At 42.1% G+C, this 72,089-nt stretch overlaps 1 protein-coding gene across 1 annotated transcript; it reads left to right on the top strand.

Moving 5' to 3' along the window:
* Positions 1-35,256: 35,256 nt before the first annotated feature.
* LOC112232097 (transcription factor RFX4) lies at positions 35,257-69,086 on the top strand. Its single transcript, XM_024398898.2, has 18 exons — positions 35,257-35,495; positions 37,790-37,876; positions 38,411-38,471; positions 45,443-45,566; positions 48,394-48,455; positions 48,875-49,088; positions 51,223-51,300; positions 53,103-53,266; positions 55,917-56,017; positions 56,196-56,254; positions 56,384-56,528; positions 57,219-57,313; positions 57,942-58,059; positions 60,698-60,817; positions 61,386-61,547; positions 61,893-62,058; positions 62,403-62,541; positions 67,354-69,086. Exons 1-18 carry the CDS (start codon positions 35,453-35,455, stop codon positions 67,624-67,626), a joined length of 2,211 nt encoding a protein of 736 aa, XP_024254666.1. The 5' UTR covers positions 35,257-35,452; the 3' UTR covers positions 67,627-69,086.
* Positions 69,087-72,089: the final 3,003 nt, after the last annotated feature.

Here is a 72,089-nt window from a genome sequence, read left to right as displayed (position 1 = left end):
CTCTTCACTTGTCGTCCTCAGTAGCCAATGGTTATAGCCTGCAGGGTGGGTGGTCTGGGAGGACATGCTCAGTCTCACTGGCCATCTCTCTAGAGCTCGACACAGACTATTGCTGACTCAGTGTGACAGTGGTGTGTTTGTGTAGTGTCGGTCGGGGGAGGGGGCATAAGGGCTGACACATCTCTGGTCGTGGCTTTTGTGAGTCACTTGACCTGCTGCAACTTTGATCCCTCAGAATGTTAACTTGTGTCCTTCTTTTCTTATCGTGATAGTAAATGTGCATCTCACATTTTCATTACTTTAGAATTACGCCTCCGGTTCTTTCTTTTAAAGTTTGTCACTTTGTGGATCTGAGATACAGCTTGCCTGTTTTATATTGCTGGGCAGTTTCAGAGTTCGTACTCATATCCCTCTGCATGTGCGTGTTACCTAGGCTCTGAAATACATTGGGAATAAAGTGCGGCGACAGCGCGTGTGAGGAGGGCCCAAGAAGACCAAGATGGAGGACGCTAGAGAGCTTCCCTCATCCTCCCTCATGTACCTGGTAAGTGCTATCAGATTGACCACACCAACAACAGCTTTATACACACCTACCCTGCCCAGTGTGGCATGGGATTTACTATGGACTATCAGCAGTATCAATGAGATAGGTGTTGGTTAAAGCACTGTGCTCAGCACACCATCAGATGATTTAGTTTTGTCACCTGTACCCTTACCTATTCTTTATTAATATGGCTATTAGTGTGTTAACATAGAACCGATTCCATATAATTTAGCTAGCTGGATCAACCCTCATTATTTTGTATATTGCAGTCAAAAACGTTCCTCATTGGTCCACTTAGGTTTGATCGAGTGACTCCCTACTACTACCAGGGTTGGGGTCAATTCCATGCCAATTCAGGAAGTAAACTGAAGTACAAATTCCAATTTTCCCCATTGCTTATCTGAGAAATTGTAATTTCAGTTTACTTGCTGAATTGAATTTGAAATGGAATTGACCCCCCCGAAAAAGAAACCTGTCTTTTATTCCACTTCCAGGTGAAGGAGTTTAAATTCCGGGCCAAGTATATTTAGCTGGCGGTGATGGTGTGCAGGGTGATCCTGGCCCAAGGAGAGAACAAGGTGGACGACAGAGACTACTATGGCAACAAGTGTCAGTTGCCAACCCAGACAGGAAGATCACGTCAGTGACTCAACCCACTCAAGTGACGCACCCCTCCTAGGGACGGCATGAAAGAGCACCAGTAAAGCCAGTGACTCAGCCCCTGTAATAGGGTTAGAGGCAGAGAATCCCAGTGGAGAGAGGAGAACTGGCCAGGCAGAGACAGCAAGGGCGGTTCGTTGCTCCAGAGCCTTTCCGTTCACCTTCACACTCCTGGGCCAGACTACACTCAATCAAATGACCCACTGAAGAGATGAGTCTTCAGTAAAGACTTAAGGGTTGAGACCGAGTCTGCGTCTCTCACATGGGTAGGCAGACCATTCCATAAAAATGGAGCTGTATAGGAGAAATCCCTGCCTACAGCTGTTTTCTTAGAAATTCTAGGGACAATTAGGAGGCCTGCGTCTTGTGACCGTAGCGTACATGTAGGTATGGACGGCAGGACCAAATCAGAAAGATAGGTAGGAGCAAGCCCATGTAATGCTTTGTAGGTTAGCAGTAAAACCTTGAAATCAGCCCTTGCCTTAACAGGAAGCTAGTGTAGGGAGGCTAGCAGTAATATGATCACATGTTTTGGTTCTAGTCAGGATTCTAGCAGACATATTTAGCACTAACTGAAGTTTATTTAGTGCTTTATCCGGGTAGCCGGAAAGTAAAGCATTGCAGTAGTCTAACCTAGAAGGGGCCACAGTGTCTCCTGACCCCTCCTGTCTCAGCCTCCAGTATTTATGCTGCAGTAGTTTGTGTCGGGGGGCTAGGGTCAGTTTGTTATATCTGGAGTACTTATCCTGTCTTATCCGGTGTCCTGTGTGAATTTAAGTATGCGCTCTCTAATTTTCTCTTTCTCTCTTTCTTTCTCTCTCTTGGAGGACCTGAGCCCTAGGACCATGCCTCAGGACAACCTGGCCTGATGACTCCTTGCTGTCCCCAGTCCACCTGGCCATGCTGCTGCTCCAGTTTCAACTGTTCTGCCTGCGGCTATGGAACCCTGACCTGTTCACCGGACGTGCTACCTGTCCCAGACCTGCTGTTTTCAAATCTCTAGAGACAGCAGGAGTGGTAGAGATACTCTTAATGATCGGCTATGAAAAGCCAACTGACATTTACTCCTGAGGTGCTGACTTGCTGCACCCTCGATAACCACTGTGATTATTATTATTTGACCATTTATGAACATTTGAACATCTTGGCCATGTTCTGCTATAATCTCCACCTGGCACAGCCAGAAGAGGACTGGCCACCCCTCATAGCCTGGTTGCTCTCTAGGTTTCTTCCTAGGTTTTGGCCTTTCTAGGGAGTTTTTCCTAGCCACCGTGCTTCTACACCTGCATTGCTTGCTGTTTGGGGTTTTAGGCTGGGTTTCTGTACAGCACTTTGAGATATCAGCTGATGTAAGAAGGGCTATATATACAGTGGGGCAAAAAAGTATTTAGTCAGCCAACAATTGTGCAAGCTCTCCCACTTAAAAAGATGAGAGGCCTGAAATTTTCATCATAGGTACACTTCAACTATGACAGACAAAATGAGAAAAAAAATACAGAAAATCACATTGTAGGATTTTTAATGAATTTATTTGCAAATTTATGGTGGAAAATAAGTATTTTGTCACCTACAAACAAGCAAGATTTCTGGCTCTCACAGACCTGTAACTTCTTCTTTAAGAGGCTCCTCTGTCCTCCACTCGTTACCTGTATTAATGGCTCCTGTTTATCAGTATAAAAGACACCTGTCCACAACCTCAAACAGTCACACTCCAAACTCCACTATGGCCAAGACCAAAGAGCTGTCAAAGGACACCAGAAACAATATTGTAGACCTGCACCAGGCTGGGAAGAGAGAATCTGCAATAGGTAAGCAGCTTGGTTTGAAGAAATCAACTGTGGGAGCAATTATTAGGAAATGGAAGACATACAGGACCACTGATAATCTCCCTCGATCTGGGGCTCCACGCAAGATCTCACCCCGTGGGGTCAAAATGATCACAAGAACGGTGAGCAAAAATCCCAGAACCACACGGGGGGACCTAGTGAATGGCCTGTAGAGAGCTGGGACCAAAGTAACAAAGCCTACCATTATTAAACACTACCGCCAGGGACTCAAATCCTGCAGTGCCAGATGTGTCCCCCTGCTTAAGTACATGTCCAGGCCTGTCTGAAGTTTGCTAGAGAGCATTTGGATGATCCAGAAGAAGATTGGGAGAATGTCATATGGTCAGATGAAACCAAAATAGAACTTTTTGGTAAAAACTCAACTCGTCGTGTTTGGAGGACAAAGAATGCTGAGTTGCATCCAAAGAACACCATACCTACTGTGAAGCATGGGGGTGGACACATCATGCTTTGGGGCTGTTTCTCTGCAAGGGGACCAGGATGACTGATCCGTTTAAAGGAAAGAATGAATGGGGCCATGTATCGTGAGATTTTGAGTGAAAACCTCCTTCCATCAGCAAGGGCATTGAGGATGAAATGTGCCTGGGTCTTTCAGCATTACAATGATCCCAAACACATCGCCCGAGCAACGAAGGAGTGGCTTCGTTAGAACAACCCCATAGAAAATCTTTGGAGGGAGTTGAAAGTCCGTCTTGCCCAGCAACAGCCCCAAAACATCACTGCTCTAGAGGAGATCTGCATGGAGGAATGGGCCAAAATACCAGCAACAGTGTGTGAAAACCTTGTGAAGACTTACATAAAACGTATGACCTCTGTCATTGCCAACAAAGGGTATATAACAAAGTATTGAGATAAACTTTTGTTATTGACCAAATACTTATTTTCCACCATAATTTGCAAATAAATTCATTAAAAATCCTACAATGTGATTTTCTGGATTTTTTTTCTCATTTTGTCTGTCATAGTTGAACTGTACCTATAATGAAAATTACAGGCCTCTCTCATTCTCCCTCATTAAGTGGGAGAACTTGCACAATTGGTGGCTCACTAAATACTTTTTTGCCCCACTGTATAAATACATTTGATTTGAAGTGTCTGGAGTTGGCTGGACAGGTAGCTCCATCTATGGAATCAGGGTCTGTTTTTCTCTATCCTAACATAACCTCTCTATCCTAATATAAATATATCCTAATAGTAAAATATTACTCTTGCGAACCTCCTCTGTGTATGTTTAGTTTACCCCCTCAGTTAGTAGACTCCAGCACATTGTCTATGCAGACTGCACATTGGCCTATAGAGATGCACTTTAACACATTGGGATGCACAGACTTACACTATATATACACCCCTTCAAATGAGTGGATTTGGCTATTTCAGCCACACCTGTTGCTGACAGGTGCATACAATCGAGCACACCACCATGCAATCTCCATAGACAAACATTAGCAGTATAATGGCCTTACTGAAGAGTTCAGTGACATTCAACGTGGCATCCATCATAGGATGCCACCTTTCCAACAAGTCAGTTCGTCAAATTTCTGCCCTGTCAACTTTAAGTGCTGTTATTGTGAAGTGGAAACAACTAGGAGCAACAACGGCTCAGCCGCGAAGTGGTAGGCCACACAAGCTCACAGAATGGGACCTGCGAGTGCTGAAGGGCTCAGTGCGTAACAATCTTCTGTCAGTTGCAACACTTATTAACAAGTTCCAACCTGCCTCTGGAAGCAACGTCAGCACAATAACTGTTGGTCAGGAGCTTCATGAAATGGGTTTCCATGGCCAAGCAGCCACACACAAGCCTAAGATCACCATGTGCAATGCCAAACGTTGATTGAAGGGGTGTAAAACTTGCCGCCATTGGACTCTGGAGCAGTGGAAACGCGTTCTCTGTAGTGATGAATCAAACTTCACAATCTGGGTTTGGCAGATGCCAGGAGAACGCTACCTGCCCAAAAGCATAGTGCCAACTGTAAAGTTTGGTGGAGAAGGTATAATGGTTTGGGCTGTTTTTCATGGTTCGGGCAGGACCAATTAGTTCCAGTGAAGGGAAATCTTAATGCTACAGCATATAATTACATGCCCGACCTCCCTAATACCCTTGCGGCTGAATGGAAGCAAGTCCCCACAGCAATGTTCCAACATCTAGTGGAAAGCCTTCCCAGAAGAGTGGAGTAGCAAAGGTGGGACCAGCTCCATATTAATGCGCATGATTTTGGAATGAGATGTTCGACAAGCAGGTGTCCACATACTTTTGGTCATGTAGTGTACCAGAGTACATTGGGCAGTGCAAACTTCCTTTTACACATTTCAATCAATCATTTAATCAAATGTATATATAAAGCCCGTTTTACGTCAGCCGATGTCACAAAGTCCAAAACAGAAACCCACCCTAAAACCCCAAACAGCAAGCAATGCATATGTAGAGCTCGGTGCCTGGGAAAAACTCCCTAGAAAGGCAGGAACCTAGGAAGAAACCTAGAGAGGAACAAGGCTCTGAGGGGCGGCCAGTCCTCTTCTAACAGTACATGGCCAAGATGTTCAAACGTTCATAGATGACCAGCAGGGTCAAATAATAAAAATCACACTGGTTGTAGAGGGTGCAACAGGTCAGCACCTCAGGAGTAAATGTAAATGTCAGGGTTAGAGACAGCAGGTGCGGTGGAAAGAGAGCGCATACTTCTAAACAGCAGGTCTGGGACAGGTAGCACGTTTGGTGAACAGGTCAGGGTTCCATAGCAGCAGGCAGAACAGTTGAAGCTGGAGCAGCAGCACGACCAGGTGGACTGGGGACAGCAAGGAGTCATCAGGTCAGGTAGTCCTGAGGCATGGTCCCAGGGCTCAGGTCCTCTGGGAGGGGAGGGAGAGGGTGAGAGAGAGAATTAGAGGGAGCATACTTAAATTTGCCTGTACAGACTTCCTTTAACATATTTTCCTGTACAGCCTTCCTCCAGCACAGTGGCCTATAGTGTGCTGCTCCACAGTGTAGATAAGCAGAGCCTGCATGCTCTGGGTCTATCTGCGCAGCACGACTCACTCACTCTGTAATTCAATTAAGATGACTGTCAGCATTTCATGCTAATGTTTTAAAGGGGCTGGTTGTGTGACAGTGCTGTACAGGCTCACTGCTGGTGCCCATGGGATGAATGGGTTTAAAGCTCCCAGGTAGAAGTTGCCTGTATTCACAGATCTTGGTTATTTTACCATCCTCTAATCCCAACCTTAATCTTTAGCGGTGAAACCCCAAATTGACTTTAGATCATGACTTTTAATCCGCTCCTCCTCCCCTGTCAAAACGATGGTCTCTATACGCAGTGCTAAATATCTACGTACTTTGTACTTATCTAAGAACTGATCCCAGGCCGCTGGTAGTTGAGACAGACTCTACACCTGCCTCCCCATGCCCTGATCCCAGGCCTGCGCTAGTGGATGCAGACTTTACACCAGCCTCCCCATGCCCTGATCCCAGGCCTGCGCTAGTGGATACAGACTTAACACCAGCCTCCCCATGCCCTGATCCCAGGCCTGCGCTAGTGGATACAGACTCTACACCAGCCTCCCCATGCCCTGATCCCAGGCCTGCGCTAGTGGATACCTACTCTACACCAGGCTCCCCGTGCCCTGATCCCAGGCCTGTGCTAGTGGATACAGACTCTACACCAGCCTCCCCATGCCCTGATCCCAGGCCTGTGCTAGTGGATACAGACTCTACACCAGCCTCCCCTTGCCCTGATCCTAGGCCTGTGCTAGTGGATACAGACTCTACACCAGCCTCCCCATGCCCTGATCCTAGGCCTGTGCTAGTGGATACAGACTCTACACCAGCCTCCCCATGCCCTCACCTGCGTCTTTATTCTCTCCCTCCTTTATTAATACCTTCATTATTTTCCTCCCGCTTTGTTGTTGCTGTTTTGTTTTCCTCATCCTCCCCCCACCCTCATCCCTCCTTCCCCGCCTCGCTCCGTATTCCCGCCTTGACTGGCTTTGTCAGGGGGAGAGATACGCAGCAGCCGCACCAAAATCCCAGGGCCGGGGAAGCGGAGGGATTTTTTTCCACGCTATGACAAAAGAATGGCCGCCTTGACTGGAGCGATTGAGCTAATCCTGCAGGCCCCAGGTCTGATAATGTAATTATGGCTGTCTTAAGGCCTTTAATTTCCCCCAATCCCGACCTGCTCTGGCTGAGGAGTGGGGGCGAGGTGGGGGTGGAGGGGGGTACAGGGCCTCCTTTCAATAGGGGGCTTATGCACTTAGAACGCCCAGCAATCTCCTCTCTCTCCAATTATGATTCCCTGACATTCAACTAATTGGCCCGGCTGTGCAACGGAAGCTTAATTTCTTTATTATTAATTTTGCCGGTGCTGCTTGTTTGTTTTGATGTATGCAAATGTGTCGGGAGGGTTGGTGGGGGGTTGAGCGAAAGAGAAAGAGAAGAGAGAGGTTCCCCAGTGAAAGCCTTACTGGGTAGAGGAAAGGAGAGAAGAGAGACCTGGGAGAGAGGCCAGGTCAGGCTTATCTCAGGGTTGGCACACCTGGTTATTAAATCTGTCTCTTTGGTCATTTTCTCTGAGCTGATAACGGAGAGGAACAGAACAACTGGCAGCAGAAGCCAAGAGAACTGGGAGAACAGAGGGTTTGATATGACTATCTCTTGGAGTATTGTTGTTTCACATCTAGTTCGTTGCATCAGATACTCGGTCTGTACCTTCCAGTATTGAGTTTTGATGTTTCCAATGTGTCAGTTTGCCTTTTAGATCATAATTAATTGGATTGTTATGGACAGGGAGGACCTGATCCTAGATCAGCACTCTTTCTCGGAGACACTTAATAAATTTGGGCCCATAGGTTCTGACTGTACTAAGAGCTCAGACACAACAATAGTGTTTGCTGGCCGAGAGTATATAGTAACTTTGAGTGTAATTTGCGAACCAAGCATGCACCGATTTTACATGTAGAATCACATGAAAAATGTTGCCAGTCAGACATCGACAGTGGGTGGTCCCTGAAACATCGTGCTGAATGATCGGCAGACAAACGCTTGATCTACATTTGGTGCAAGCCTTAACACTCTCTCTCCCCCTCTGTTTATTTCAGAGCTGAAGAAGATATCAGACCAGATCATCCCCAAGCAGCCCAGTTCCACATAGTCAAATGCATGCGGAAGGACCAGATCACCAACGGCATGGTCAACGCCATCTCCGCCGTGAGTGCTGCCCCTGTATCAAGATCTGGTCCCTTATACCAGACAGAGGATGTGGTATCCAAATGGTTTGACATATGGCAAAAGGGGATTTGACCTGTCCCTCTCTCTGTGCCCCCATGGGAACTGGTCCCTGAAGAGGTTTAAGATGGAACATCAGGGTGTGACACAGGTGTTGTCCAGTCTCTCCTTCATCTCGGCTCTGAGCATGATGACCAGGACCTCCTCCCAGTTTAGAGAAGATCAGGAAGGTCAGGGGACCCCACTCCCTGCAGCCCTCCCAGTGGGGCATTCTGTGCCCCTCCGACACCCCTGAGGGAGAGATCAGTCAGTCAGCGAGAGAGGGAGAACACATGGACGGACAGATAGACAGGCACATATATACTGTATATATTGGCAAGCACGTACACATAAATGAGCAAACACGCACACACACACACGGCCCCAAAACCCCATTACATCCATGCTCACACACACTTATAAAATCACTCCTACTGTTTAAAACTAATACAGTGGCTTGCGAAAGTATTCACCCCCTATTTTGTTGATTTACAACCTAGGATTAAAATAGATTTTTGGGGGGTTTGTATGAATTGATTTGCACAACATCCCTACCACTTTGAAGATGCCAAATATTGTTTTATTATTTAACAAACAAGAAATAAGACAAAAATCAGAACTTGAGCATGCATAACTATTCCCCCCCACACACACACACACACAAAGTCAACACTTTGTAGAGCCACCTTTTGCAGCAATTACAGCAACAAGTCTCTTGGGGTATGTCTCTATAAGCTTGGCACATCTAGCCACTGGGATTTTTGGCCATTCTTCAAAGCAAAACTGCTCCAGCTCTTTCAAACTCCAAACTGCTCCATCTCCTTCAAGTTGGATGGGTTCTGCTGGTGTACAGCAATCTTTAAGTCATACCACAGATTCTCAATTGGATTAAGGTCTGAGCTTTGACTAGGCCATTCCAAGACATTTAAATGTTTCCCCTTAAACCACTTGAGTGTTGCTTTAGCAGTATGCTTAGGGTCATTGTCCTGCTGGAAGGTGAACCTCCATCCCAGTCTCAAATCACTGAAAGACTGAAACAGGTTTCCCTTGAGAATTTCCCTGTATTTAGCGCCATCCATCATTCCTTCAATTCTGACCAGTTTCCCAGTCCCTGCCAATGAAAAACATCCCCACAGCATGATGCTGCCACCACCATGCTTCACTGTAGGGATGGTGCTCTCGGGGGGATGAGAGATGTTGGGTTTGCGCCAGACATAGCATTCTCCAAAAAGCTCAATTTTAGTCTAATCTGACCAGAGTACCTTCTTCCATATATTTGGGGAGTCTCCCACATTCCTTTTGGCGAACACCAAACATGTTTGCATATTTTTTTATTTTATGGCTTTTTTTATGGCCACTCTTCCAGAAAGCCCAGCTCGGTGGAGTGGACAGCTTAAAGTGGTCCTGTGGACAGATACTCCAGTCTCTGCTGTGGATGTGTTGCAGCTCCTTCAAGGTTATCTTTGGTCTCTTTGTTGCCTCTCTGATTATTGCCCTCCTTGCCTGGTCTGTGAGTTTTGGTGGTCAGCCCTCCCTTGGTAGGTTTGTTATGGTGCCAAATTCTTTCCATTTTTTAATAATGAATTTAATGGTGCTCAGTGGGATGTTCAAAGTTTCTGGTATTTTTTTATAACCCAACCCTGATCTGTACTTCTCCACAACTTTGTCCCTGACATGTTTGGAGAGCTACTTGGTCTTCATGGTGCCGCTTGCTTGGTGGTGCCCCTTGTTTAGTGGTGTTGCAGACTCTGGGGCCTTTCAGAACAGGTGTATACAGTTGAAGTCGGAAGTTTACATGCACCTTAGCCAAATACATTTAAACTCAGTTTTTCACAATTACTGACATTTAATCCTAGTAAAAATGTCTTAGGTCAGTTAGAATCAAATCAAATCAAAGTTTATTTGTCACGTGCGCCGAATACAACAGGTGTAGACCTTACAGTGAAATGCTTACTTACAGGCTCTAACCAATAGTGCGGGAAAAAAAAGGTATGTGTGTGTGTGTGTGTGTCACCACTGTATTTTAAGAATGTGAAACGTCAGAATAATAGGAGAGAATTATTTATTTCAGCTATTATTTCTTTCATCACATTCCCAGTGGGTCAGAAGTTTACATACTAATTGAGTGTATTTGGTAACATGGCCTTTAAATTGTTTAACTTCGGTAAAATGTTTCGGGTGGCTTCCCACAATAAGTCGGGTGAATTTTGGCCCATTCCTCCTGACAGAGCTGGTGTAACTGAGTCAGGTTTGTAGGCCTCCTTGCTCGCCCATGGTTTTTCAGTTCTGCCCACAAATTCTCTACAGGATTGTGGTCAGGGCGATGGCCACTCCAATACCTTGACTTAAGCCATTTTCCCACAACTTTGGAAGTATGCTTGGGGTCATTGTCCATTTGGAAGACCCATTTGCGACCAAACTTTAACTTCCTGACTGATGTCTTGAGATGTTGCTTCAATATATCCACATCATTTTCCATCCTCATGATGCCATCTATTTTGTGAAGTGCACCAGTCCCTCCTGCAGCAAAGCACCCCCAAAACACGGTGCTGCCACCCCCGTGCATCACGGTTGGGATGGTGTTCTTCGGCTTTTTTATGCAAGCCTCCCCCTTTTTCCTCCAAACATAATGACGTTCATAAGGGCCAAACAGTTCTATTTTGGTTTCATAAGACCAGAGGACATTTCTCCAAAAAGTACAATCTTTGTCCCATTGCGCAGTTGCAAACCGTAGTCTGGCTTTTTTTATGGCGGTTTTGGAGCAGTGGCTTCTTCCTTGCTGAGCAGCCTTTCAGGTTATGTCGATATAGGACTCGTTTTACTGTGGATATAGATACTTTTGTACATGTTTCCTCCAGCATCTTCACAAGGTCCTTTGCTGTTGATCTGGGATTGATTTGCACTTTTCGCACCAAAGTACGTTCATCTCTAGGAGACAGAACGCGTATCCTTCCTGAGTGGTATGATGGCTGCATGATCCCATGGTGTTTATACTTGTTTATACTCGTACTATTGTTTGTACAGATGAACGTGGTACCTTCAGGCATTTGGAAATTGCTCCCAAGGATGAACCAGACTTGAGGAGGTCTACAATTTTTGAGGCTGATTTCTTTTGATTTTCCCATGATGTCAAGTAAAGAGGCACTGAGTTTGAAGGTAGGCTTTGAAATACATCCAGAGGTACACCTCTAATTGACTGAAATTATGTCAATTATCCTATCAGAAGCTTCTAAAGCCATGACATCATTTTCTGGAATTTTCCAAGTTGTTTAAAGGCACACTCAACTTAGTGTATGTAAACTTCTGACCCACTGGAATTGTGATACAGTGAATTATAAGTGAAATAATCTGTCTGTAAACAATTGTTGGAAACATTACTTGTGTCATGCACAAAGTAGACATCCTAACCGACTTGCCAAAACTATAGTTTGTTAACAAGAAATTTGTGGAGTGGTTGAAAAACGAGTTCTAATGACTCCAACCTAAGTGTATGTAAACTTCCGACTTCAACTGTATTTACTGAGATCATGTGACAGATCATGCAACACTTTGGTTGCACACTTTATATAACAAATGATGTGACTTCTGAAAGTAATTGGTGGCACCAGATCTTATTTAGGGGATTCATAGCAAAGGGGTGAATACATATGCATGCATCACTTTTCTGTTTTTTTTATATTTTAGAATTTTTGAAATTAGTTATTTTTCTCATTTCACTTCACCAATTTGGACTATTTTCTGTATGTCCATTGTACGATATCCAAATAAAAATCCATTTAAATTACAGGTTGTAAGCCACAAAATAGGAAAATGCCAACGGGGATGAATACTTTTGCAAGGCACTGTATGTGTGAATATTGAACTGCTCAAACAAGTGCTATTTGTTTTTTGTCCTGGACAACCCAACCCTAATTCCAGTTCTAGATGGTGTTGCCTTGGCCTGTGTATATCTACTTCTGATCAGTGGTTTTGTCCTGTCATGTCCTAGACCTGTGGTCTGGTGAAGACCCTGGCCCTGATGACCCACATCACCACAGACATGGAGGACGGCCCCATCGTCAAGTTGGCCTTCAACCTGGGAGTGGTGACCACACACAGGCACACAGGCACACACCCACACACCCACACATGCACGCCCAGACATCCAGAGGCATACACATAAGCACTTGATACACACAACCAGCAGTAGGCTCTCAAGCCAGGATTGTTGCTGGTGGCTCTTCCCTTGTGTTTGATTACTTACAAACTGCTTCTCTTCTTAAAAGCCTTCCTCTGCTTTTCAATACAATGCCACAAACATGAAGGGAAAGAACATGGAATGTCCAGTTTACAGAAACAATATGTTGTGCTTCATACAGTGTGTCTGATAAGCTATTAATTTAGTGCTACTAATGTGCCATGAAAAAGTCTGGACTGGGTTCATTAATTAGTCTATATTTTTCAAGCCACTGATAACTGTCAAATTATGTTGACTGTCTGCCACCAGGCTTAATTAATTAGTAACAGCAGGTGTCAAAGCGCCACAGAGAGCGTGCAAATCCTCCCACACACACAGAGCCATTTCACTGTGGCTCCTCCATTTCCTCAAGTTCAATATGCACAGAACCCCTGCTGGAGTCTGTGGCTCTGCAAACTGTGTGATAGATACAGTAGCCAGTAGGACGTTATGTTCTATGCATTATTTCTGTGCACGTTGATCAAACAACCCCTAATATAGTCACGACAGTAAGAATTGAGAGTAAGGAACTCTGCCTTATAGTCGGCCTCTCTGGGTGTGTCCATCCTATCCACAGGTAACATCCTGGGTGTGATCTGTGACCACCAAAGGCTGGTGTACACCTTCAGACTGATGCGCAGGGCCGGCTTCATCAACGAGTTTGTGTCCATCTCCACCTTCCTGACCGACTGCTGTGTCTACATCTCTTTATGACTCAGCCCGGGTTCTGCACCAAAACGGTTTGAACACATTTTTTTATACTAGATCACTCCTTCATCTCTCGCTAGCACCCACCTTTTTTTAAAATGGTGCTATTTCTCCTGGCAGACCGTACATCATTGTGAAGGTAGAGCAGCCAATGGTCAAGAACAAGCACATCAAGGAGTTGACCCAGGAGTTGACCCAGGTGGGCTCCAGATTATCAGCTCATAGAGCTAACGTTATTCAACACAAAGACACTAGCGTCATCTACCGCCAATGAATTTAGCTCTGATATGAGCTATGAAGTCAGCCAAGTGTACTTTTTTAAAGGGGGTAAAATGTTAACATTAGTGGTGGAAGTTGTTGATTTTTTAAATGTTTACATGATGATGATCTTTTATTTCATTGCTGTCAGAACCTTTGAGGAGCCTGGTGGAATACCTGGATGTGAACGAGGAGAACGACTGTCAGATCGCCCTCTATGAGCCCATGATTAATATGTGAGTAAGCCATGGCTCACTACCATGTCTACCATGGCTCTCTACCAATGGCTCTCTACCATGGCTCTCTACCATGGCTCACTACCATGTCTACCATGGCTCTCTACCAATGGCTCTCTACCATGGCTCTCTACCATGGCTCACTACCATGTCTACCATGGCTCTCTACCATGGCTCTCTGCCATGGCTTTCTACCATGGCTCACTACCATGTCTACCATGGCTCTCTACCATGTCTACCATGGCTCTCTACCATGGCTCAATACCATGTCTACCATGGCTCTCTACCATGGCTCACTACCATGTCTACCATGGCTCTCTACCATGTCTACCATGGCTCTCTACCATGGCTCAATACCATGTCTACCATGGCTCTCTACCATGGCTCAATACCATGTCTACCATGGCTCTCTGCCATGGCTCTCTGCCATGGCTTTCTACCATGGCTCACTACCATGTCTCACTACCATGTCTACCATGGCTCTCTACCATGGCTCAATACCATGTCTACCATGGCTCTCTACCATGGCTCAATACCATGTCTACCATGGCTCTCTGCCATGGCTCTCTATGGCTCACCATGGCTCACTACCATGTCTACCATGGCTCTCTACCATGTCTACCATGGCTCTCTACCATGTCTACCATGGCTCTCTACCATGGCTCAATACCATGTCTACCATGGCTCTCTACCATGGCTCACTACCATGTCTACCATGGCTCTCTACCATGTCTACCATGGCTCTCTACCATGGCTCAATACCATGTCTACCATGGCTCTCTACCATGGCTCACTACCATGTCTACCATGGCTCTCTACCATGTCTACCATGGCTCTCTACCATGGCTCAATACCATGTCTACCATGGCTCTCTACCATGGCTCAATACCATGTCTACCATGGCTCTCTGCCATGGCTCTCTGCCATGGCTTTCTACCATGGCTCACTACCATGTCTCACTACCATGTCTACCATGGCTCTCTACCATGGCTCAATACCATGTCTACCATGGCTCTCTACCATGGCCCAATACCATGTCTACCATGGCTCTCTGCCATGGCTCTCTACCATGGCTCTCTACCATGGCTCACTACCATGTCTACCATGGCTCTCTACCATGTCTACCATGGCTCTCTACCATGTCTACCATGGCTCTCTACCATGGCTCAATACCATGTCTACCATGGCTCTCTACCATGGCTCACTACCATGTCTACCATGGCTCTCTACCATGTCTACCATGGCTCTCTACCATGTCTACCATGGCTCTCTACCATGTCTACCATGGCTCTCTACCATGGCTCAATACCATGTCTACCATGGCTCTCTACCATGGCTCACTACCATGTCTACCATGGCTCTCTACCATGTCTACCATGGCTCTCTACCATGGCTCAATACCATGTCTACCATGGCTCTCTGCCATGACTCTCTGCCATGGCTCTCTGTCTGAAACGTTGGGCCTCTTTTGTCTTGCTGCGTAGTTTTTTTCTGTACTCAATATTCTCTGCTGATGGATATGATTCTTATCAGTCCTAATGCTCTTGTTTACAAGCATTTCGGTACACTCGCATTAACATCTGCTAACCGTGTGTATGTGACCAATAAAACTTGAATTGATTTTGTACTACTAGGAGTCTGTGCTTGCCTGATCCCCTACCTCCATCACAACCAGTCCCTCAGGAATACATACCTGTGTGCTATGGGCAAGCAGGCCATGGGTGATACACCTCTCCAGCCCTGTGTGTCTGTAAAGGGTGTCTGTTTTAAGCTGCACCTTTGAAGATCAGGCAACAGTACTCATCAAACATCCTCCACAGGAGCACTGTGTACCGCTGTGAACACACACACACATTTCTTGTCAGACTGCATTTTGTGTGTGTGTGTGATGGAGTGTTTGTGTGTGTGTCAGTGTGTGTACGCGCATGGACATCAAACATGGGGTGCTTGCGTAGGCCCTCCTTTGTGCCCTGTGTGTGTGGAGGCCCTTTCCCTGCCAGTCACCCAGAGTGTCATTAGCAATTCATTGTGTCTGCTGGTCGCTGTGCTCAGGGGGTCAGTGTGCTCAGCTGCTAGGGAGAGACCAGAGTGCACACCCAGGAGCTCCCTGGTAACCAAAAGTTCTCCAAAAGACACCACTAACATTCGCAAAGACCTAGTCAACCCCATCCCCCTCCCTGTCTCCATCCACCCCCTCCTCCCTTCCCCCATCTTTACACAAAAACACTGCTAGTGGCACTATATTTGGCCCAATATCCTCTGCCGTGTCTGTTTGTGTGGCCATGCCTATACATGTGCAAATGTGGCTCTATGGGCGGGGGCCTATTATCACAGGGCTCTGTTTCTTGTAGCCTGATTGTGAAGTAATAGCATCTGACAAATGTCAAGGCCTCCAGGGAGGGCAGTCATTATGCCATAACTTGCCCTGCCCAGCTCCTCTCCCCTGTCTGTAGCACAGAGCTGTCCCTGTTGGCCCTGGCTCAACCCCAGCCCATGGAGATGCAAGATTAAAACAACTCAGCCACCCTAGGATATTCTCTGAGACACTGCTTGGTTAAGTGGCTCAAACATTGACATTGAGAACATTTGGTGTTTCTTGGTGAAAATGTGTTCTTATTTTTGCTTTGTCTTTGCTCTGAACTGAATGAGTTTTGAAAGATTTCTCAGACAATTGATTAATCAAATACTTTGAAAGTTTTAAAGACTTGAATAGGTATGTCCATTCTAATTGTATTTCTATGGTTTCTCTTTTCAGGTACAATTGGCTACAACTAGAGGAAGCGTACAGACACTGATATACAGTTGAAGTCGGAAGTTTACATATACCTGAGACAAATACATTTCAACTCAGTTTTTCACAATTCCTGACATTTAATCTGAGTAAAAAATCCCTGTTTTAGGTCAGTTGGGATCACCACTTTATTTTAAGAATGTGAAATGTCAGAATAATAGTAGAGAGAATTATTTATTTCAGCTATTATTTCTTTCATTACATTCCCAGTGGGTCAGAAGTTTACATACACTGAATTAGTATTTGGTAACATTGCCTTCAAATTGTTTAACTTGGGTCAAACGTTTTGGGTAGCCTTCCACAAGCTTCCCACAATAAATTGAGTGAATTTTGGCCCATTCCTCCTGACAGAGCTGGTGTAACTGAGTCAGGTTTGTAGGCCTCCTTGCTCACACATTTTTCAGTTCTGCCCACAAATCCTCTATAGGATTGAGGTCAGGGCTTTGTGATGGCCACTCCAATACCTTAACTTTGTTGTCCTTATCCTTTGAGAAGCTGCCTGCAGGACAGAACGCCACAGTGGCTGTGATGAGATACAGTGCTTATGACATAGAGGATGCTCTTATCCTCAACAAGGCCTCTCTAGACAGAGGTGAATTACTGATCTACGTTAATGTATGTCTATGAGCTGAGCAGGTAAATTGTATTGTATTCTGCAGGGGTTAAAGTGTCAATTCTGTTTGTACACTTGTTTACATGGATATGCTTCTTAATAAAAACATATTTGAAACGAGCCATTACGTTTCGTTATTATCATGTAATTTCCTTATTATTATTCAGTTTATTACTTCTACATATAAATCAACAAATTAAGAAATGGCAGGTTGGAGAGGATCTGTCACATGTTTGTATTGACACAACATTAACAGAGTCAAAATAAAGATATGGCTAAATTGGCTTTGTCTGTTGGCTTTTCTGCATATAATTGATCCTATTTCGACGCAAAAGACATTCAAACAAAGTTCAATGGGTTTTCTTCCCCTTTTCCCGAAATATATGCATATAGTCACAAACCCTGCTGCGGTCATTCGATCGTTCTTTAAAGAGAGGACGCCGTAATGAGAGAAATAATGTAGCCTAAACTACAGAAAATTGTCCTTTTACAAGATTAAGTCGTGACAGGAGTGTTCGATTCTTATTAAAGAGATGGCGTCCAGATAGGCTACTTTAGGAAGCTTTCTCGATGGACATAATATAGGCCTACTGAGAGAATCAACAAACTCACACACGCACACCCCCATAAAAGCACCTGCCAATCAAAGTCAGTAGCATATGTCGGACACAAGGAAATATTTATCCTTTCCTTAAAACGTATGAAAAAACCTAACCTACCTTAGGCTTTGCGAAAGTAGGCTATAAAGATAGTGAATTGACAAGGAAATTATGAAGGGGACAGCTATGCTATAGTATGAAGATGAAATTGACAATCATTAAAATAGAAACAAATAAATAGCCTATTTATCAGCAACGCTGATTATCGATGGGGAGAGTGTTGGAAAGATTTTTCAAATACTGTGACGAACTATTATAATTAGAATGATGTAAAAAAAAACTGACTTCATTGACTTACTGTGTGAGGTGAAGAAAAAATTACTAAGAAACCCAGCTGGGCACTTTCCTACATTATACATTTGCGAGAATCAAGCCAGGAGAGCGTGAATGATGGTATGAAACAATTTTCTTACTGAAGTGGCACAGCCTATAGCGCTCTACAGCCCGCACATATTCAGTTGGAAAGGGAAGAAGATGTAGAACCTTTAATAGACAGACTAAGTTAGCAAAACAATTCCTGATTATCATTAGTAAACACTCCCGCTAATAGTTGAAGTTTATATACATGAAAACAAAATCTAACAAAAACTAAATGATATCCTAAAAGGTTTTTTAGACAGTAATTTTATTTTCATGACCATCAGTTACACGGTTATTCAATTACCGTCACAGCCCTACTCACCGACTTCTGAACATAATCACTCATTCATTTCAGATGTAGTGTTCTTGTTACTCTATTTAAATACAGAGTTCACTCTTCTGGTTCACTTTTTAGTGGTAGTCTAATGCCATCAGAATGATATTTATTTGCAATACTGAACTCTGTCCCTCTTCTTCCATTCATTCCTCCCCAGGGTTCGGGAAGGTGCCTGGTCTACAAAAAAGCCAAGTGCACATTGAGGCAATCAGACCTTTGACAAGGTGATGTGTCCCGGGCTGGAAGCGGCCACACACAAGCCCATCTGGAGGCACAGTATCCTGGACACTGACAGCATCTTCTGCCCAGGTGAGTAACCAACAAACTCTATTACTAGAACCTCAGTCTCCCATTTTATTGTTATAACCTGTTGGTTACATCCATCTCCCTATAGAAACACGTTGAAGGATGTATTTGTGTTTTATGCAACCTAAAATGTGTGTAATATATCTGAGATTTGACATTCATACATAAAGAACTAGCAAATATGGAAATAATGGGAGAGATACGTAAGTAATTGTGTGTGTCCCAGGTGAGAAGGTGGAGAACAAGCAGGTGCTGGTGAACAAGTCCATGTCCACCGTCACCCAGACACCACTGGAGGGCAGTGCCCAGCCAGGACAGCCCCAGTACAGACATATGCCCATCAGGTGGGTCAGCCAGCCTCCTCCCTTCACCACTCATACACCCCTGCCTGCCCCCACACAGAACTATTATTATAAACTGGGTGGTTCGAGCCCTGAATGCTGATTGGCTGACGGCCGTGGTATATTGGAAATATACCACACCTCCACTGGCCATATTGCTTAAATATAACGTTCGTTCCTCATCTACTATCTCTTCTGACCTTTGAGCAAAATACTTAGTGTCCACTATATGACGTCAAACAACCCAGTCCTTTCAGGTCTCTTTCAGCGATTCAGCCTTGTCAGATCAGGTCAGGTGTTTATCTTCTCCAACGCAGACGTTGCTTTCCTCATCAAGATCCTGCTGAGACAGACCAGGAGACCAGAGATAGGAGAGTTCAGCAGTCGGCACTGAGAGAAAGGTACTACTGACCCTCCCTTATCTGCCCTCTCAGGGCCATATGATGCTTATGATTGGGAAAGCAACTGATCTGTCGCAGGCCTGAAGTGTCTGCATGAACTGCAGAGTCTCAGTGCCCCATGTCAACATTTAGTGACGGGAGAATATACAGATGTAATCTAACGCAGTGTTGACCAACTGAAATGATAGATTCCTTTGCAAGACTTTGCGTGTGTGTGTGTGTGTGAGAGCATGTGCGCGCATTAGTGTGTGTGCACGTGTGCATTTGTGTGTGTTGAGTCAGGCCCCAGTGTTGCCAGTAGTTCCAGTGAGGGCCTCTCTCCTCGTCTTTCGAGGGGCTCTGCTTTTCAATTAATTGGCTCTTTGTCCTGCGCCAGACTATGCAAATGTATTACACCCCAGCAGTACACTGCCGCTCCTGGGAAAAGTGTTTACAACCGCCATTGTTTTGCTGCTGCACCTCCCTCTAGAAGAGAGGGCCTGTATGATGTTTTAATCGGAAAGCTAACTGGCGCCATGCATAATTTACTCACTTCATTAAACGGGGTCGCTGCTGGGGCTGGCCGGTCAGTATAGTCATGGGACAATATCCTCTGTCTCTTACAGGAGTGAGGGGTCACCAAGGGGTTAGGCATAGCAGGAGAGGGGGAATGCTAGAACTGGGGAAAGGCCCGGGATGGAGCTACAAGTGACCAACCTGAGAGTAGTGATGTACTGTAGCAATGCTGGAGTGTGTTCTTTGGTTGTTTTATGTTGGTGCACAAAAGACTTATCTGGATTTTCGTCCCGCTGCCATCCTCACAAGGATTTTGTACGGAGTGACGGACTGTTAGTACTGTTGAATATACTGTAGGAGTGGTATAAGTGTTGCAAATGACTTCGTTTTTTTGTGAAGCAGGCTATATATTTGTTATATGAAATGCAGAGAATCCACTTTCAAAAAGCAATTCTGTATTAGTTAAAGAAATATGTTTAGCTGAGTCTTGGCAAATGTATTAAATTCTACGTCTAGCTGGTCATAAGTAGTCTCATAAGTTATTGTAATCAGAGCAGAATAAGTTTGGGCAGTAGGTAGCCTAGTGGTTAGAGCATTGGGCCAGTATTTTGGTTACTGGCCCAAATCCCTGAGCTGACAAGGTAAAACTCTGTCGTTCTGCCCCTGAACAAGGCAGTTAACCCACTGTTCCCCGGTAGACCGTCATTGTAAATAAGAATTTGTTCTTAACTGACTTGCCTAGTAAAATAAAATAAAATAAGTAAATGATTTAGCGCATACATACGCACACACACACACACACACACACACACACACAGCTGCAGGCCAGGGGTGGCGGCGGGGGTTGGTGTGTGTGGTTGTGAGGGCTGGGGGCCCATTGTCCTTGCCGTCAGTGTGGAGCTGTATAGGGCGTGATGGAGGGCTCTGGACCCTCGCTGTTGTCTTGGCTTTCTCTGCCGATTTCATGCCTCTTTTATCATGCACTTTCACACAAAACAAACAACACAGAGGACGCCTGCTATGGGAACTAGTGTCTCTCTCTCTCTCTATCCCTCTCTCTCTTGCCTGCTCCTTCTCTCTCTCCATTTTCCCTCTCTCATTTTATGCCTCTCTCTCCTTTGCCCTCTGGTCCATTTTTTCCTGTTGCTCTGCCCTTTCCCTCCCTCACACTTCCCTCCACTCCTGTTTTTCCCTCCAATATCCTCTCTCTCTCGGTCTCTCTCTCTTTCTCCCTCTGTATAGCCTATTAGACGTTTGCCCTTTCTTGGTTTTCGCTCTTCCTGTCCTCTCCTTCCTGCTGTTGGAAGGGGCTCACTCTCAATCAGGCATGGACCTCCTTAGTCCTTAGAAAAGCACTGTTCTTTTTCCCAATCAAAACATTTTACATTTACATTTTAGTCATTTAGCAGACGCTCTTATCCAGAGATAGCTAAGAGGTACAACCACATATCCCAGTCATAGTAAGTCAATTCTTCCTCAATAAAGTAGCTATCAGCAAAGTCAGTGCTAGTAGAGGGGAATAGTCAAGTGCGAGTGTTAGTTCACGAAATGCTTTTTTTTGGAATAAAAGTGTACGTTTTTTTACCTTACCCATTTTTAGATAATTGATGTTATGTTGTACATTAGCTTAGACATTACATAATCTGACTTTTTTGTGTTGCGCTCGCCATCGGTTGAGACACACCATGCTCCACAGGGGGTGTCATTTCAATCATAGAAACACAATTTACAGAATGGATCTATCCCTTCAGACCACTGCAATGTAGCAAGTACACCATTGAAATTCAAATTGAATTGAGAAATGTTTTCTTCTACTTACCACCACCTAGATGGCTGCTGGTCCACCCACCATTGAATGTCAACTTAAATGGTCATGTCTATTCTGTTATCTATATTTCTATGATTTCAATAGGTTTCCTATGGAGGATCGACATTATTATTTAGAACAGATATTCCCATTCAAGTCAACATTCTCTGATGTCTGGACCTCCAACCATCTTTGTGGTACCATTTGTAAGTTGACCTTTAAATTTGATTCCCATTTTGGACCATTTGATTTAGTACATTTATCAGCCAAAACATCCACCTATTATTCAAGAGCATGTTGTGTCTCAGCCGATGGCGAGCACAACACAAAAACCTCAGATAGTGATGATATGGTGGGGTATGCAAGCTAGGTCAACTTTGAGCACCTATATCTCTTGAATGCTTTGTCATTCAGGTCTAAAAAGTTACTTTTTGAGCGCTTCCAATATGGACAAATATGAATGAAAGGTTATGTTCAAATCAAAGGGGTGGTGTCAAAAAAAGTGATTGAATTCAAATGGATTTACCTTGAAGGCATTTCTATTATGTCAAATTGGAACTTTATTTTATTATCCTCACATACAGTATACACAAAACTACATGAACATTTGTTTGGGTGATGTTAGGCACAGCTTATTTAGGGTGTATCATTTAGCGTTCCCCATCTAGTGGCCAACAGGTCCTACAGTTACAGTGTATTGTTTGACAGAATTTTCCCACATGCACTGATTTGATTTCCCCTCTCGAGTTGAGTTGATCCCCCTTCACTTCCTCTCTGGGCTGGACTGACTGAAAGTCATGTGTGTGTAATCCTGTTCTCACTGTCAGGCTAAGCACCTCTCTCCACTTCCTGCTCCCTTTCTTTTCACTTCTCTCCCTCTCTTTTTTGGTTTGCAAATGGGCCTACAATCTGTTTGCTCTAGCCAGAGATGGAAGAGTGCCTCAGCCCCTGGGCAAACATTTGCCCTCACACTTAAGGCCTCCAGTCCCAGGCAGCTACCGGAGGCCCGGGGCCCTTGCCTCTCACATCATGTGAATCTAAAGACCACGCCAGACAACAGCAGCATGGCAGTGTATGCTGCACTGGGGGTAACTTAGTGTGGAACATGCAAGCGTCACGTTTTCCTTCAGTTAGTGTTGTGTTTTAGCATGCTCCACCAGAAGCAGCAAACTGAGGCAGAAATCAAAAGCTCAAGCTACTATCAATTGATAACACTTCAGAGACGTGTATAGAAACTCTTGAAATAAACTTGAAATGTATAAATATAAAAGACTTCACTCACTCGCAGCTGTAGCATGACTCATTGATTACAGTGGGTCCTTTTCATCCCCATGTCCAGTATATAATTTGTATCTGCACTTGGACCACTTTAACTCAATCTCCCTCTCTGTGGTGTGTGTGGCCTGATCGTTCCTCAGGAGGACATGCCTTTCTGTGACTCGGGCATCTGCCATGTTATCATCAAGAACCCTCACGCTACCACGCCAGAATGACGATACAGTACCTCCACACAATTCAACATGACCTTTTCTTTGCTTTGGGGGGTACAAAGTCCCACTCAAGGGAACTGGTAGCTAGCAGATTTTAACAGGCTAATGTGGACGAAGATAGTGTCGGCAAGCTAAGGTTGGTCGAAAATTCTCTGCTACTCCATACAGTACCTATCCTGTAACGGCTAACGGAGCATCACATCCACCCGTCACAATCTGCTAGCTAGGGAACTGGATGTGGAAGATCAGACTTATCAAAGTATCCCAAGCTTCACGTGGCTTCTTCTAACTCACGGGGAAAATTAATTAACTTTTGTTTTGATACAGTTTGAACCCTAGCCCCCTGAACCACTTATGGAGAAAATGAATCAGATTTAGTTTTGTTTCGGGTTGATAATTTGATACCTACCCTCCAAATCCTTCGACAATTCTCCCTCACATTCTCCATGTTGCTCTCTCTGATATCCAACAGAAGCAGAAGCCCAACAAGACTGCTGTGTTGACCCTCACTCTTCACAGGTTTGAATTAGCCCTTCTGAGACAAAGCGCTCATTATCCCCCCTACTCCATTGGTTGGGTTATCATGGGCTTCCAGAACACACGTCCATTGACAACACTAAGCAGTCAATGTTATTGTTCACGAACAGATATCTGTTGCTGTGGAAACCGCTGTTAAGGAAGTCGCTAGCTTCGTAGCTACTGGTATTCACACTTTTTTCTTTCTGAGTTTAGAATAGAAAACTAGATTTTACAATGGACCTAAAATGCTGAATGACACACGATGAAACCTTTGTCATATGTTGCAATGGTATTTATTTGATATAAAGGTGTGAACTGTTCAGCAGCATTACACATGTCCCAGCCTTTGATCTGTCAGTGTACTCACAGTCTCTGTTACACTTACGTTGTTTTAGATCCAGTTCAATTTGATTCGTCTTTTTGAGAGAGTGGTTCCTTATTATTGGCTAGTGTTGTCTGAGGTTGTCATGGACAGGACACAGCAATGTTTGGCCAGAGAGGATGATCATGTGTGCTAAAGTCAGAGGTCTTCCTTCCTGTGACCTTAGTGATGGCTACTGCTTTTCAGTGGAATGGTCTGGAGTAGGGGTTGCACCGTACATTACCCTCAACAGCAAAACTCATGCTGAATTTACTTTTCTCTCTGGCACTTAATTGATCAATCACTGTTATTGATTATCTAGAAAATGCACACTGGTTAGCCTGTTATACATTTGTCTCATTAATACAAGGGCATAAACCACTGAACCAGTAGGCCTGTTGACTGTTTAGCGAGTTGTGTTATAGAGCAGTTAACATTTCCACCACTGATTGTAATTGCTGCTGTACTTTCATCTCATCTTAAACATCAAGGTTTAGTTCATTATCATCCCATTTTGTACACAGCATGTACAGTACCAGTCAAAAGTTTGGACACACCTACTCATTCCAGGGGTTTTCTTTATTTGTACTATTTTCTACATTGTAGAATAGTAGTGAAGACATCAAAACTATGAAATAACACATATGGAATCATGTAGTAACCAACAAAGTGTTAAACAAATCAAAATATATTTTATATTTGAGATTCTTGCCTAGTCAAATTAAAAAATTAAAAAACAAATTCAAAGTAGCCACCCTTTGCCTTGATCTTCCTGTCCGGGTTAGTGCCCCCCCCTTGTGTTGTGCCGTGGCGGAGATCTTTGTAGGCTATACTCGGCATTGGATGGTAAGTTGGTGGTTGAAGATATCCCTTTAGTGGTTGGGGGCTGTGCTTTGGCAAAGTGAGTGGGGTTATATTCTGCCTGTTTGGCCCTGGCCGGTGGTATCGTCGAACGGGGCCATAGTGTCTCCCGACCCCTCCTGTCTCAGCCCCCAGTATTTATGCTGCAGTAGTTTATGTGTCGGGGGGCTAGGGTCAGTTTGTTATATCTGAAGTACTTATCCTGTCTTATCCGGTGTCCTGTGTGAATTTAAGTATGCTCTCTCTAATTCTCTCTCTATTTCTCTCTCTCGGAGGGCCTGAGCCCTAGGACCATGCCTCAGGACTACCTGGCCTGATAACTCCTTGCTGTCCCCAGTCCATCTGGCCACGCTGCTGCTCCAGTTTAATCTGTTCTGCCTGTGGCTATGGAACCCTGACCTGTTCACCGGACGTGCTGCCTGTCCCAGACCTGCTGTTTTCAACTCTCTAGAGACAGCAGGAGTGGTAGAGATACTCTGAATGATCGGCTATGAAAAGCCAACTGACATTTACTCCTGAGGTGCTGACCTGTTGCACCCTCAACAACCACTGTGATTATTCTTATTTGACCCTGCTGGTCATCTATGAATGTTTGAACATCTTGGCCATGTTCTGTTATATCCACCCGGCACAGCCAGAAGAGGACTGGCCGCCCCTCATAGCCTGGTTCCTCTCTAGGTTTCTTCCTAGGTTTTGGCCTTTCTAGGGAGTTTTTCCTAGCCACCGTGCTTCTACACCTGCATTGCTCGCTGTTTGGGGTTTTAGGCTAGGTTTCTGTACAGCACTTTGTGACATCAGCTGATGTAAGAAGGGCTTTATAAATAAATGTGATTTAATGACAGCTTTGCACACTTTTGTTATTCTCTCAACCAGCTTCATGAGCTAGTCACCTGGAATGCATTTCAATTAACAGGTATGCCTTGTTAAAAGTTCATTTGTGGAATTTCTTTCTTTATTTCTTTCTTATTGCGTTCGAACCAATCAGTTGTGTTGTGACAAGATAGGGGTGGTACACAGAGGATAGCCCTTTTTGGTAAAAGACCAAGTCCATATTATGGAAATAACAGCTCAAATAAGCAAAGAGAAACGACAGTCCATCATTACTTTAAGACATGAAGGTCAGTCAATGCGGAACATTTCTTGAAGTACAGTCGCAAAACCATCAAATGTCATGATAAAACTGGCTCTCATGAGGACCGCCACAGGAAAGGCAGACCCAGAGTTACCTCTGCTGCAGAGGATAAGTTCAGTAGAGTTACCAGCCTCAGAAATTGCAGCCAAATAAATGTTTCACGGAGTTGAAGTAACAGACACATCTCAACATCAACTGTTCAGAGGAGACTGCGTGAATCAGGCCTTCATGGTCGAAATTGAAAGAAGAAGCCACTACTAAAGGACAACAATAAGAAGAAGAGATTTGCTTGGGCCAAGAAACACAAGCAATGGACATCAGACCGGCGGAAATCTGTCTTTTGGTCTGATGAGTCCAAATTTGAGATTTTTGGTTCCAACCGCCATGTTTGTGAGACGCAGAGTAGGTGATGAACTGATGATCTCTGCATGTGTGGTTTCCACTATGAAGCATGAAGGAGGAGGTGTGATGGTGTGGAGGTGTTTTGATGGTGACACTGTCAGTGATTTATTTAGAATTCAAGGCACACTTAACCAGCATGGCTACCACAGCATTCTGCAGCGATACGCCACCCCATCTGGTTTGTGCATCGTGGGAGTATCATTTGTTTTTCATCAGGACAATGACCCAACACACCTTCTTGCTGTGTAAGGGCTATTTGACTAAGAAGAAGAGTGATGGAGTGCTGCATCAGATGACCTGGCCTCCACAATCACCCGACCTCAACCCAATTGAGATGGTTTGGGATGAGTTGGACCGCAGAGTGAAAGAAAGGCAGGCAACAAGTGCTCAGCATGTGTGGGAACTCCTTCAAGACTGTTGGAAAAGCATTCCAGGTGAAGCTGGTTGAGAATTCCAAGAGTGTGCAAAGCTGTCATCAAGGCAAAAGGTGGCTACATTGAAGAAAAACCTTGAATAAGTAGGTGTGTCAACTTTTGACTGGTTTTGTATGTATTGTTTTGAAATGGATTGTGATGAGTTGAAGGATGGCGTGACCTGTCTCCTGGGAGATATTCATTAGGGCACACTATTGCAAAACATTTTGCAAACAACAATTTATTGATGGATTTTATTCAGGTTGTCCCTCCCTATTTCAGTCAGTGTTTTGTCCAGTTTGGTGCCTATTGAATAGCATGTCTCCTCCACCAGGTGGGGAAGCTGATCAAGCTGCTGGCTGGGAAAGCAGGGGTGCTGGATGGAAGGTTCCACTACCGCACCGCCTTCGGTGGCATCAAGGTGAAGGCTGTGTGTGAGGACCTGATCCGCTAAGGGGTACAACTACCAGGGCAAGGACTACATCACCTCTAGCATCACTTTGTAAACAAATTTTGAATTAAAGACATGGAATGGAGGAGTGTTGTATGTCAGCCTGGTTAAACCAGACTGTTTGATAAGTGAAACATTGGTGAGCACATTGTTCAGTCCGATTGAACCTGCTAGTTGTATTTAAGAATGTATATGTCACGTATGAGCATTACACTATGGCTACGGACATGACTTCTGTGGCCACTAATTTAACAGTATTCTACAGTATTATAGCCATTCTCTAGCTCAGTGTTTCTCAGTTCTGGTCCTGGGGACCCAAAGGGGTGTACATTTTAGTTTTTGCCCCAGAACTAACACAGTTGATTCAATTAATCAACTCAACATCAGGCCTTTAATTTGAATCAGGTGAGTTCTAGGGCAAAACAATATATATATTTACCCCTCTGTGTCCCCAGTTCCAGCATTGACAAACATTGATCTAGCTGTAAGCCCTAGAATTGGATGGTCTTGTGTTCTCTCCTTCAGAGAGCCAATTGAGGCCTATATTTGGACCAGTGTATTATCAGAAGTTGAAGCACATGCATGCCAGATGCATGCCAGATGCATGCCAGATGCATGCCAGATGCATGCCAGATGCATGCCAGATGCATGCCAGAGCCCGCAGAACCAGAGCTGTGATCACCAGGTCAGATAAACCCAGGAATGTTATGTGCAGAACCATATACAGAGTTTGGCCAACTTTTACACAGAACGCCATGTTAGCACCTTTTCTCAAGCTGTTGGTGATGTAACAATACTAGAGCTCCTTAAAGGTCTACATGGCTGTGGTTGTATGATACCTTCCCTATCCAATATTACAGTATTGTACTCCATTGAGTCATATTGACACTTCAATTTAATATTTTTCCGTTAAGTACAGAAAGTCATCCTCAAGCCATACCTGACCTGGCTACGGGGCCAGCATGCTTCCGCTGGAGCGCCTTATGATCTCCAGTGATGCCTTCGAGGTGGATGTGTGCGGCCAGTGTGGCCTGTTGGGATATTCTGTGTGGTGAGTGTCCTTTTTAGTCCATCTGTAATACCGGAGAATGGTAGTTAGAATCGAACTTGATACCCAAGGTTCAGTTTCCTGGTATTGCAGCTGCAGATTTTTACTGTGCTTACAACCATCAAAGTATGTGATGTGTGTGTGTCTGCTCTGAATGTGATTAGCATAACCAGTTGACTTAAATAGATACTTTGGGATTTTGTCAACATTTTTATGTATCTGTGTCTAGTATGAAGGAAGTTAGAGGTAGTTTTGTGAGCCAATGCTAACTAGCATTAGCGCAATGACTGGAAGTCTATGGGTATCTACTAGAACGCTAGCAAAACTACCTTCATCCTGGACACAGAGACATAAAAATGGTATCCATGAGTTCATCTGACTCTGGGGAAGTAGATAAAGGGCCTCAATGCCAAAATCCTGATGTTTCCCTTTAATCAGATGTAAAGGTTGTTTATGCAAAGACCAGTAGACTGAACTAAGCACCTTTTCTATCCTCTGTTAAACAGTATTATAGAGGCCCCTCACTCCCCTGTCTCTCTCCCTCTCTCTATTCCAGGTGCCAGTACTGTAAGTCCTCTTGTCACATGTTCTCGTTGCGGATCCCCTACGCCTGCAAACAGCCCAGGAGCTGCAGTCCATGAACATTGCCCCCCGCCTTAAACTAGCATGATACGAGTAACCTCATGCCCAGGCTAATCGCTACCACATATAGGGTTCGACTGAGAGGGAAAGCCGGCTGGTGGACAAGAGTATAAAAAGGGTGAGATGGAGATGAACTGACAGAGGGTGGAGCTAGAACTGTGAGAAGGACAACAAGCAACATTGAATATTCAAATTGACAACTGTCAATATAATGTTTTAGGAAATACTATAGCACTGTTACAATAATGGAATGGCTATAGTTTATCAGAAAATGATACAAGGCTCCCAATTTTCAGACAGGTTTCTAATCACGCCTTCCTCTGCGAGAGAGTGGAATCATGAATGATTGATTCATGTATGCTCGTTATGTTCGCCTGCTCCCCGGATTTGCCTCGTTAGCAGCGCATTAATTCACCACTCTGTCCAGCAGGAAACTAGAAGGATGAAGTTAGAAGCTAACGTTGAACGGAGCCTGACCTCAGCAGGAGCAGATGACTGAAATTAAGCTAGCTATAATCAAAAGATGGGCTTATAAATTCTCATAACAAAATACATTTTCTTTTTAGAGAGTAGTGAGACAGACAATGGTGAGTCAGGCTGCAATGAAGGAGGCAAAGGAGCTACACATAGAGAGGAAGCATTGAAGCAAGCAGGGAGAGAGGGTAGTAGTACAGTGGTTCCCGAACTTGGGGTCCGGAACCCATGTGGGGTCCCCTAAAATTTTCATATGGTCCCCTGACAGAGCCTAATCTTTTCAAACACATTAATAATGTGTTGGGACAGTCTGTGGGACCTAAAATTTTGTGAAATGTAAAGACAATTTTAGTATAAAGACAATTTAATATTATGTAAACTGAACAAAACTATAAATGCAACATGCAACAATTTCAAAGTTTTTACTTAGTTTCAGTTCATATATGTAGATACAGTTCATATATGGGAATCAGTCAACATCTGTCCTGACTTACCAGTCATGTATGTAGTAAATAAGTAGTGAAACATGTATTATTGAGTAGAACTTGAATAGTAAGTTGTTGTTTTTTTCATGATGTTGTGACTGCCATCTGTTGGCGACTAGAAACAATTGCATAATAGGAACTATTACCAATATATGGTCTTTGAAAATAAATATTAGTGCTGGAAAAGGTACTTGAAAGTCCTTGAATTTGACTTGCCACTCTATGTACGAACCCTGATGATAATGAGTTAAATGCCAAAGCATACAAAAAGCAGTTGTTTGCAAAAATAGCCAAATGAAGGCTACTGCAAGTGGGATACTGGTATACAATTTTTAGTTGGCTTTTGTTAAAAAAATACATATATTATTTTTATATTTCTAAAACATTTCAAGAGTTTTGAATGTATGTTTAGCTACATTTGTGCTTTTCACCCTTTTTGTGTACATAATAAACAACACATATTATTTAATGTTTATTTATTTTTTCATTTAAAATTTTTGTTGTGGACCTGAGAACGACTTGTCAAATAGTTGATCAAGACATTGTTGAAAAATACATCAACAAAACTAATCTTGAATGTATATTGGAAATGACATTTGAAGTGTTTTTGTAATTTGAACACTAAAATATGGCCATGATTCATCAATAAAAGCTACAGTAGAAATGAGAATTGGATAATATCATTTAGCAGTCTTTTTTTTTACTGATGTTAACAGAACAGTGAAGACAAATCCATTTACATTTCAGAGACACACGATGACCCAACATGTGTGGGTAGATAAGTTGGACACTTCACACTGAATACCAAACACTGCTGAAGACGTGTTCAGTGTATGAACGCTAAAGAAAGGTATTATCCTTCTCTGATTGTGTTACCGCAACACAGTAATACATTGACAGCAGAAAAAAGGCTATTTTGTGTCATCCTCTTTCCCCTTTCACTCCAAAGCTTTAACACCACCAATACACAGCTCAAAGCATGCCCCCACCCACAAAGCTGTATTGGAGCTCTTTGATTGGACAAAAGCAGCGCACATCAGTAGGACGACGTGGAGGGTAGAGTGGGCTCTTTTGGGGCGGCTGCACCTGTCCTAGCTAATGAGGCTCTAATGAGCCAGTGACGGGCAGGATGGGAAAAGGATGTCTGCGGAGGGAGAGACAAGACCCCGCATCCTTGTTTCTTTTTTAAACTAAAATTAATTAGATCCTCATTTGGGGCCGTAGCTTCCCGGGACCCATTCTCTGGGCCCGTTTGATGTGGATGTGTTAGGCTGTCCTAGGATGTTCTGACAATGCTGCAGCCTTGTACGGGCTCTTGTAGACACCTTAATTAGGAGTTACTTATTGCTAATGGGTTATTTATTGGGGATCCAGTTCCTATTCTCACATCAGAACAGACTGCTGACCGAGCAGAAATTCACTCAATGGCTGTGATTGAATGCAGACTATAAGTACATACATTGATTAGACAATGGGTTTCTATAGTCCTTATACTGTCATGTGGATTACTTGGAGATCTGTGATCCCATAGATTGTCTGTACATACAAAGCGGTTTTGCTTCATATACTATTGTGTTGTAACTCACGTATAGAGTGTCTGGGATCTATACACATCCTGAGCTGTGTGTTCTGTAGAGCTATTTGTACAGTGCATTCGGAAAGTATTCAGACCCCTTGACTTTTTCCACATTTTGTTACGTTACAGCCTTATTAAATATATATATATATATTTTAAATTAATTAAATAAATAAATAAATATCCTCGTCAATCTGCACACAATACCCCATAATGACAAAGCAAAAACAGGGTTTGAGGATTTTTTTACAAATGTACACAAATGAAAAACAGAAATAACTTATTTATATACATATTCAAACCCTTTGCTATGAGACTCGAAATTGAGCTCAGGTTTCCATTGATCATCCTTGAGATGTTTCTACAACTTGATTGGAGTTCACCTGTGCTAAATTCAATTGATTGGACATGATTTGGAAAGGCAAACACCTGTCTACTGTATATAAGGTCTCACAGTTGACAGTGCATGTCAGAGCAAAAACCAAGCCATGAGGTTGAAGGAATTGTCCGTAGAGCTCCGAGATAGGATTGTGTCGAGACACAGATCTGGGGAAGGTACCAAAAAGATTCTGCAGCATTGAAGGTCCCCAAGAACACAGTGCCCTCCATCATTCTTAAATGGAAGAAGTTTGGAACCACCGAGACTCTTCCTAGAGCTGGCCGCCCAACCAAACTGAACAATTGGGGGAGAAGGGCCTTGGTCAGGGAGGTGAACCATCTCTACGGTGAAGCATGATGGTGGCAGCATGTGGAGATGTTTAAACACATATAATATATTTAGTATATTTAGTATTTTCCAATAAAAAAAGAAGACAGAGATACAAACATTGACATTCATTGTAGTGTTGAATTGGATGGCAAATTTAGAGTACAAAACCATTTTTAACTCACACACAATAATAAACAAAATCCTATTAGGTGGTACATTTTATAAGAAGACAGCATATAGTCATTACAAGCAGTGTAGTTAAACCACAAATAAGTGTTGAGTGGAGTACAACACAGAGTAGCAGCAGATCATCAACCCAGTTATGAAGGGGGAATAGACCATTTATCCAGTATCGGCTGCCATATTTTGTAAAACATTGGACTTCTATTGGAGGTATTGTATCAAATCGGTTCCATATAAATGACATTCCCTAAATCCTGTAACCTAATTTCAAAGCTAGTTGTAATATGAGTCTTTTGGCTAATAGAGTACAAAGAGAGACAGCTGTACTCCACTTCCTGATTATTCCCATCAAATGTACCAAACAGAGTGATCAATTGGTCTGGGGCTATAACTTTATCAAAGGCTTTAGATTAGTAATCAAAAATGAAAGCCCAGAAGGCATGTAATTTAGGACATGTCCAAAATAAGTTGTTCAAAAGTTCCCTCATCCTGCTTGTACCTCTCACACAGTGGTGAGGTGTCTGGAAATATTTTAATATTTTAAACTGAACAAGGTTGTGTCTGGCATTCACTGAACTGTGGTTTATATTCCTGAGAGCTTCTACCCAGTCCTCATCTAAGATTTCTGAACTAAGTTCCTGATCCCAAGCCCTTTTAATAGGGTCTGTGGATACCTCTATGTGGGTCTGTAGCACATCATACAGTCTAGGGACTGACCCTTTTGAATGGGTTTTGACAGGGATCAGGCTATCTAATGTAGGATTATTTGGCTTAATCCGATACTGTGGGATATGTGTCCTTAAGAAATTCCTGATTTTGAGGTATGTGTTGCTGCCATGTTAAACTTACCCTGTAATTGTTGAAATGAAGCTAAATGACCATCCATGTATAAGTTACTGATTGTTGTGAGCCCCTCTCCCTCCACTGTGAAAACACCATATCATCCAATGCAGGGTGGAAAGCATGATTCAGGCAAATTGGGCTGTCAATGTAAACAGTGGGTATGTTAAGAAAATACCTCATCTGTTTCCAGATCCTAATAATGTGACAAATTACTGGGTTAGAGTCATAAGTGTCTTTCTTCATGGGGATGTTTTTCAGTGACAGGGACTGTGAGACTAGTCAGGATTGAGAGAAAGATGAACGGAGCAAAGTGCAGAGACCCTTGATGAAAACCTGCTCCAGACAGATCAGGACCCCCTTCCAACAGAACAATGACCCTAAGTACACAGCCAAGACAAACCAGGAGTGGCTTCGGGACAAGTCTCCTTGAGTGGCCCAGCCAGAGCCCGGACTTGAACCCGATTGAACATCTCTGGAGAGACCTGAAAGTAGCTGTCTAACGACGCTCCCCTTCCAAACGGACAGAGCTTGAGAGGATCTACAGAGAAGAATGGGAGAAACTCCACAAATACAGGTGTGCCAAGCTTGTAGCGTCATACCCAAGAAGACTCAAGGCTGTAATTGCTGCCAAAGGTCCTTCAACAAAGTACTGAGTAAAGGGTCTGAATAGTTATGTAAATGAGATATTTCCATAATTTTGGTTGTTTGTAAATTAGCAAAACTTTCAAAAACTGTTTTTGCTTTGTCATTATGGGGTATTATGTGCAGATGAATTGATTTTAGAATAAGGCTGTAACGTAACAAAGTGTGGAAAAAGTTGAGGGGTCTGAATACTTTCCGAATGCACTGTATAGTGTTGTGCTGCATGTCAGTCAGTGTCTCATGTATGACCTGTACTCTCATGGACACCACGTGTTCTTTCCCAACTGTCCTGGACGCATGGTAAGAGCACCAACATTGACAGTGTCCCTACGCCTGTGCACTGGCAACTCTGAAGAAGAGCAGTGTGGTGGGGAGTAATTCAGCCATAATCCCCCTTTCTCCTCACTCCCCCTCTCCCCCTTCTCCTGTGGTTCTATTCATATTCTAATCACAGCTTTCCCTTCTCCAGCTCACAGGCACTCCATCAGAGCCCTCCCAACTTCCTCCCTTTGTGGCCAGTGCTCTCCTCCGAGGCACACTAAAATAAGGTTGCCTCAAGGAGAGGGGGAGATGGGGGAAATTACCCCCCCCTACAAAGTTCGCACTTGTGCCATTTTAGACTAGGCAACATTGTAATTTTTTTTTATAAAGGCATCATAGTAAAGTGGGTGTTTTGAAATAAGAAAGTGATTGGAATGTGTGGAGAAAAAATATATAGTAGCAATGGTCATGTTGCAGTTCCCATGGCCAATGGAGGAAGACAGACATCAAAAAAGTTCAGAAACGGGCCAACAAGTGTTCATGGGATCTCGGACTTTAAATAAGAGGGGTGGAGGAGGCGGTGGGTTTGTGTGTGTGTGTAGGACCAGGGTGGGGGGGTATAAAAACGTATTAAATGCTATAATGGAAGACGGGGAGGCCACAGTGCTAGGATTGCATAGATCTAAGCCTCTTTTTTTCTTGGGGAGGGAGCCTTTCTTATTCAAAGCAGCCCCACAAAAGACTTCCAGTGAGCCTTGCCACATCCCCATCTGACTTGAGGCCATTCATCAGCCTTCTGAGCCTATCAATGACATGTCCCCATCAGGGCTCCTATAAAATCAGACCCTTTCCCATGAAACATCAGCAAACATTTTGACGGGTCTGGCTTTCCCCCGCTGGATTTCTGGAGTCTCTACCCCCCCCTCCCTCTCCCCCACCACCACCTCCCCTCACCACCAACACCACCCCTCTCTCGGCAGAGCCCAGAGCCTCACCATCTCCTGCCACGGATAGGCAGTGGTCACGGAGACACGGAGCTAGACAAGAGGAAACCTACTGAGGAGGGGGAGACGTGCACAGAGCCATTTTCTTGGAGGAGCCAGTGTGCCGTTGATGGGAAGAGGATGCATTGTGGGCTGCTGGAGGAGCCTGATATGGATTCCACAGGTTGGTCATCCTGTCCTGCAACACTGCAGACTTGCCTTATCAGGATGCATGGGGAACCACTTTCTGTTGTGGATCACTATAGCCACTGGGCCCCTGGGAATTTGTGACTTTCTAAACAGCCAGTTTAGAGCCATGTGTTAGATTTTAGTTTCTTTAAGAAGTCAACAAAAGATACATTGTGGTTTTGTGCCATTAACTCATGACAAATATATACCAACAAAAAGCAGGTTTTAGGGGTGGTTTGATTATGGAATGACATTAGGCCATTTATTTTGTGCCTAAACATTGATTAAGGAGCATGAATGAAACGTCAACTATTAGACTACATTCAGCAACTTTACAGCAGGATTCCTAAAAGTTTTCAATTTCTTTGGGAAAAAAGTATCTTCCAAGCCTTCGAGGCGCTTGTAGCCTGTGATGCACCTGCTTCTTGCAAACAACTTCTGAAATAAGCGGCCAGTCGCCCGCAGCAGGATAAAGTCGCACGGCATGACCCAAGAATCAGCCTAAAGTAAATTCGATGTAATATCAAAAACTAAATATTTATGGTAAACGTATTGTTGTTCTGAAAAGTGGGCTCTTAAAATGTTAAAATAAGGCGATTATAAGTAACAGCCATAATATGCAGATGTAGGCTATAATTAGTTAGAATGAATGTTGCGGCTTTAGCTATGCGTTTTTCTAATTGTGCTCTTAATCTAACGTCATCCTTAATTTTATTCGACTCGTTTATTTACTTTACTTTATAATCGTCGGGGAGTTTTTCCCCCTGCTGTTTATGGTAATTCGCTGTCTGGTGGGGAGTTGGTTAACATGAAAGAGTGTGCCTATAAAATTATCAGAGATCCGTTTAGCCCGTTGATCGAATTTAATCCAATTATTTAGAGCTCTACTTTATCTGTGCTCATGGCAAATGATTCAATTACAACCCAAGGATCAGTGCTACAATGGAGAATTATTTTCACCTCAGTGGACTAACTTCATCAATGATTGGGGAAACATTTTAAAGTATCAGCTAGTCTAGTGCACAATACATGTAAATAAGTTACACGTCAGTCTAATAATGTACTGGTATTAATTGTAATGATGTAATGTAATGTGATGTAATGATGGTGATATTATTATAAATAATTATGATGATGACAATAATGATTATTTTTGTTTATTAATTTGATAATTCCTTTAAACTTGATGGACCTGATGACAGCACGTGTTCTCGTTGTAAACAATGTCAGGCAGCCTTATCATACTGTTCTGTTCTTACAATTAAAAACGAATGCCTGGCCTAAGGCTATAGAATATGAGGGCATTGCAAAGATCAAAGATAAATTAGGCATAGCCTACACGTTTGATTTTATTCATGAGATAAACCATTCTAGCTCATGTCTTAGGCTATTTATTGTAACAGCGCGTGCCACTCATCAACCAAATGTTCATTTATCCTTTTAGTTCGGAGTCTCTAACTTTTCTATTTCCATGACCTCTTCTCCAACCCCTTCTGATGGGATGGAACAGGTTGCCTTGCCAACAGTCAAACCTGGCAACTGCTACTATGGTGATTGTTGTCATGCGGGCAACAGGATCTACAGGACTACGAGAAATATTAGAAGTGTTTCTGTCCCAAGAAAGGACACCAGTTGAGCTATTTCTAAGTAGAAATTAGAATGGGACAAAGGCCTCTGTGTCGCGAGGCTGCTCTAGCAATGAGCGCGGACTCAATTGGGCAAGTGTGCGCGCTTGTAGTCCCATCAAGAACAATGAATGATTCCTGCAGTGTTGGTGAAAACATTTCAAATAGAAGCACAACTGCGCTAGGCCCCAACAATAGATTGTAGTCGAATTTTCTGTCACATTAGGTTACCAAATGAGTGTGTGTAGGCAGTGATATGCAACTGGTTGTGCACTGTGAGACGTGAGCTAGACTGAGTCTTTGGCCTTTTTTTGCATTTGGCAAAATGTGACTTAAAATTTAGGTATAAAAAGGACACCTGTTGCAGCTGCAGCTTTAAGCAAAGTCAACTTTTGATAAACAAACCTGATTGTTAGATTGTGATTTATTGAGATAACTTTTTTTGTGAACCACATTTTGAAATAGGCCCGATATTGATTAGGGACAATAGAGTAGGCTAACAAAATATTGGACACATCTGACCACCCAATTGTTGCCACATTTTGATGGGCCATAGCGCAAATGAATAAATAATTCATCCTCACATGGGCTACTGAAAGAAACCTACAATTGTACATTTCTGTAGGCTTTCCCTTGATCTGTGGGCCATCTTGCCTTTTTCTAGAGAGCTGGATTGAAAGATGCCTCAACGAGAACGAGAGCAAGCGGTGTTCCAGCCACACGTCCCTGGGGAATACGTCCAATGACGAAAGTAAGCAGTGACTGTATAACGCTTTAATGTTGTATTTTTTACTCCAACTCATAAAGCAATGGATAAATATCTCTTGAAATAATCTATTGTCATGGGGCTAAATTAAGAGTGCTATTGATTAAATTGATATTTGCTATAAAAAGGTGCGCAATAATAAGATGCGCAAAATATGGCAAAAGTCAGTGCACTTGTAGGATTGGAATTTGTTCAAATAAAGCACACAAATTTATTCACAAAACGTGTCAATAACAAATGTCCGTGATAATCCACTGATTATCATAATCATAATATTGGTGATTGTTGCAGAGTAGAATAGTTGCATAAAAAGAGAAACTCACTTTTTTAGTTGTGTACTGCATCAAGCATCAATCTTTTGTCTGGCCTTGATCAGTTTAGATTTAATTTGAAATTTTACCATTTTTATTCACAGCAACTGGTTATTTATTAAAATGTTATATTGTGCTGGCTAGGTACTTAATTGAAGAGGTGTGATGGTTGAAAATAGTTGACACATCCCTTTTTTGTCTGTGAAAGATGAGGAGAAAGAAAACAACAGGGCATCTAAACCACATTCAACACCAGCTACCCTACAATGGTAAGTGTTCGTATATTTACCTCTTTCCTGACCTGTTTATTTCATTATCTACTTTTTGGTGAAAGTATGGAACTTGGTCCAACAAAATCCAATCAGATTTGCATAATGTTGTTTTGTCCTAAAGCTGTAATTCTAGAGATGTAATGTTAATTCAATGTTCTCCATGCATGAACTATTCTGCACATTTATTTTGTATTATTTGATGCATTTGCAATTTAGCTTTTTGTTTGTTGATCAAATTAACAAGTGCATTTCCCTATTTTGTTCTTATATTGTTTGCAAAAATATGTTTGAGGATATATACAGTATACAGTCTTCTCATGTAGTGGCCTATAAAATGTAATCATGTAAAGATGAAGGACATAATTGTAACATTAAACAGCACCTTTTAAGAAGCGAACTATCAATTTATCAGCTTTGGTGAGCATTGTAAGGGCGCTTACAGTTTACATTTACAATATGACATGGATGCAGCTGTTGGGCTGGAAGGATGGGTTAATTAGTATAATGGCTTTTTCACAAAAATATAAATATTTTCATGCAATTCATAGGACCAGAGACGTGTGTAGTTGCACCTTTTATGATCAGAAGGGAATAGTATTCATTAGACACAACTAAAACAGTAAGCTGACTATGTCAAGACATTCTCCTTCGTTTAATTATTTGTTGTCTGTACCTGATATTTCATTCCTTCTGGTGAAAACACAATGGTGAAAACACTTGATCGGTCTGTTTGTTGGAGATGTCATTTTTTGAAGGGTGGTGAATATGTGTTTATCAGTCATTTTCAGGCCACTGTGGTTGAAGCGGGTTGGTTTGTGTAGTGTTCAATCAATCAAATGTATTTATAAAGCCCTTTTTACATCAGCAAATGTCATAAGGTGCCATACAGAAACCTAGCCTAAAACCCCAAACAGCAAGCAATGCAGATGTAGAAGCACGGTGGCTAGGAAAAACTCCCTAGAAAGGCAGAACCCTAGGAAGAAACCTAGAGAGGAACCAGGCTCTGAGAGGTGGCCAGTCCTCTTCTTGCTGTGCCAGATGGAGATTATAAGAGTACATGGCCAATAAGGCCAGATTGTTCTTCAAGATGTTCAAACGTTCATATTTAGCTAGATATACCTGGTCTATGGGAATATAGAGGAGCGTTGTAAATCCCCAGGGATTACACAGTCATTCACATTTCAACAGCAGTGAGGGAATTTCCCATTTTCATCTCACTCCTGAAATGGTCCTTTTTGTTTTGGTTTATTGCTTGAGGGAGGTGTTCATGAGTCATAATATTGAGTATTCCTGTGAAATGTTCTTATTTAACACTGCTCTGTAATAGGACAGATGAAATAATAGTTGTTGCTTTCTTTTGCACTTAAAATACAGGTGTACATAGCCTCTTGATACCTATGAGTAATAGCAGACAGTTCATTTTATGTTCATGAGAAGTTCAAAATAACTTTTTTTAATCATCCTGAATTGTATTACATGTATGCTACTAAGAGTGATTGATCACAACCGATAAGTGTATTATAGCACTTTTAAGCTCTTCACGCATGTTTTAATGCTTAGTATGGTTAAGTATTTATGCTATACAGTAGATTATTTATGCTATACAGTAGAGATATTATGCTATACAGTAGATTATTTATGCTATACACTATAGATATTATGCTATATAGTAGAGATATTATGCTATACAGTAGAGTATTTATGCTATACAGTAGAGATATTATGCTATACAGTAGATTATTTATGCTCTACACTATAGATATTATGCTATATAGTAGAGATATTATGCTATACAGTAGAGATATTATGCTATACAGTAGAGATATTATGCTATACACTATAGATATTATGCTATACAGTATAGATATTATGCTATACAGTAGAGATATTATGCTATACAGTAGAGATATTATGTTATACAGTAGAGTATTTATGCTATACAGAGAGGTAATATGTTATACAGTAGAGATGTTATGCTATACAGTAGAGTATTTATGCTATACAGTAGAGATATTATGCTATACAGTAGAGATATTATGCTATACAGTAGAGTATTTATGCTATACAGTAGAGATATTATGCTATACAGTAGAGTATTTATGCTATACAGTAGAGATATTATGCTATACAGTAGAGTATTTATGCTATACAGTAGAGATATTATGCTATACAGTGGAGATATTATGTTATACAGTAGAGTATTTATGCTATACAGTAGAGATATTATGTTATACAGTAGAGTATTTATGCTATACAGTAGAGTATTTATGCTATACGGTAGAGATATTATGCTATACAGTGGAGATATTATGTTATACAGTAGAGATATTATGCTATACAGTGGAGATATTATGTTATACAGTAGAGATATTATGCTATACAGTGGAGATATTATGTTATACAGTAGAGATATTATGTTATACAGTAGAGTATTTATGCTATACAGTAGAGATATTATGTTATACAGTAGAGATATTATGCTATACAGTAGATTATTTATGCTATACAGTAGAGATATTATGCTATACAGTGGAGATATTATGTTATACAGTAGCGATATTATGTTATACAGTAGAGTATTTATGCTATACAGTAGAGATATTATGCTATACAGTGGAGATATTTTGTTATACAGTAGAGATATTATGCTATACAGTAGAGTATTTATGCTATACAGTAGAGTATTTATGCTATACAGTAGAGATATTATGCTATACAGTGGAGATATTATGTTATACAGTGGATATATTATGTTATACAGTAGAGATATTATGCTATACAGTGGAGATATTATGTTATACAGTAGAGATATTATGCTATACAGTAGAGTATTTATGCTATACAGTAGAGATATTATGTTATACAGTAGAGTATTTATGCTATACAGAGAGGTAATATGTTATACAGTAGAGATGTTATGCTATACAGTAGAGTATTTATGCTATACAGTAGAGATATTATGCTATACAGTAGAGATATTATGCTATACAGTAGAGTATTTATGCTATACAGTAGAGATATTATGCTATACAGTAGAGTATTTATGCTATACAGTAGAGTATTTATGCTATACAGTAGAGATATTATGCTATACAGTGGAGATATTATGTTATACAGTAGAGTATTTATGCTATACAGTAGAGATATTATGTTATACAGTAGAGTATTTATGCTATACAGTAGAGTATTTATGCTATACGGTAGAGATATTATGCTATACAGTGGAGATATTATGTTATACAGTAGAGATATTATGCTATACAGTGGAGATATTATGTTATACAGTAGAGATATTATGCTATACAGTAGAGTATTTATGCTATACAGTAGAGATATTATGCTATAAAGTGGAGATATTATGTTATACAGTAGAGATATTATGTTATACAGTAGAGTATTTATGCTATACAGTAGAGATATTATGTTATACAGTAGAGATATTATGCTATACAGTAGAGTATTTATGCTATACAGTAGAGATATTATGCTATACAGTGGAGATATTATGTTATACAGTAGCGATATTATGTTATACAGTAGAGTATTTATGCTATACAGTAGAGTATTTATGCTATACAGTGGAGTATTTATGCTATACAGTAGAGATATTATGCTATACAGTGGAGATATTTTGTTATACAGTAGAGATATTATGCTATACAGTAGAGTATTTATGCTATACAGTAGAGTATTTATGCTATACAGTAGAGATATTATGCTATACAGTGGAGATATTATGTTATACAGTAGAGATATTATGCTATACAGTGGAGATATTATGTTATACAGTAGAGATATTATGCTATACAGTGGAGATATTATGTTATACAGTAGAGATATTATGCTATACAGTAGAGTATTTATGCTATACAGTAGAGATATTATGCTATAAAGTGGAGATATTATGTTATACAGTAGAGATATTATGTTATACAGTAGAGTATTTATGCTATACAGTAGAGATATTATGTTATACAGTAGAGATATTATGCTATACAGTGGAGATATTATGTTATACAGTAGAGTATTTATGCTATACAGTAGAGATATTATGTTATACAGTAGAGTATTTATGCTATACAGTAGAGTATTTATGCTATACAGTAGAGTATTTATGCTATACAGTGGAGATATTATGTTATACAGTAGAGTATTTATGCTATACAGTAGATATATTATGTTATACAGTAGAGTATTTATGCTATACAGTAGAGTATTTATGCTATACAGTAGAGTATTTATGCTATACAGTAGAGTATTTATGCTATACAGTGGAGATATTATGTTATACAGTAGAGTATTTATGTTATACAGTAGAGTATTTATGCTATACAGTAGAGTATTTATGCTATACAGTGGATATATTATGCTATACAGTAGAGTATTTATGTTATACAGTAGAGTATTTATGCTATACAGTAGAGTATTTATGCTATACAGTAGAGTATTTATGCTATACAGTAGAGTATTTATGCTATACAGTGGAGATATTATGTTATACAGTAGAGTATTTATGCTATACAGTAGAGTATTTATGCTATACAGTAGAGTATTTATGCTATACAGTGGAGATATTATGTTATACAGTAGAGTATTTATGCTATACAGTAGAGATATTATGCTATACAGTGGAGATATTATGCTATACAGTAGAGATATTATGCTATACAGAAGAGATATTATGCTATACAGTGGAGATATTATGCTATACAGTAGAGATATTATGTTATACAGTAGAGTATTTATGCTATACAGTGGAGATATTATGTTATACAGTAGAGTATTTATGCTATACAGTAGAGATATTATGCTATACAGTGGAGATATTATGCTATACAGTAGAGATATTATGCTATACAGTAGAGATATTATGCTATACAGTGGAGATATTATGCTATACAGTAGAGATATTATGTTATACAGTAGAGTATTTATGCTATACAGTAGAGTATTTATGCTATACAGTGGAGATATTATGTTATACAGTAGAGTATTTATGCTATACAGTAGAGTATTTATGCTATACAGTGGAGATATTATGTTATACAGTAGAGTATTTATGCTATACAGTAGAGATATTATGCTATACAGTGGAGATATTATGCTATACAGTAGAGATATTATGCTATACAGTAGAGATATTATGCTATACAGTGGAGATATTATGCTATACAGTAGATATATTATGTTATACAGTAGAGTATTTATGCTATACAGTGGAGATATTATGTTATACAGTAGAGTATTTATGCTATACAGTAGAGATATTATGCTATACAGTGAGATATTATGCTATACAGTAGAGATTTATGCTATACAGAGATATTATGCTATACAGTAGAGATATTATGCTATACAGTGGAGATATTATGCTATACAGTAGAGTATTTATGCTATACAGTAGAGTATTTATGTTATACAGTAGAGTATTTATGCTATACAGTAGAGTATTTATGCTATACAGTAGAGTATTTATGCTATACAGTGGAGATATTATGTTATACAGTAGAGTATTTATGCTATACAGTAGAGTATTTATGTTATACAGTAGAGTATTTATGCTATACAGTAGAGTATTTATGCTATACAGTAGAGTATTTATGCTATACAGTGGAGATATTATGTTATACAGTAGAGTATTTATGCTATACAGTAGAGATATTATGCTATACAGTAGAGTATTTATGCTATACAGTAGAGTATTTATGCTATACAGTGGAGATATTATGTTATACAGTAGAGTATTTATGCTATACAGTAGAGTATTTATGCTATACTTTGGAGATATAATGTTATACAGTAGAGTATTTATGCTATACAGTAGAGTATTTATGCTATACAGTGGAGATATTATGTTATACAGTAGAGTATTTATGCTATACAGTAGAGATATTATGCTATACAGTAGAGTATTTATGTTATACAGTGGAGATATTATGCTATACAGTAGAGATATTATGTTATACAGTAGAGTATTTATTTTATACAGTGGAGATATTATGTTATACAGTAGAGTATTTATGCTATACAGTAGAGATATTATGCTATACAGTAGAGTATTTATGTTATACAGTGGAGATATTATGTTATACAGTAGAGTTTTTATGCTATACAGTAGAGATATTATGCTATACAGTAGAGATATTATGTTATACAGTAGAGTATTTATGCTATACAGTAGAGTATTTATGCTATACAGTGGAGATAATATGTTATACAGTAGAGTATTTATGCTATACAGTAGAGTATTTATGCTATACAGTGGAGATATTATGTTATACAGTAGAGTATTTATGCTATACAGTGGAGATATTATGTTATACAGTAGAGTATTTATGCTATACAGTAGAGATATTATGTTATATAGTAGAGTATTTATGTTATACAGTAGAGTATTTATGCTATACAGTAGAGTATTTATGCTATACAGTAGAGATATTATGTTATACAGTAGAGTATTTATGCTATACAGTAGAGTATTTATGCTATACAGTGGAGATATTATGTTATACAGTAGAGTATTTATGCTATACAGTAGAGTATTTATGCTATACAGTAGAGATATTATGTTATACAGTAGAGTATTTATGCTATACAGTAGAGTATTTATGCTATACAGTGGAGATATTATGTTATACAGTAGAGTATTTATGCTATACAGTAGAGATATTATGTTATACAGTAGAGATATTATGCTTTGAAATGATGGTTGTAGTTCCGTCTTTCCCAGATGTTAAAAAATAAATCCACATGTAATTTCGCAAAGCAGCTCCTAATTTAGGTTAGATTATTCATCTAATATGGTCCACTAGAAAATAACCTTCCCTTGACTGAAGAGTAAACTGGGTAACACTTTATTTGGATGCCGGTAAATACAGTAGATGCCAGACTAAAGATGTCTTTGAGGTCGGTAAGAAGTCCATGGTATTAGGGGGGGATTGACTGACAGGTCTGCTTTTCACCTACAGGCTGGAGGAGAACTATGAGATTGCAGAAGGGGTTTGTATCCCCCGCAGTGCTCTCTACATGCACTACCTGGACTTCTGTGAGAAGCACGACACACAGCCTGTCAATGCCGCCAGCTTTGGGAAGGTAGGACACAGCACTCTGAACCCGTCACTGACCAGTTTAACAATAAACTTAGGAGGGCCTGCTTGGTTTAGCCCAAACTAATGTTGTGAACATAATACTTCACAGAAAGAGAAAGTGAAATAGCCCCATTGGTGCAGTAGGCTATACCTGCGTAGGAAGGTTACCATCTTTCAGAACTATCTTCTTCATAGACAATAGTAAAACATGAAAGGGGAAATAAATAGCATTGAATAGCATGCTTACTGATTGTGTATGTAAATCAGTCTCATGGCTTGTAACGGTATATTTGCAAAGTAATATCGACATGTACAGTGCCTTCGGGAAGTATTCAGACCCCTTGACTTTTTCCACATTTTGTTATGTTACAGTCTTATTCTAAAATAGATTCAATAAATAAAAATCCTCAAAAATCTACACACAATATTCCATAATGACAAAACAAAAACACGTTTTTTAGACATTGTTGCTAATTTATTAAAAACTAAAAACTAAAATACCACATTTACATACGTTTTCAGACCTTTTGCTATGAGACTGAAAATTGAGCTCAGATGCATCCTGTTTCCATTGGTCATCCTTGAGATGTTTCTACAACTTGAATGGAGTTCACCTGTGCTAAATTCAGTTGATTGGACATGATTTGGAAAGGCAAACACCTGTATATATAAGGTCCCACAGTTGACAGTGCATGTCAGAGCAAAAACCAAGCCATGAGGTCAAAGGAATTGTCCGTAGAGCTCCGAGATAGGATTGTGTCGAGGCACAGATCTGGGGAAGGGTACCAAAAAATGTCTGCAGCATTGAAGGTCCCCAAAAATACAGTGGCTTCCAACATTCTTAAATGGAAGAAGTTTGGAAATACCAAGACTCTTCCTAGAGCTGGCTACCTGGCCAAACGGAGCAATCGGGGGAGAAGGGCCTTGGTCAGGGAGGTGACCAAGAACCCGATGGTCACTCTGACAGAGCACCAGAGTTCCTCTGTGGAGATGGGAGAACATTCCAGAAGGACAGCCATCTCTGCAGCACTCCACCAATCAGGCCTTTATGGTATAGTGGCCAGATGGAAGCCACGCCTTAGTAAAAGGCACATGACAGCCCACTTGGAGTTTGCCAAAAGGCACCTAAAGACTCTCAGAACATGTGAAACAAGATTATCTTGTGTGATGAAACCAAGATTGAACTCTTTAGCCTGTATGCCAAGCGTCACATCTGGAGGAAACCTTCCAACAGGACAACGACCCTAAAGCACACAGGCAAGACAACGCAGGAGTGGCTTCAGGACAAGTCTCTGAGTGGCCCTGCCAGATCCCGGACTTAAACTTGATCAAACATCTCTGGAGAGATCTGAAAATAGCTGTGCAGCAACGCTCCCCATCCACCCTGACAGAGCTTGAGAGGATCTGCAGAGAAGAATGGGAGAAACTCCCCAAATACACACACGTGTGCCAAGCTTATAGCGTCATACCCAAGAAGACTCAAGGCTGTAATCGCTGCCAAAGGTGCTTCAACAAAGTACTGAGTAAAGGGTCAGAATACCTCTGTAAATGTAATATTTCAGTTTTTTTAATATATATAAATTAGCAACAATTTCTTAAAACCTGTTTTTGCTTTGTTGTTATTAGGTATTGTGTGTAGATGTTGAGGGGGGAAAAACAATTTAATGAATTTTATAATAACAACCTAACCTAACAAAATGTGGAAAAAGTCAAGGGGTCTGAATACTTTCCGAAAGTACTGTAGTTATTGAGAGCCAACGGAACAGCCCACTGATGGTTCCTCTGAAAACTACTGGACTGATTACACAGCTAGAGTAAACATGCTCGCCTCTGTTCCCGAAACCCAGAGACGCCCGTTTACCCACCTACTCCCAGCCACCCCGAACACCCGGACCCTGACCCCCAGCCCCATCCTCATCCCACTCCCCCACCCCATCCCTCCCCAGCTCCTGTCGGAGGATATTGAAAAAGAGAAGGGGCCTGGATTAATGTGTAATTAAAGGAAATCTGGAAGGGTGAGATGTTGCGGAATGTTAGATCAGTGGCTGGAGCAGTGTGGGGTGTCCTTTAGGAAGGCTTCATTGATTCGGGACAAAAAAACGAGCAAGGGCCTGGGCTGCCTCCCTGTCTGCTCATTTATCAAGCGGGTCCTGACAGAAACTTCACAGCTTGGCCTCTTTTTTCACCCCACACAATGGAAAGCTCCACTGTTTGCTAAAGTTTCTGCACCAGGAGCTGAACCAAGGAGCCAATCTCATGGACAAAAAGAAAGAGGGGGAGGGGAGAGATTTTGTAGAGGTTTTTAATATATATATAAAAATAATACCCCTGAACATGTAAAAAAAAAATTATGGTTCCCAAAGCCTTTTTCTCCAATACAGACCTCCCTGGGGTTAAGGCTCTGGGAACTTCACAGCTCTTCACATCTAGAACAGACCTCATTAAACAGATACTAACCCAAAACATTTGAGATACTTTCACTTGATTCATTGATATGTTCAATATGGATTTTCCTGTCATTCTTTGAGCTGTACAAGAATATCAATAATTCTGGATGGGGTTGTTACTTCAGCCGCTAGCTGAGGAAATTGTGGACTTTTTTCTTGAGTTGTCCTTTTAGTGTATCTCTTCCTTTACATCTACAGTGTGATATCCTGTCAAGAGTGATAATGCATTTTTAATAGGTGCTTTACATGGAGGATATACACATCAAAAAGCATGAAGAATCTCACACAATCTCACAATCTCATCTTATGTAACATAGTTTTGGCGTGGGACCTGTTGCAGAGGAAAAATAATTGATACACTTCAAAATTCTCTGATTCTAACAGATTATTAGACAACAGTTTCCACAACTAACCACAAGAAGACTGGGGACCAGGGGACAGTCAAAGTAAGTCAATGTTGTTTTCTACTTTTATGATCAAAATTCCTCAATGCATGAGCTGTCATGTCCTTCTTTGTGCACATTGGTTTTCGTATTTTTTTCATTAATTCAAGAGAAACACCATTGTTTTGTATGATGAAAGTTAAAAGCTCAACCTTTCAATGAAAAAATACTCAGTATTGGAGAATGATAGTTGGATGGAGATAGTGAAGAGTGAGAGCCTGCTTTTAAGGATTCTTCAAGCCAGTACTCTTCACTATTTGAGGATGCAACCCCTCAAAATCCTATGATGACCTGCCACACCCTCACACCCAGATTAAGGCTCTTTAGTGGAAATGTTGGTCAAATAAATCCACAGCAAGAAAAGATGACTGTGAAAACTTTATTTTCCATTTATACACATCTCTAACAACTATTCCCTAAAGGTACCACTACTATGGCATCGCTGTGAAGGAGAGTTCCCAGTACTACGATGTGATGTATTCCAAGAAGGGGGCGGCGTGGGTGAACGAGACTGGCAAGAAGGAGGTCACCAAGCAAACAGTGGCGTATTCACCACGCTCCAAACTGGGGACGCTCCTGCCAGACTTTCCAAATGTCAAAGACCTAAATCTGCCCGCCAGTCTGTCAGAAGAGAAGGTAAACAGGACTCTAAAACGTCCCACAACCCCCTCCTCTTTCGTTCCTCTCGTACCCTCTGGCTCTCTCCTTTTATCTGCCCCGGACCTTCACTGAGTTCACTTAAGAGAAGAAGGACCTTGAGGATTTATATGTTTCTGGCTTCTCACTAACTCTTAATCTTGTGGGGAGATAATAAGATCCAGTGCGGGACAAAGGACAAGCTCTAGCTGTCCTGCTTTTAAAAGAGGGGGTCATCATTTTCAATGGTTTGTGAGTTGCTGATCTCTAAAGCTGGTTTTATGTAACATAGTTTTGGCGTGGGACCTGTTGCAGGTATTTATTGCTGCTGAGGCTCTTGGAAGGGATTTATTGTCTTGTTTTTTGTATCAATCCCTTTGTGTATTATATCACTTGAAAACACTAGCTGCCGTATAAATATTGTAGTTGAATCCAGTTCCCCGATTAGAATATATCCTAACTGAAGCAGCATCCTGGTCATTCACTAAGAAAGTCACTAAGAAACAGTATGTCCCTTTGATAAGTAGAATTGTGTTACCGACTTGGACCACGTTATTGCCATGCATTTAGAGTACATTAAGAAAGCAGTCAAGCCTCTTGACTTTTTCACATTTTATTACGTTACTGACTTATTCTAATATTGATTAAATAATTTCCCCCCTCAATCTACACACAATACCTCATAATGACAAAGCAAAAACATTTAGACAACATTTTTAAAAGAAATACCTTATTTACATAAGTATTCAGACCCTTTGCTATGTGTCTCGAAATTGAGCTCAGGTGCATCCTGTATCTATTGATCATTCTTGAGATGCTTCTACAACTTGATTGGAGTCCTCCTGGGGTAAATTCAATTGATTGGACATGATTTGGAAAGGCACACACCTGTCTGTATATGGTCCCACAGTTGACAATGCATGTCAGAGCAAAAACCAAGCCATGAGGTTCAAAGGAATTGTCCGTAGAGCTCTGACACAGATCTGGGGAAGGGTATCAAAACATTTCTGTGGCATTGAAGGTCCCCAAGAACACAGTGGCCTCCATCATTCTTAAATGGAAGAAATTTGAAACCACCAAGACTCTTCTGAGAGCTGGCCCCCCGGCCAAACTGAGCAATCAGTTTGGCCTTGGTCAGGGAGGTGACGAAGAACACAATGGTCACTCTAACAGAGCTGGGAGATGGGAGAACCTTCCAGAAAGACAACCATCTCGGCAGCACTCCACCACTCAGGCCTTTATGGTAGAGTGGCCAGACGGAAGGCACATGACAGCCCGCTTAGAGTTTGCCAAAAGGCACCTAAAGCACTCTCAGACCATGAGAAACAAAACTCTCTGGAGTGACGAAACCAAGATTGAACTCTTTGGCCTGAATGCCAAATGTTACATCTGGAGGAAACTTGGCACCATCCCTACGGTGAAGCATGGTGGTGGCAGCATCATGCTGTGGGGATGTGTTTCAGCGGCAGGGACTGGGATACTAGTCAGGATCAAGGGAAAGATGACTGGAGAAAAGTACAGAGAGAACCTTGATGAAAATCTGTTCCAGAGTGTTCAGAACTTCAGACTGAGGCGAAGGTTCACCTTCCAACAGGGCAACGACCCTAAGCACACAGCCAAGACAACACAGGAGTGGCTTCAGGACAAGTCTCTGAATGTCCTTGAGTGGCCCTGCCTGAGCCCGGACTTGAACCTGATTGAACATCTCTGGATAAACCTGAAAATAGCTGTGCATCGATGCTCCCCATACAACCTGATAGAGCTTGAGAGAATCTGTAGAAAAGAATGGGGGAAACTCCCCAAATACAGGTGTGCCAAGCCTGTAGAATCATACCCAAGAAGACTCAAGGCTGTAATCGCTGCCAAAAGTGCTTCAACAAAGTACTGAGTAAAGGGTCTGAATAATTATGTATATGTAATTTCAGTTAAAAAAATGTTTATACAATTGCAAACATTTCTAAAAACCTGTTTTTGCTTTGTCATTATGAGGTATTGTGTGTAGATTGATGAGGGAAAAAACAATTTAATACATTTTTGAATAAGGTTGTTACGTGACAAAATGTGGAAAAAGTAAAGGGGTCTGAATACTTTCCGAATGCACTGTGTACTCAGTGTTCTCTGCATTTTCCTACAGGTGTCAACGTTCATCATGATGTACAGAACTCACTGCCAGAGGATACTGGATACAGTAATACGCGCAAACTTTGACGAGGCAAGCCACTTTTCATATCTGTCCATCTCAATAACTCTCTCATCGTCACTCAATGCATAGTTTTACCTCAACTGTATTCATATCCTAGCATACCTTTGTCTGTACATTATGCCTTGAATCTATTCTATCACGCCCAGAAACCTGCTCCTTCTACTCTCTGTTCCAAACGTACTAGACGGCCAGTTCTTATAACCTTTAGCCTTACCCTTATCCTACTCCTCCTCTGTTCCTCTGTTGCCCTAGACACCATATGTGAATTGATTGCCCCCCATCTATCTTCAGCGCTTGTGCTATTAGGTGACCTAAACTGGGACATGGTTAACAACCCGGCCATCCAACAATCTAAGCTTGATGCTCTCAATTTCACACAAATGATCAATGAACCTACCAGGTACAAACCCAAATCTGTAAACACGGGCAACCTCATAGATATCATCCTAACCAACCTGCCCTCCAAATAAACCTCTGCTGTCTTCAATGAGGATCTCAGCAATCACTGCCTCATTGCCTGTGTCCGTAATGGGTCTGCAGTCAAACGACCACCCCTCATCACTGTCAAACGCTCCCTAAAACACTTCAGCTAGCAGGCCTTTCTAATCAACCTGGCCTGGGTATCCTGGAAGGATATTGACCTCATTCTGTCAGTAGAGGATGCCTGGTTATTCGTTAAAAGTGCCTTCCTCACCATCTTAAATAAGCACGGCCCATTCAACAAATGTAGAACCAGGAACAGATATACAGTGGGGCAAAAAAGTATATAGTCAGCCACCAATTGTGCAAGTTCTCCCACTTAAAAAGATGAGAGAGGCCTGCAATTTTCATCATAGGTACACTTCAACTATGACAGACAAAATTAGAGAAAGAAAATCCAGAAAATCACATTGTAGGATGTTTAATGAATTTATTTGCAAATTATGGTGGAAAATAAGTATATTTACTGGTCACCCCTAAAGCCAATCGGCTGGCTTTCCTTCCAGTTCTCTGCAGCCAATGACTGGAACGAACTGCAAAAATCACTGAAGCTGGAGACTCATATCTCCCTCACTAGCTTTAAGCACCAGCTGTCAGAGCAGCTCACAGATCACTGCACGTGTACATAGCTCATCTGTAAATAGCCCATCCAACTACCTCATCCCCATACTGTTATTTTCTGTTATCTCTACTTGCACACTCATCTTCTGCACATCTATCACTCCAGTGTTTAATTGCTATATTGTAATTATTTTGCCACTGTGGACTATTTATTGCCTTACCTCCCTTATCCTACCTCATTTGCACACACTGTATATAGACCTTTTCAATTGTATTATTGACTGTATGTTTGTTTACTCCATGTGTAACTCTGTGTTGTTGTTTGTGTTGCACTGCTTTGCTTTATTTTGGCCAGGTCACAGTTGTAAATGAGAACTTGTTCTCAACTAGCCTACCTGGTTAAATAAAGTGAAATAAGGTGAAATAAATAAATAAAATAAATTATGCCCCTTTATTTACCAGTCCCACTAAATGAAACAGGCCTTTGTGTTTCTTTTTTTGTGGACTTTTTTTATTCTCTTTTTGAAATTGGGTTCAAAAAAGGAAAAGATTATGAGCTTCCAAATTAAAACCTACCATTTTCATGATCTAATCTCATAACCCGTAATCAAATGTTTATGCTACAAGCCTATCACAAGAAACTGCTTCTAACTTGAATTCACAATATTGTTCATCAATATTGTTTAAGTCTCTCTAGTCTCTTTAGTTGTATTGTATGTGATGTTAAGACAATAACCCTCCTATAACCCTCCTCTCTTGGGTGTCTCCAGGTCCAGAGCTTCCTGCTGCACTTTTGGCAGGGCATGCCCCCGCACATGCTCCCTGTCCTGGGCTCCTCCACTGTGGTCAACATTGTGGGCGTCTGTGACTCCATCCTCTATAAGGCAATCTCTGGGGTTCTCATGCCCACAGTCCTTCAAGCACTGCCTGATAGGTGAATGAGTGTGCACTGTCGCTCCTATCCACTCCCCAGGGATGAGTAATACTACAATCCTGTGTTTCAGCCCAACATTTCAAATTCATAGACAGATCTATGAATGCAAAGACTGACAGTCCATGAGATCCACACCGTTTTAAACATACTTTGACCTGTATATTGTTTGTTTAAAAGACTGGCTTAGCAAACTTGCCATTTTGAGAGCTTCCCACTGGGCACACAAATCAAATCAAATCAAATCAAATCAAATTTTATTTGTCACATACACATGGTTAGCAGATGTTAATGCGAGTGTAGCGAAATGCTTGTGCTTCTAGTTCCGACAATGCAGTAATAACGAGCAAGTAATCTAACTAACAATTCCAAAAAAAACTACTGTCATACACAGTGTAAGGGGATAAAGAATATGTACATAAGGATATATGAATGAGTGATGGTACAGAGCAGCATAGGCAAGATACAGTAGATGATATCGAGTACAGTATATACATATGAGATAAGTATGTAAACCAAGTGGCATAGTTAAAGTGGCTAGTGATACATGTATTACATAAGGATGCAGTCGATGATATAGAGTACAGTATCAACGTATGCATATGAGATGAACAATGTAGGGTAAGTAACATTATATAAGGTAGCATTGTTTAAAGTGGCTAGTGATATATTTACATCATTTCCCATCAATTCCCATGATTAAAGTGGCTGGAGTAGAGTCAGTGTCATTGACAGTGTGTTGGCAGTAGCCACTCAATGTTAGTGGTGGCTGTTTAACAGTCTGATGGCCTTGAGATAGAAGCTGTTTTTCAGTCTCTCGGTCCCAGCTTTGATGCACCTGTACTGACCTCGCCTTCTGGATGGCAGCGGGGTGAACAGGCAGTGGCTCGGGTGGTTGATGTCCTTGATGATCTTTATGGCCTTCCTGTAGCATCGGGTGGTGTAGGTGTCCTGGAGGGCAGGTAGTTTGCCCCCGGTGATGCGTTGTGCAGACCTCACTACCCTCTGGAGAGCCTTGCGGTTGAGGGCGGTGCAGTTGCCATACCAGGCGGTGATACAGCCCGCCAGGATGCTCTCGATTGTGCATCTGTAGAAGTTTGTGAGTGCTTTTGGTGACAAGCCGAATTTCTTCAGCCTCCTGAGGTTGAAGAGGCGCTGCTGCGCCTTCCTCACGATGCTGTCTGTGTGAGTGGACCAATTCAGCTTGTCTGTGATGTGTATGCCGAGGAACTTAAAACTTGCTACCCTCTCCACTACTGTTCCATCGATGTGGATGGGGGTGTTCCCTCTGCTGTTTCCTGAAGTCCACAATCATCTCCTTAGTTTTGTTGACGTTGAGTGTGAGGTTATTTTCCTGACACCACACTCCGAGGGCCCTCACCTCCTCCCTGTAGGCCGTCTCGTCGTTGTTGGTAATCAAGCCTACCACTGTTCTGTCGTCCGCAAACTTGATGATTGAGTTGGAGGCGTGCATGGCCACGCAGTCGTGGGTGAACAGGGAGTACAGGAGAGGGCTCAGAACGCACCCTTGTGGGGCCCCAGTGTTGAGGATCAGCGGGGAGGAGATGTTGTTGCCTACCCTCACCACCTGGGGGCGGCCCGTCAGGAAGTCCAGTACCCAGTTGCACAGGGCGGAGTCGAGACCCAGGGTCTCGAGCTTGATGACGAGCTTGGAGGGTACTATGGTGTTGAATGCCGAGCTGTAGTCGATGAACAGCATTCTCACATAGGTATTCCTCTTGTCCAGATGGGTTAGGGCAGTGTGCAGTGTGGTTGAGATTGCATCGTCTGTGGACCTATTTGGGCGGTAAGCAAATTGGAGTGGGTCAAGGGTGTCAGGTAGGGTGGAGGTGATATGGTCCTTGACTAGTCTCTCAAAGCACTTCATGATGACGGATGTGAGTGCTACGGGCGGTAGTCGTTTAGCTCAGTTACCTTAGCTTTCTTGGGAACAGGAACAATGGTGGCCCTCTTGAAGCATGTGGGAACAGCAGACTGGTATAGGGATTGATTGAATATGTCCGTAAACACACCGGCCAGCTGGTCTGCGCATGCTCTGAGGGCGCGGCTGGGGATGCCGTCTGGGCCTGCAGCCTTGCGAGGGTTAACACGTTTAAATGTCTTACTCACTTCGGCTGCAGTGAAGGAGAGACCGCATGTTTCCGTTGCAGGCCGTGTCAGTGGCACTGTATTGTCCTCAAAGCGGGCAAAAAAGTTATTTAGTCTGCCTGGGAGCAAGACATCCTGGTCCGTGACTGGGCTGGGTTTCTTCCTGTAGTCCGTGATTGACTGTAGACCCTGCCACATACCTCTTGTGTCTGAGCCGTTGAATTGAGATTCTACTTTGTCTCTGTACTGGCGCTTAGCTTGTTTGATAGCCTTGCGGAGGGAATAGCTGCACTGTTTGTATTCAGTCATGTTACCAGACACCTTGCCCTGATTAAAAGCAGTGGTTCGTGCCTTCAGTTTCACACGAATGCTGCCATCAATCCACGGTTTCTGGTTAGGGAATGTTTTAATCGTTGCTATGTCAAGGCTATGTCAATGACAATTTGTTTGGCAAAACTGCAGATAGAGCCGTATAGTCCCAAGCTCTCGTTTTGCCTCGTTATTTGTGATGTAATTTAGATGTACTCTATGTGTGTTGATCCAGTTTGACCCAGGTTATCCGGAAGTTTGCCAAACAGCTGGATGAGTGGCTTAAAGTAGCACTTCACAACCTGCCTGAAAACCTGAGGAATATCAAGTTCGAATGTAGGTGTCTGCATTGAAAAATAACATTGTTACTCTTACTCCTATTATGACAACAATGATGATATACTGAGTCTTAGAATAAGAAGAAAGCGCCGATTTTAGAATACTGGTTCCGATAGCTAAATGGTATTCTGTATAAAGCACAACAGTTCATATTTCCTCTCCATTTCATCCACAGTATCTAGAAGATTTTCTCAGGTTCTCAAGCGGCAGACATCTTTGAACCATCTATGTCAGGTAGCTATATCCCTGTATCAATGTAATGAAATCCACATGATGATATGACTGATAAAGATATATGCAGTGTGTATCACCATCTAATAATGCACTATCTAATAATGTGTGTTTTGATGCGTCTCTGGGAAGGCGTCGCGGACGGTGATCCACAGTGCAGACATCACCTTTCAGATGATGGAGGACTGGAGGAACGTGGACCTGAACAGCATCACCAAGCAGACACTCTACACCATGGAGGACACACGGGAGGAGCAACGGCGGCTCATCATCCACTGTAAGGGCAAGACAAGCCCACAGTAGGGACGCAGACACAGACTTATGTGCACAAACACACACACACACACACATACACTATCCCTGTAACAGCATTCACATGAAGTTACGTTTAGTCCCAAAGTCTAGAAGACACATTCTAAACAACCCTCTTGAGCTCCAATACACTTTATTTAAATTGTTTGCTCTCCTTCATGCATTGTAGGAGAGAAATGCACTTCATTCCCACACACCCACAACTGCCAATAACACACAGTAGATGTCACCCATTGGACAATCATTCCCACGGCCAGGAAAGTCAAGCCGTAATGATGGAGGCTGAAAGGTTAAGCAAGTTGACTCTGCTCTGAAACACCCCTTGGAGCATCTCAAATTCATTTCAGCAGTATCCCTCTGAAATGGCCGTGATAGGGTCACAGGTCACAGATTGGCTGGTGTTGCATAAAAAACTCTCATTCTGTTCTATTAGACAGAGAGAAATTATGCACAATAGCAACAAATAAGATACATAGCCACATACAAGACATACTGTATATGCTGCTGGTTTTGGTAGTTTGATTGATTTAAGTAATGGTTATTTAGGTCCACACACTACAATTTTTCCACTTCTTCATTTGATCCAAATTGTTATCTGTAGCTATGTGTTGACAAACTGTGGCTAGATGCAGCTCTCGTCTCCTTCCAATCTCAGTGTACCAGGAGTTTGACCGTCTTTTGGAGGAGCAGTCTCCTATAGAGGGCTACATAGAGTGGCTGGACTCCATGGTGGACCGCTGTGTTGTCAAGGTCAGTTAAAGAACTCATGACTTCATATTTCCACAAAAACATATTTTTTTATGCCCTGTTAAGATCTAGGATATATCATCAGAAAACATCCAGACATCCTCTTGAGGCATGTGCTTTCTACTATTGCTACAGCATGGCGTATGCTGTTTGTAAGTGGAAAGTATAGAAATAACCTCTTCAATTGTCCCCCTAAAAATGTCCACAGTGACGTATGTGTTACATTTACCAAGGCCATTCTGGGCGACGATGTGTTATTTTATTGTTGAAGTATATTTATACAGCAAATCAGTAAGGATTATGGCCCTTTAAAAATAAACTATGCATTTGAATGACATCCGTTTCTCCATGCTGATGCAGAGCCACTCTCCTAGTTAATGATGTCTTCATGGCTCCCATTTGTGGCCATTATGCTCCAGATATGGGCTTGTAAAATGTTGTTGCCCTGGCAACGTCCTGGACTCCCCAGACAATGGTTCAATGGGAAGGCCTGTCCCCAGGGGCAAATTAAATAGTTAACTTGTTGACATGTTTTTCGTTCCTGAGGGTTAAGCCCCAATACGATCCCAGGGGTTAATTCTCTCCCTCCCCAACCCTTCCCCTTCTTTTCTCATGGAAATGTCCCCTTTAGGTAGCAGGGAAGAGGCCTGGGTGCCTGAAGAAGGTGGCCCAGCAGTTCCTGCTCATGTGGTCGTGTTTCGGGACACGAGTCATCCGGGATATGACCCTCCACAGTGCGCCTAGCTTTGGTGAGTGGTTGGATCTAGCATTGGGCTGGGGCATGTATTAGCCGACACAGGAAAAACGTTTGTTATAGGGGGGTTATGTAATGTTATTGGAGCATGTTGCTGGTGTCACTAGTGTCAGACAGTAGTTGACTAGAAAAGACTTTGAAGAACACAAACAGATTACCCAGGGCATTGTCCCAAAACGTGCTGAACTGAGATATGAATATGCTACTATGCACATAGGTCCAAAAGTAGTTTAAGCCCCTCACCCCATTTTTGGGAAATGATAATAAGAAAAGTTGTGCCCAGACTCAGCAGAGAATCCCCTTCGATTGTTCTCCCAATACAAAACAGGGGGAAAGCGTGGTCGTAAGATGGCTGCCTTGTTGGCATGGCACCCCTAGCCTTTACTTTACTAGCTAGCGGTGACCAAGGCACTGAAATATATAGGGGCTGTAAAATGTTTAAAAAATGACTCCCATTCCCTCTCCTCTCCCCTTCAGGCCTGTCTGTTAATATCAAAGCCACAGCTGGTTGCAGTGTTTTGATAAAACAGCTCTCTGTGCAAAAACAGTTCATTAACAATGGCTACCCCCCCCAATGGGTTTGCCTATCTTTTAAATTTTATGACCAAGCAGTATTGCATTACTCCATTCCGTGAATAGCTGCTGGTGTTTATTATGCGCACGATGGCTGGAGTGACCAGCACAATGTCACAATTGTGTCACGCTCCTTTCCTTCCCCAGCGACAGTCTCAGTCATTTCCCATACCAGACCCAGGGGTCAGCTGTCATATTTGGGGCAGCGACTTTGTACCAGGAAACAAGAAACAGCCCCCTGTCTCTTTTGATGACAATGACTGCCCAGTTGTTCTGCTCCCTCACATGCTATAATAATCAATGGTGTACCGCAGTTTTGCGAAGCCTGCCCGAAAGGTCAGAGCAAAGGTGTGTTCAGCAGTAGTTATATAGGATGAACCATGACTAGAATACAGTATATACATATAAAGTGGGTAAAACAGTATTCAAGTGACCAGTGTTCAATGACTCTATATACAGTTGAAGTCGGAAGTTTACATACACTTAGGTTGGAGTCATTAAAACTTGTTTTTCAACCACTCCACATATTTCTTGTTAACAAACTATAGCTTTGGCAAGTCGGTTAGGACATCTACTTTGTGCATGACACAAGTCATTTTTTCCAACAATTGTTTACAGACAGATTATTTCACTTATAATTCGCTGTATCACAATTCCAGTGGGTCAGAAGTTCACATACGCTAAGTTGACTGTACCTTTAAACAGCTTGGAAAATTCCAGTAAAATTAAGCAGCCGTCATACCGCTCAGGAAGGAGATGAGTTCTGTCTCCTAGAGATGAACGTACTTTGGTGCAAAAAGTGCAAATCAAATCAATCCCAGAACAACAGCAAAGGACCTTGTGAATAACCTAACCATAACCTGAAAGGCCAATCAGCAAGGAAGAAGCCACTGCTCCAAAACCGCCATAAAAAAAGCCAGAATATGGTTTGCAACTGCACATGGGGACAAAGATTGTACTTTTTGGAGAAATATCCTCTGGTCTGATGAAACAAAAATATAACTGTTTGGCCATAATGATCATCGTTATGTTTGGAGGAAAAAGGGGGAGGCTTGCAAGCCAAAGAATACCATCCCAACCACAGGGGTGGCAGCATCATGTTGTGGGGGTGGTTTGTTGCAGAAGGGACTGGTGCACTTCACAAAATAGATGGAATCATTAGGTAGGAAAATTATGTGGATATATTGAAGCAACATCTCAAGACATCTGTCAGGAATTTAAAGCTTGGTCGCAAATGGGTCTTCCAAATGGACAATGACCCCGAGCATACTTCCAAAGTTGTGGCAAAATGGATTAAGGACAACAAAGTCAAAGCCCTGATCTCAATCCCATAGAGAATTTGTGGGCAGAACCGAAAACGTGTGTGTAAGCAAGGAGGCCTACAAACCTGACTCAGTTACACCAGCTCTGTCTGGAGGAATGGGCCAAAATTCACCCAACTTCTTGTGGGAAGCTTGTGGAAGGCAACCCGAAACGTTTGACCCAAGTTAAACAATTTAAAGGCAATGCTACCAAATACTAATTGAGTGTATGTAAACTTCTGATCCACTGGGAATGTAATGAAAGAAATAAAAGCTGAAATAAATCATTCTCTCTACTATTATTCAGACATTTCACATTCTTAAAATAAAGTGGTGAACCTAACTGACCTAAGACAGGGAATTTTTACTAGGATTAAATATCAGGAATTTTGAAAAACTGAGTTTAAATGTATTTGGCTCAGGTGTATGTAAACCTCCGTACTGTACATAGGGCAAAGCAGTCTCTAATGTACAGGGTAGATTACCAGGTGGTAGCTGGCTAGTAACAGTAACGAAAGTTCACGATAGTGTACTTGGCGTAGGCTGGCCAGTGGCGACTGTTTAACAGCCTGATGGCCTGGAGATAGAAGCTGTTAATCAGTCTCTCGGTCCCAGCTTTGATGCATCTGTACTGTCTCCGCCTTCTAGATGATAAAAGCGAATAATTTAAATGTGCCCTTGAAACTAGCTTTGTTAAGGTGCGTATGTCAATATAAAGAAACTTTAATCTCACCTCTCTCTCTGTCTGTCTGTGTGTAGGCTCGTTCCACCTGATCCACCTGATGTTTGATGACTATGTGCTGTACCTACTGGAGTCCCTGCACTGCCAGGAGAGGGCTAACGAGCTCATGAGGTCCATGAAGGCAGAGGGCAACACAGGTCAGACCCCCACTCTGTCAACAACTACTAAGGGAACTGCTTCCAATACTACTACTACTACAGCACTGCATTGCCACTGCAACTCTTAGTATTTCTACAATCACAATTACCAGTACTACAATTTCTACTACTTTTACTCCTACTATTACTAATAATAATAATATTACTAATACTTCTGTATAGGACTTTGGGAATGAGGTGGCAGCGTAGCCTAGTGGTTAGAGCGTTGGACTAGTAACCGGAAGGTTGCAAGTTCAAACCCCTGAGCTGACAAGGTACAAATCTGTCGTTCTGCCCCTGAACAGGCAGTTAACCCACTGTTCCTAGGCTGTCATTGAAAATAAGAATTTGTTCTTAACTGACTTGCCTAGTAAAATAAAGGTAAAAAAAAGACCTGTCATACTATCATCAGTATTGTTGCTGCTACAAAAACAACGAGAAATGCATTTTAACAACATGTATTTTGACAGTACTGATATTGAATGCTGTATGAAGTACACTGACTCTTGAGGACATAAGAACCTGCTGTCTCTCGAATAGTTTATTGACCTCTGACCCCTTCTTATAGCTGAGCAAGAGGAAGAGATGATGCTGACGGAGACCACGCCCACATCCACGTCCCCAGGGCCTTTCTCCCCGGCCAAGTCTGTCACCTCAGTGGGGGTCCCAGCCGCCAGCTCCCCCGCTGCTGCCCAGTCCCCAGAGTACACAGGGGCCACAGCCACCACAGGTGAGAGAGACAGACAGCAACACTGGGGTACTGGGGAGGGAATCTGTTAGTGGGGAGTGTTGCTTGGATATTGAGCTAATACTAGACTGGAACTACAATACTATAGAAGCAATCCCACATGTCTGTGGTCATGTTCTGTAGGTAATGTTACGATTATGTCCAACAAAGTACATAATGTCAGATTAATTCATTAATACATAGAAGTTGAATTAAATTATTTATTAGAATGGGCATATCCTGCCTGTGCTCATTCATTGGGTTGGTTTCTAAGGGTCACGGCAAGGTAGATTCCTCTGTGCCAATCCCTTTGTCTCTGTGTGTGTATGTGTTACGTGTGTGTGCCAGGAGCTGTTCAGTCATATACCTGGTCCCTTACGTACACAGTGACAACGTCAAGCGGCACCCCTTCTGAGGGCGGACAACAGCAGCCTTGCATGCGCAGTGGTGCCCCAGTGCCCCCTCCCTCCTCCGCCCATCGACTGCCAGTCTACGCACACCGGGATGAGCACGGGTGAGCTGTCATAGAGGGATTATGAGCTCTCATAGATGGCTGTTATGAGCTGTCATAGAGGGGTTATGAGTTGTCATAGAGGGGTAGTGAGCTCTCATAGGGGGGTTATGAGCTGCCATAGAGGGGTTATGAGCTCTCATAGGGTGGTTATGAGCTCTCATAGGGTGGTTATAAGGTCTTATAGGGGCATTATGAGCTCTCATAGAGGGGTTATAAGCTCTCATAGAGGGGTTTTGAGCTCTCATAGAGGGGTTATCTGATTTCTTACAAACAAATGTATGGAAAACATTTAAAGTACTACATTGAATATATGATGTTGACCTGTTTTTGTGCGCACTCTCCAGGTTCACTGGGAGCTATAACTACGGAAGCTACTCCAACCAGCACCCCCACTCCATCCAGAGCCAGTACCCCAGTCTGGCCCATGAACCGGGCATTCCTGCCCCCCTCCATTATCCCGCCTACCACCGCACTTCTGCACAGGTCAGTCCAAACTTGGACTCCCAAATTACAAATCAGACCATATCACCTACATTCACCTGAGAATCTGCTAACGGTGTATACTGGATGGAATCACAGTGGAGAAAATTCTGTAACTTTATACTGGACTACGCACATCCAGTCGAAAAGCATTAGCTTACATTAGCTTGATATTAGCCTCTCAGAGCACACACAACATTTGGTTCTGGTTGCCGAAATTGACTTTATATTTGCTTTTTTGTCATTGAACATATATGTTTCTTGCCTGTTTTATAATACTGAAATTTAGCCACAGTCAACAATTCCAACTTTTCACACAGTTCACCACACCTGCAAGACTTTGTTGGTGACAATAGTTGTTCTTGGCTTGGGTCCTGGAGTAGACTCCATTGTATTTCATTGACGTCAGAGCAGAGAGGGAAGAAAGCCAGTGAAACACTGTATCAAATCCATTACAAAGAGAAAAATTAGACAGTCTGCTGGGTTATTTGACAGAGAAAGGCTGTGAAATCACCTAATAACCATAGTACATCATTACAGAGGCGCTAGACCCACTGACATATGTGACATTGAATCAGGCAGAATGACGCAGAAGGCATACTTGTTTATTTTTCTTCAACGTGCCACTAAAGACCTCCCTCTGATATCTATTCTCATCCCTATGTAATATAGATGTGATATTCCTGGTTGGGTTGTAGGCGAGGCGTCAATTCTATCCTAGCTTTTGTAAGGTTGAATTTTACACAAGGCGGTAAATCAGAGAGGAATGTTAATATGAACAGGATGTGTAAATGAGAACGGGGCTCGTTAGTATGCAAAACACACTCTATAGCATGGCATACCGGGGGTATACAAGAGTGAGTGTGAAAGGAGAGAGAGAGAGGAATCCAACAAGAACAAGAGCAGGCGAGAGGAGGAGGGTGCAGCAGCCTTGTGGTGGTGTCGGTGTCGGTGGAGCTCATTCACTGTTATGGCGTCCGCATGCTTCCCAGCTGAAACAGTTCGGAAGAGTTTGTGCATATATTATAATGACAGTTTGTGAGTTTTTGTTCATTTTGGACTTCAGTGAAGGTTTTTTCGGATGTTCGGGCACACACATTTTTTTCTAGAGGCAAACCGAAGTCGGTAGCCGAAGTCTACACCCCTTCATCGGTGATTGGTCAACAGTAGGGATTCTTCAATAAAGTCTTTGTTGTCCTTCAATGAGAGACGACTCATTTTCATGCACATTGTTTCTTTGAGAAATACTGCACCAAACCTCTTAGTTAGATGTAAAACTGTGCGACTAAGAACTCCTCTGCAAAAAAACTTAAAAATGTTGGTCCAATTTCTTGAGTTATTTTAGATTAATTCTGACTATTTTGATGAAGTGGTTATGGCATCTCAATATGGACAAACAGTACTATTGCCACTTTTTTCTCATATTTCCAGGGAATGTCTTTTAAGGGATTATGAGAGCACGCTTGCTCAGTTCTGCTAGCCGATTTCAGCTAGGCACCAGCCGAATTGAAGCATACTGATGCCTTTAGCCATAGCAGCGAGTGGTGTGAGTTGACCCTTCTGATGGAAATTTCCTGTCAAGGGTCCTCCAGCCTCCCCCGTCTTTGTAGTGGGAGGAGATCAGATGGTTGTCAGTAGTCTGAATCCCCCTCTCCTCTCTTATCCAGAGAGACTTAAGGCGTCCGCATGCTTCTAAGCCCAAACAGTTCAGAAGAGTTCATGCATATATTATGAAAACATTTTGTGACATTTCTGTTAGTTTTGGACATAGGTAACGTTTTTTTTGGCTGTTCAGGCACACAAAAAGTGGTAGCCGAAGTCTACGCCCCTTCGTCGGTGATTGGTCAACAATAGGGATTCTTCAATAAAGTCTTTGTTGTCATTCAACAAGCGATGACTCATTTTCATGCAAATTCTTTCATTGAGAAATACTGCACCAAACATCTTACTTAGATGTAAAATTGCGTGACTAAGATCTCCTCTGCAGAAACGTCATAATTAATGACAGATTTCTTGAGTTATCTTAGATTAATTTGGACTATTTCGAAGAAGTGTATACTGGCTACGGTGTCTCAAAATAGACAAACAGTACTATTGCCGCTTTTTTTCTCGTTTTCCAATGGTCTTTTAAGGGATTATGCAAGCACACTTGTTTGGTTCGGCATGGCAAACTGAAGAATGCTGACACCTTTACAGAAGCAATTGGGGTTAAGTGCCTTGCTCGAAGGCACATCGACAGATTTTTCACCAAGTCGGCTTGGCGATTCGAACCTGCCGCCCCTGCCCTCTCCTCTACTCTACTCCACACCAGCGGAAGCAGCAGACAGTGAAAGGTGGTCTAGCCAGTGGCCCCGGGTCCCTGTTCTCTGCCTCCTCCTCCCACCACTCAATAGTCTCTTCACCTCTCTGAGCCAGTGGCAATAGACCCCATAGACCAGGCCAGGGGGGTATTTATTAAAATATTGTTATTCAATGGTCTCTTTTCAGCATGAACAAGAGGTCGCTGAGCCACCCTGACCCGTGATGACAGCCTTTTTCCGTTCCACCATCCCTCATAATCAAACCGACTGTTGCCTGTGTGTTTATATTTAGTGGGATAAAGAGGAAAGACTTTTACTTCCACTTTTGTCCGCCCTGCTCTGAACTTAAATCGGGCACAATGTGTGCGCTTTGTCTGAGTGTGTCTGAGAGGATCTCTCAAGAGGAAGGGAAGGAGAAGACACAAATGGGACACTTTGTTGGATTTCTTGACCAGTCCCAAATATTTTGTAAGAGGAGCTGATTCTGTCCGCGCTGTTAGTCGTCAGTCACCCTGGGCAACGAAAATACTACCGGCTGACCACTTATCCTAGTCCAACGCTCATCTCAGTTTCAGGAAGTGACTTATTTATGTCCATCATTTACAACGTTTTGGTGTGCATAGGGGTTCTACTGTTGATGTTCATTATGAATTATAAACCTCATAGTGTTACAGAGAAATCAAAGATTTGTGTTATGTTACATATCATTTATTACATAAGGGCCAGTAGTTTTGCCCAGTAATATTACGTGACCAGGAAAAACTCTGGAGTCCAGCTATAGCCTCATTAGGGGCAGGGGGTTTCTTCGGTCAGGTCATGTGTTCAGGGAAAAACCCAGCCCTAGATATGATACATACAGTGAGGGGAAGAAGTGTTTGATCCCCTGCTGATTTTGTACGTTTGCCCACTGACAAAGAAATGATCAGTCTATAATTTTAATGGTAGGTTTATTTGAATAGTGAGAGACAGAATAACAACAACAAAATCTAGAAAAACGCATGTCAAAAATGTTATCAATTGATTTGCATTTTAATGAGGGAAATACGTATTTGACCCCTCTGCAAAACATGACTTAGTACTTGGTGGCAAAATCCTTGTTGGCAATCAAGGAGGTCAGACGTTTCTTGTAGTTGGCCACCAGGTTTGCACACATCTCAGGAGGGATTTTGTCCCTCTCCTCTTTGCAGATCTTCTCCAAGTCATTAAGGTTTCAAGGCTGACATTTGGCAACTCGAACCTTCAGCTCCCTCCACAGATTTTCTATGGGATTAAGGTCTTGAGACTGGCTAGGCCACTCCAGGACCTTAATGTGCTTCTTCTTGAGCCACTCCTTTTTTGCCTTGGCCGTGTGTTTTGGGTCATTGTCATGCTGGAATACCAATCCACGACCCATTTTCAATGCCCTGGCTGAGGGAAGGAGGTTCTCACCCAAGATTTGACGGTACATGGCCCTGTCCATCGTCCCTTTGATGCGGTGAAGTTGTCCTGTCCCCTTGGCAGAAAAACACCCCCAAAGCATAATGTTTCCACCTACATGTTTGACGGTGGGATGGTGTTCTTGGGGTCATAGGCAGCATTCCTCCTCCTCCAAACATGGTGAGTTGAGTTGATGCCAAAGAGCTCCATTTTGGTCTCATCTGACCACAACACTTTCACCCAGTTGTCCTCTGAATCATTCAGATGTGCATTGGCAAACTTCAGACGGGCATGTATATGTGCTTTCTTGAGCAGGGGGACCTTGCGGGCGCTGCAGGATTTCAGTCCTTCATGGCGTAGTGTGTTACCAATTGTTTTCTAGGTGACTATGGTCCCAGCTACCTTGTGATCATTGACAAGATCCTCCCGTGTAGTTCTGGGATGATTCCTCACCGTTCTCATGATCATTGCAACTCCACGAGGTGAGATCTTGCATGGAGCCCCAGGCCGAGGGAGATTGACAGTTATTTTGTGTTTCTTCCATTTGCGAATAATCACACCAACTGTTGTCACCTTCTCACCAAGCTGCTTGGCGATGGTCTTGTAGCCCATTCCAGCCTTGTGTAGGTCTACAATCGTGTCCCTGACATCCTTGGAGAGCTCTTTGGTCTTGGCCATGGTGGAGAGTTTGGAATCTGATTGATTGATTGCTTCTGTGGACAGGTGTCTTTTATACAGGTAACAAACTGAGATTAGGAGCACTCCCTTTAAGAGTGTGCTCCTAATCTCAGTTTATTACCTGTATAAAAGACACCTGGAAGCCAGAAATCTTTCTGATTAAGAGGGGGTCAAATACTTATTTCCCTCATTAAAATGCAAATCAATTTATAACATTTTTGACATGCGTTTTTCTGGTATTTTGTTTTGTTATTCTGTCTCTCACTGTTCAAATAAACCTACCATTAAAACGATCATTTCTTTGTCAGTGGGCAAACGTTCAAAATCAGCAGGGGATCAAATACTTTTTCCCCTCACTGTACATGTTACATACAGTATAATACCATAAACCTAACACCCAAGATTCTCTTCTGTTTGGCAGTACCCACTCAACAGCCAGATGTCACGGATGGAGCCCTGCTTGATGGGAGGTACTCCTCGGCTGCACCCTACGCCTGTGACCCCCCGGTGGGCTGATGTCTCACCGGCCAACAGCTGTTACACCAGTCCCCCTATACACTCCTCCCGCTACGCCGCCTCTGGAGACATGTACTCCCCCCTGGCCCCTCGCAGGAACTCTGAGTATGAACACTCTCAACACTTTCCCGGTTTCGCCTACATCAATGGAGAGGCCACTACAGGCTGGGCCAAGTAGGCTTTCAATTCAGCCCTCAGAGAGAGGAGCTCTCCTGGGCACAGTCATCCCCATGCAGCCTGCCTGCCAAGCCTATGGATGCAAACGTCCCACTGCCTTTCCCCAACACGACCCAGAGGCACCTAATCAGGAGTATCAGTGTAATGGTAGGGGAGAGAGGCTGCAGAGTAGCAACACTGGGTTACCTGAGCCACAGGCCACAGCACAGAGAACCAAGCTAAGATTCAGGACTTCTTCTCACATTACACAATCAGAATATTGTGGTGTAGGCCTAGTCTGTTCAGGACAGCAATCATCTCAATGGTGGAGCTGTTTGCAGAAAATGGCAGTGCAAACGGAGGCAGTCGGAATAATCTCACATATGGAAGTGTGCAGTGTGGCCTACACAGCTGTGCCTTTGCAATCGATGAACACCCATCCCTGCAGTCGACCAACAGATGTAGGATCTTAGTTTTATCACCCTGTTGTTGCAGGAAATATCCTGCACAGTAGTAAATGCAAATTTGTAGTGTATTAAAAGGTTTTAAAAGGCTTCTAGAATTTGTCATTTCCACTTCAAAATGATTTGCATAACAAAAAATGTTTCAAACCCTACAAAACTGCTGGAGGATTATTTTTCTGCAGTGAGAAATGTATCAAATTAAGATCCTACATCTGTACCGAGTCAAAAAACACTCATCACCCCTCCCTCCCTGTACTCAGCCACTAATGTACGCAACCAATGTAACTCTGTTAACGTTGTCCACTGTGGCTGACGTCAGTATGGCCTCTTAACGACGTACGCTGTTTTCACTTGGTCAGCACCACCGCATTGCCTGTGTGGGCTCAGAGCAGGCCTCTCAGATGCTGTTCAGAAGACAAGCTTCAGCCTGCTGCAGAACCAGGGTCGTATTCATTACGGCACAACAGAGCAATACATTTTGCAACGGAAAATTAATATAGTATTTCTTATTGGGTTCAGGTTGTCATTCCCTATTTCAGTCTGTTTTCTTCAATTTGGTGACTAATGAATACAACCCAGGATGGATTGCCTTATTGTTTCACCGCTGGAGTGCTGTGCCTCAGCCAGATTATTTGTGTGCTTTGTCACAAGCTCTGTTGCTGTATTTGTGAGAGGAGGAGGAGATACTATAGATGTATTTTCTGTAACTTTGTAACATGGTGTTCTTTTTTTGTTTGGTTTTCTGTGTTACGGTTGGTATTTTGTTCATTTTTGTATGGATAGTGAAGGAAACATTAACCTAGGTTTGTGTGTTTCATAATGCACTCAAAGCTACTGTGGACCTATTACCCTATGGGTAGGAATAAAAAGGAACAAATATCAAAGTGTAACATATATGAACTCTAGTCACTTTTTTTCTGTAAATAAAAGCACTCGACAACTTCTGTGGTGACAACTGTTCCAGTTTAAACTGATATGTATGTGGAATTATTTGCTGCCACATAAATCATTTTGAAAACACCAATCAAAATGTGGACGTGTTCTTATTTCTTCATTCTTCTCTTCTCTCAAACACATACCATTGGTAATAAACATGTCACTGTTCTGCAGTCTGTTTGTGTATAGCCTAGAAACCTTGTTCCATCTCATAGTTTTGGCCAGGCTAGTTTCTTTCCACTGAAGTTCTCCAAACTAACTTGTCTGACTGACAAAAATGTTGCTATTATTTCTTGATATTGATGATACACTGATCGTGCTTTGGAAATGTTGATCAATACATTTTCAGAGGAGTGTTCAGTATTACAATGCAATGACACCACACATCTTAATTTACTTGCAGTTTGGCTTGCGTGAAAATATCACCACATAGTAGCTCTTGGTTCAATATTTGGTGTAGCATGTCATTGCACAACTGCCCCTGCCTTAAAGTGGAAATCAGCAGTTGAAACAATAACAAAGCGTTCTCCACGCCCATGTTTCAGGTAAAAAGCTGAGGGATGGGGCTGGAGAAATGTAACTACTCTCAAATTCATAAACATATCTATGGATGCAAAGACTGACCATGCATGATATTACAATTATAGTTTTAACCATGTTTTGAGGCTATTTCGTGTTGGTTTATATTTACTTTGACTTTGGAGTAAAACAAGATTATATTTTGTGTTCTAATGATGTATGACAGTTAAACTGAGATAATGACGCATTTATAAGTTATATTCTTCAAAAATCAAGGGGTACATATCATTCATTTATAAGTCCAAAATTGGATGTAGAAATGCAGATTGCCCCTTTAAACCTCCATTTTGAGTTTGATGTCAACAAAGGAGCCCAAATCTTTTCAAATCCTCTGAGCTGATTTTTACTCCAATCACTTGCTAGCAGTGGGAAGACTGGGAACACAGTGGGGGCTGGGCGAGAAGTGAGAGGGACACTGCGGAAAGAATTACATTTCTATAGAGAGCAGATCCTGCTGGGGTCATCGCACCTCTGTCCCTTAACCTTTGACCTCTAACCCTTTCAAGGTTTCTTTTATTTATTTGAACGCAGATCCCCTGTGCTGTGAGCCCATTTTCCAGCACACCATAAAAGTTCACAACCAAGGCTTTGCATGCTGTAGGCTCGTTTGATACAAAGGATACAAATGCAAAGAACACGGGAAAACCACACAGTCTTGAAAGACTATAAGCCTGATCAAAAACACTTGATACCAGCTTAGACCATTTGGGAAGTGTCAGAATGCAGAGGAGCATCAGAAGTATAATATCATACCCCCTTGGCCTATGCCCACCATATCTAATATCCCTTCCCCTTTTGTCCCGTTAAGGATTAGTTCATTTTGAAAATTGTAATTCCAAATTCAAGATTTAATGTAGACATTAGAGTTGTGAGAATCTATATTTCCAGTTCCAGAATGGGGATTGAATTCAGTTTCCAGTGCTTGGAATGATTCATGGCTGACTATACATCTTGCCAATAGACCACAAGGAAAGGATTAAGGCATCACTTAACTTGAGCCAGAGGTGGCACCACAGGTCCCAGAGTGGTGTGGCGGAAACAACATTCTGGGGCCTGTAGTTTTTCCTGATCTGGTAACCTAACCAGGTAAAACTCTGGAACGTATAGGGTTTGACATGATTCATATTTTGTAAAAAGGTTTATTATGGGCTATGATGGGACCAGTGTTTTTCTAGTCAGGTCAAATGGTTTTACAAACACTCAAAGAAAAACTCCTGGCCTTGGGGAGGATGAAAACCCTGTCAAACTGCACCAACCTTGTATTTGTTCATATGAATTATATTTTTAAGTACTAGGGGGGTTTCCTATACACAGACACATAGAAAGCAACATGATTGGACAATAAAACACATGGCTGAGCTTGCTTTATGCAGGTTTGCATTGTGTAGTCCACTCCTGCCCTATGCAACTGTAGGTCTAATGAAAAAACAACTCACAGTCTATGTATGCTATTTTGTTTATTGCTAAATTCCAGTTAATCACTTTGGATTGAAAAAGTCTAGGTACTCTAGTCAGCCCTTAACTGACTTGCCTAGATAAATAAAGTTAAATAAATAAAAAAACACATTACTGAGAACCACTCGCCATGTTATCAAGCATAGTGGTGGCTGCATCATGTTACGGGTGTTTTCATAATCATTAAGAACTGATTAGGTTTTCAGGATAAGAAAGAAATGGAATGTAGCTAAGCACAGGCAAAATCCTAGAGGAAAACCTGGTTCAGTATGCTTTCCACCAGACACTGGAAGACAAATTCATCTTTCAGCAGGACAATAACCTAAAACACAAGGCCAAATCTACACTTGAGTTGTTTACCAAGAAGACAGTGAATGTTTCTGAGTTAAAGTTTTGACATAAAGCTGCTTTAAAATCTATGGCAAGACCTGAAAATGGTTGCTAGCAATGATCAACAAGTAATTTGACAGAGCTTGAAGAATTTTGAAAATAATAAATGGGCAAATGTTGCACAATCCAGGTGTGGAAAGCTCTTAGAGACGTACCCAGAAAGACTCACAGCTGGAATCGCTGCCGAAGGTGATTCTAACATGTATTGACTCAGGGGGTTGAATACTTATGTAACCAATATATTAGGGGTTTATTTCCATTATTTATTTTTTATTTGACAAATGTTAGAATTTTTCAGGCACTAAACAAAGCAATTAATGCTTTGGCAGGACAGAGCACTCTTTCCCAACTGGTGTGGCGTAAGAAATTGTAACCTTATCTTATTGAAAATGTTAGAAATTCAGCTGTTTTCTGTTCCATTGCTAGCTAGACAAGTAATTTGTTATGAATCCTTAGCTACATTTGTTTCCTAGTCAATGCATGCATTCCGTGTATGATTACTGTCAGTTCCCTCCCTCTCTCTGTATTGTGTTGCACCATTAGGTTGACGGGCTGGGCAATGTTACCAGTTAAAAAAAGGGCAAAGTTATACTATAAAGATCATTAATCTGACTATAATAACATGAGGGTTTAATTGTGTAATAGTGCACGGGCCATGTTA

This window comes from Oncorhynchus tshawytscha, linkage group LG06 (genome assembly GCF_018296145.1).
Source record: "Oncorhynchus tshawytscha isolate Ot180627B linkage group LG06, Otsh_v2.0, whole genome shotgun sequence".
NCBI classification, from domain to species: Eukaryota; Metazoa; Chordata; class Actinopteri; order Salmoniformes; family Salmonidae; genus Oncorhynchus; species Oncorhynchus tshawytscha.
Note: the sequence above shows the minus strand (reverse complement) of the source record. Positions and strands in the feature narration are given on the sequence as shown.

Bases quoted from the DNA above. Each gene is read 5' to 3' on its own strand.
- LOC112232097 (XM_024398898.2), top strand. From the start codon at position 35,453: ATGCATTGTGGGCTGCTGGAGGAGCCTGATATGGATTCCACAG. The intron at 51,301-53,102 runs GCAAGCCACTTT...GGGTGTCTCCAG, and splicing joins TACGCGCAAACTTTGACGAG to GTCCAGAGCTTCCTGCTGCA. The intron at 57,314-57,941 runs GTCAGTTAAAGA...TGTCCCCTTTAG, and splicing joins TGGACCGCTGTGTTGTCAAG to GTAGCAGGGAAGAGGCCTGG.